We start from the raw sequence: 72,089 nt of genomic DNA, 5'->3' as shown, positions 1-72,089 counted from the left end.
TAACTGTTAAGCATTAACTAACCCTTAACTTAGTGACCCTTATCGTAAAGTGTTACTGATCCGTTAAGCAGCTTAGATTTACTTCCCTACACCCACATCACCTATATAAACAGTAAAGTATGGCAGTATCACAAACCTTTTTTGTCCACAGTCTCAGCAGCGGACTCTTTGGCCTTGGCAGAATGCATACAGGGACACGCTGAAATCACAAAGCATTACATGGAAGATGAAAAATATTGTGCTATAACAGCGTACAGCAAGCATTATCTGTTGGTTCTCCTCATTTCACTAACCTATGGGTTCAGTCTTGGGTGCTGCGTCCTCAGGTTCAGGCACAGGTTTGATTACATCTACCTTCGCCTTTTCCTCGTCGTCCTCTTCGTCGTCGTCCTCCTCCTTCACGTCTTCAGTTTCGTCTTTGGTTTTCTGGGATTCGGCCAATAGCTCCTCGTCTTTTTCCTCGTCATCCTCCACAGGAGCGACAGGCTGACTTGTAACTGATGGCGAAAGTGGTAATAGCATATATTTACATTAATTTATAGGGTGATTCATTTTCCTCACATGGCACACTACAATAGTTATGGACAAATGCATTGCCAACTACGTTTTTTTTTTTACTCAACTGGTGTCACTGGTGTAACGAAGCAATTGAGCATGTTAGATAATGAAGCGTGGTTTCACACATCCCATACATTATGGTGTATGACTTATGATATCATATACTGTTGTGTCTGTATGATTATGATTGTTTTCAGATTTTCTCTGGAAGGGCAAAAAATTTAATTTACACAAAAGAAAATCATACTGTTTATGTCATTGCCTACAAATGTTTTAGTAAAGGATTTAGAAGTTGTGCAAGCTAATTTGTATGTATGGCCAACTGTTAATAATGTGACTATGTATTCTGATTGGCCCATCTGCTCTATATACATGTTGAGCAAGGGTAGAATCTAGCAGCTAGAGTGGATGTGTGACATTCACCAAAGATCTCTGTTTCAGTCTCCTCAGTCTGGTCATCATCATCTGCCTCTCCGACATCCTCCTCTTCCTCTTCAGTGTCTGCCTCAGTCTTTATCGCCTCCTCGTGGACAGTTACTGCAGGTGCAGAGCTGGCTATAACTGTCAGCAGACATGGATTTAGACAGATTATTATCATTTATTATTATTATTATACAGGTAATAATATTATAATTACAATACATATACTAAACACACTATATATAAAATAAACTATATCATATCAACAGGTATAAATGTAAAATAATGCAATTTAATTAAAATAATTATATTATTAGTTATAGTTATTAATAACAATTAATAAAAAACTATTGATACTCATTATTAGTATTTTAATAATGTCAACATTCTAATTATTAAGTAAAATAATAAGAACTACAACATTTTAAGTGTAATGGCCTGTATGTTAAGGCAGCTCCTGGGCAAGACATTGGCCCGTTCATCAACCAAATACATAAAAAATATAATAGAAGTCAAATATTTTGTTTATCTCTTTTGCAAAATAACTTAATTATTTCACGGCTGCAACTCAACTTTACTTGCTCTGTTCAAATTGAAAATAAGCTTGTAACACTTTACAATAAGGGTCACAAAGTTAAGGGTTAGTTAATGCTTAATAAGGGTTAGTTAATGTTTCTTAAGCATTAACTAACCCTTAATTAACAGTTAACTAATGTGTAATTTACTAATGGTGTTCATGTTAACTAAGGTATTAATTTATACATTATTTAATCGTTTATAAAGATGACTATTAAATAATGTATAAATTAAAACCTTAGTTAACATGAACACCATTAGTAAATGATTACCAGACACATTAGTTAACTGTTAATTATTAGTTAGTTAATACTTAATAAGCATTAACTAACCCTTATCTTAGTGCCCCTTATTAAAGTAAAGTGTAAAGTGTTACCAATAAGCTCAAATTGAAAATAATAATATACCTGATAGCAAGAGGTCATCAACATCATCATCATGTTCACCATCATCATCCTTATCATCATCATCATCATCATCATCTTCATCATCATCATCATCCTCTGGTGTAGCGCTGGCTAAGGACTCTGATGTGATTTCATCTTTATATCCATCGTCATCTTCGTCAGCATCAACAAATGATTCTTTTACCTCCCTTTCATCATCTCGATCAAAGCTGAAGTCAAACGAGCTGGTATCAACATCTTCATCCTCATCATCATCTTCATCAGTTGATTCATAGGAGAAGTCCGAGCTGAACACCGTCTCTCCTATAGACTCTTCGTCTGTTTTGATAGCATCGTCCTCGTCGTCCTCGTCATCATCACCTAGGACTCCGCTGTCCTCACTGTCAAAGGGATGAAGTTCTTCCTCATCGTCATCGTCATCGTCATCATCTTCGTCAGCATGGATGTCCTCGACAGTGAAGTCATCAAGTTTGTCACGAGCAGCGTCTTCGTCTTTGTCGCTGTCAAATTCGGCGTGGTCATCGTCGTCGAGGCTCAGGTCGACATCGGTGGGTTTGTCAACATCGGTGGTTTCATCTTCCTCGTCATCTTCGTCATCTGCAAAGTGGTCAGAGGAGGCAATGGAGGCGTCCGTGTCTGATTCGTCCAGAAGATCATCATCGTCCTCATCCTCCTCGGTGTCTTCACCAACTTGGACGTCTTCATCGAGGTGTTTGTCGTCGTCGTCGTCGTCATCTTCGTCATCGACAACAGCAGCCGGCAGAGGAGGAAGATCGCTGATGAGGTCATCGCCATCTGACGTTTCGACGTCTTCGAGTTTGTCATCTTCCTCGTCTTCAACGTCGTCGTACTCATCGTCGCTGGTAGCAGAGAGAGGAGGAAGATCGAGGTCCAGGTCATCGTCAGTGTCTTCCGCAATGATGACATCACTATCGGACGTCGCAACGTCCTCAGCTAATCTGTCGTCTTCATCGTCGTCGTCACTGTCCTCCTCTTCCTCCTCACTGGAAAGCGGTGTAGACTCGCTGACATCTGAGGTGTCAGTGACTGCATCATCGCTAGAGGCATCATCTTCTTCATCTTCATCGTCTTTATCAGCAGTTTTAGGTATAGTTATGGCGTCATCTTCCTCATCGTCATCCTCCTCATAGTCCTTGGTGTCAACAGGTACATCGGACTCAGCATCAGATGAAACAGGGGAATCCTCTTCCTCATCCTTCTCGTCTTCCTCGGATGTGGAAACAGGTTCAGGAGAAACATCATCATCATCCTCAGCATCAGCGGCGGCAGGTTCCTCAGCAGACTCTTCTTCATCACCATCTTCATCATCAGCATCAGCTTCTTCCTCCATTCCTTCAGCCACCGCATCAGCAGCAGCTGCCTTCTCTTCTTCTTCTTCTTCATCATCATCATCATCGTCATCATCTTGGTCAGCCCCAGTATCTTCAGGGGTAGCATCTTCCTCTCCTCCTTCCTCTTCTTCTTTTGTTTCATCTTCATCACGGGCAGCTGCAGCAGATTCCTCTTCTGCATCTGCGTCGTCTTCATCCTCATCATCACCTGCCTCTGCCACCTCTTCCTCCTCTTCTCCCTCCTCTTCCTCTGCAGCTGCTGCCACTCCCTCCGCTTCCTCCTCTTCTTCAGCCTCTGTTTCTGCGGAATCTCCCGCTTCCTCCTCTGCTTCTTCTTCCTCCTCCTCTGCCTCCTCCTCAGCTTCTTCCTCCTCCTCTACCCCCTCCTCCTCTTCTTCGTCCTCCTCCTCCAGCGCCCCCTCCTCCTCTTTTTCCTCCTCCTCCTCCTCCTCCAAGCCCTCCTCCTCCTCTTCCTCCTCCAGTCCACCCTCCTCTTCTTCTTCCTCCTCCTCCTCCTCCTCCAGTCCCTCTTCCCCCTCCTCTTCTTCCTCCTCCTCCTCCTCCAAGCCCTCCTCCTCCTCTTCCTCCTCCAGTCCACCCTCCTCCTCTTCTTCTTCCTCCTCCTCCTCCTCCTCCAGTCCCTCTTCCCCCTCCTCTTCTTCCTCCTCCTCCTCCTCCTCCAAGCCCTCCTCCTCCTCCTCCAGTCCCTCCTCCTCCTCTTCTTCTTCCTCCTCCTCCTCCTCCAGTCCCTCTTCCCCCTCCTCTTCTTCCTCTTCCTCCTCCTCCAGTTCTTCATACTCTTCCTCATACTCCTCTTCCAGTTCCTCCTCCTCTTCCTCATACTCCTCTTCCTCCAGTTCTTCCTCCTCTTCCTCATACTCCTCATACTCCTCTTCCTCCTCCAGTTCTCCCTCCTCTTCCTCCAGTTCTTCCTCATACTCCTCTTCTTCCTCCACCTCTTCCCCCTCTTCTGCAAAAGCCTCCACTTCATCTCCCTCCACTTCCTCTTCTTCTGCTGCCTCCCCCTCTCCCTCCTCAACAAATTCAATCGCTGGTGGTTTCTTCTTGGTTTGCATCCCTACAACTGCAACATGAACCATGTTAATAATACTGTCGTTATCGCATTAAGAATGTATTATCATATGACGTAAACATTAAATCCACCACTGAATAGAGTCTGGCTCCATATGGAGGTCCATTGGAGAATTGGCCGTGTAAAAATAATGTCTAAATATAGACCACAACAACCAGGCTAGAGAAAGAGAGAGAAACACTGTTGTGGTGTGGGTGTCCATTCTGTAACATAAGTAAAAGTGAATATTCATATAAGGTAGATGTACATGTGTCCAAATACTGTGACACAGTAAACACAGTAATCTTTAGTCCTAGTCTCTACTCCAAAACACTGTAGCTTGAGAACAGTCAGCCCAGTTAAACAGTTGGTTTTAGGTTTTGTTAGCTAGCTAACTAGCCAGCAGGCTAATTCAGAAAAGCAACTGATGTTAATGTTCATAAGCAGCAACATTAGACACCACTAGATGTGTTAGCAAGTGTGCAAATGAGATGTGTTTATAAGACAGTGGCCCGGATCTACTGAAGGTTTGCGCCAGTGCAAATCGTATTGTGGACACTGAAACCTTGTTATCTGATCGGGAGCGTATCTATGTTCCCAGGGTCCTACGTTCCCCAGATTTATATGGCACATAATGGGAACATGACAAAGGGTCCTATGTTCCCAGGGTCCTATGTTTAACCCTAACCCTAAACCCTAAGCCTAACCCTAAACCCTAACCCTAATCATATTAAGCGAATACAGAGCTGGGGAACATATTTTTCAGGTTCCCATTATGTGCTATATAGAGCTGGAGAACATAGGACCCTGGTAACATAGGACCTTGGGAACATAGGACCCTGGGAACATAGGACCCTTTGTCATGTTCCCATTATGTGCCATATAAATCTGGGGAACATAGGATCCTGGGAACATAGGACCCTTTGTCATGTTCCCATTATGTGCCATATAAATCTGGGGAACATAGGACCCTGGGAACATAGGAATGATGCCATCTGATCTACTAAGCAGGCGCACAGGGTATTTGCTCCTGAAACCATGGGTTGATCTGTGTGTGCCATTTTTTGCGGTTTGGTCTAATTGCCTATGCATTTGTGGGTGTTCCAAGGCTGAGGCTCAAAATAAAGGGAGGGATTTGTGGAAATTGGCAGTGGACATGATTTATCAAGAGGCGGTGGCCGTTAACACCTGTCGATTGCGCACAGAATTTAAGACCTAGGAAAAGCATGTCTCATTTTGCGCATGGGATAGCTCTGCTGAAACTGTCTGTGGAACCGGCTCCAAGATCAAAGTGACACAGTCATCTACACAGCATAACACGCAGTCATTAGATCGCAGGGTTTAAACAAGTAGCCTATGCTGACTTAAAAATATACTATTTAAGCCTCAGAGTAGCAGAATGCGCACTCAACATGCAGACTATTAGCTAAATATACAAAAAGGAAAAGTTGCAGGCTCTTCTCTGGAGTTGCTGACACTTATTATGAGCCAATGTCTCCGCGATACTGCCTTGATGAAAACAATGCAGCTAAAACATGTGTGCGTAATAACCGTCATGGCAGTGGAGAGGTGTGCGCACAGCTTCTCCAGCTACTGTACCTTCACCATCCTTCCCACACTGGCATCTACATCTCAGTCAGGCGCTCCTTCAAGCGAGTTAAGGCTCCTCTTTGGCTTTATTTGTGGTCAGCATTTTGGTTCACCTCCTCATATCATACCTGCGCTTTTTACCTCCGCTAAATCGCAGTTGTGGGGCCCAACTGCATTCACTTTATTTGTTATGTCATTCCAGAGTGACTTTTACGCGTGGGTAAAACATCTCTTCTCTGCAGCTCTTTTGGGTTTTCCCTGCCACCAACACTTCCAGCTCCACTGGAGAAACATTTGGGCTTCTTTTGCCCACCATTATGTTGCCGCTATGGGCTATTGTGCGCATTGCTTGGCCCTTACATTAGCGCAGTCGCAATTCTAATTAATTATCTGTGCCTCCGCTCATTTGCGTGCCCTACTTTAGACCTTGTGCTGGTGGTACCAATTTTATCCTCAATTGCTTTTGCGCTGTGCCTGGGATTGCGATATGTTAGTAGATCCGGGCCAGTGTTGGTTAGCTGGCCAAATGCTGTTAGCTAGCTAATAAACTTATATTATCTAAACACAAAATGGAACAGATGTATCCTAATAGTTTAGAAACACAATCGTTCACAGCCACTGTGCCAAGAGACTCCAATATGGCCGCCAGAGGGTGTGTTACATCACCTGAAAGCCCTCTGTTGCATACACTGAAAAGAGTGGTCCAAAAGGGAATTAGATGTAGCAGGATGTTTCGGTAGACAGACAAGCAAGTCACAAATTTGACAAACTTGACATGGCCCAAGAATCATGCTTTCAAATGCATATGAAGAAAATGGGGAGTTTATTGTTCTAGTGTTTATATTTATAAATATAACTTGATATATCAATCTAGCATGCAGTACAACATGAACATTTTATATTACGATGCAGTTAGTATTTGCTCAAAGCTCACATCATTGAAAATAATTCACTAAGCTTCTAGCTGACATCAACTTCATAAAGGAAAATTCACCACATTTATAGAGACAGACTGATGTTCATCTGATGTGGATTAAATCAAACAACACTGCACACACTTTACTGCTTGGTTCTGGATATCATACTATTGTTGCCCAAGAACCAGAGCTATAACTCTATTCCAGCCAAGAATACAGACGCTTCTCTGTCCATGCAAATTATCAAACTGTAAATAGGACAATGCCAAAAAAGAAATACAAACCTTTACTTCGGGATGGTAGAAATTCTCCTAGAATATGGAAAGAGAATTGGAATTTAGCAGCAAAACAAAACAAGATTAAATTTGATCAAGCATGCAACAGTATGAATACTCATTCACATACATGCTACAGTAGCTTAACAGGTAAGTTTAATAGAAATTAAATAGTTTAGCAGAAAAAGTTTGTAAGAAACATTAGTGAGAAAGCTATATGTTAAAGCATTTTGCAGGTAAAGGCAAGCTCATTAGTGCTGCGGAATTCTGTGATAGTAAATGAGAACACTCACAAGTTACACCTTGTGCTAGTACTGTAAATTATCTTTGTTACCTCCATTAATCTGTAGTTACAGGGTCCAGGGACAAGACTGATCTGTAATTATCTATCTAATATTAATCTCTACTAAAATAAATAGTCATTATTAAAGTATTATTAAAGTACCTTTTGCTTTCTTAATCTTCACCACCACTTCCTCCTCCTCCTCCAACCATCCTGAATCTTTAAGATGGTTCATAGATCAGTGTCAGCTGGGGACTAGCCTCATAACATTCAAGCCAAGCCTTTATCCCCGTGATCACCTAGATCATGTATGTGTCTCTCTATAGCCCCTCATCCACATATACTGAACTATTTTTCTGTTTTCCTGTACGATATTTCTACCAAGCAGAACAAAGCAGTCAGCGAACTAGGGAGGCTACATAAAGATGGCAGCCTCCTGCAATGACATTATTATCCATCCCACACTGTAAAGAGTCCAAGCTACAGCACCAGAAAAGACACATGCAAGGGTAGAATTAACTTATTACTTTTGTACTTTAACATGTACTGTAGCCTTTATTAGGTTTTTTGTACACATGTACTTTTTGGCGTATTGTTTCAGCAACTTTGCTTTTACTAAAGTACATTTTGACTCAAGTATTAGTTTTCACAGACTGGCTTTTTTGGAGCTATTTTACATACACCATTTGGACTCATTGCTAGCAGCAAGAGGCCTCGCTGTTTATGGAAGCCCATTCCCGCCACTCAATTAAATAAAAAACAGTTTTTTCTCAGAATTCTGACTTTATTTCTCACAATTCTGACTTTATATCTCACAATTCTGACTTTATTTCTCGGAATTCTGACTTTATATCTCACAATTCTGACTTTTTCTTTGCGAGAAATTCCAAGATATAAACTCAGAATTGTGAAAAAAAAAAGTCAGAATTCTGAGATATAAGGTCAGAATTGTGAGAAAAAACACAATTTAGTCGTTTTTTATGTTATTGAGTGGCGGGAATGGGCTTCCATACTATACTCTGCAGGTTCAAATACTACAGGTATGTAAATTATATATAGGTCCAAAATCACAAACTTATCCTTGAAGTTAACTAACTGTAACAGTGAAAGCTCACATTTATTCAAGATGGTAGCTTAGTTAACATCCATCCAGCAACAGTTTTTGTCTGGTTGTTGGCTATAGTTTGCTAGCCTTGCAAGCTAGTTGGATGGCTAGTAGCAAAAGAAACATCAATATAGTAACATTGTTGAGTAATGGGGATGGACATTTTCAGATTTTCACAGATTGAATAATGACCTGAATTTCAGAAATAATTTTTACATTAACTTCAATAATAGTCTATAAAACATGTATGTATGTTACGAAAAAATACTATATATGTGTATATGTATATGTACTGTATATGTGTATGTCTCTTTTTTCAATGTATTTTTTGAAAACAATGAGAGGCTATGACTTTCAGAAGGTAAGGCAAACCTGCCATAGAACAGACAGTAGTAGCTTCTGACTGGCAAATACGTCGATGGGTTTAGACTTTTCATAGGTAATAATGGCGATAGGGAAACAGTACGATTACACCGCCGTTATCCTTCAAGTAATGCAAGTAGTAATTTTACCTCTACCTAAGTAAAATTTCAGTTAAGTAACAGTACTCGTCAAGTGGAATGAAAGACATCGCAGTAAGTTAAACTCAAAAGTTGTGTAGTACAAACCTTTTTTTCTCACTGCGTATAGGGTTCCTAGAGAACAGGGAGGTGGAGATGAGTTAGCAAGTGCACTGTATTATCATAACATCATCAGATATAATCAAGTAGTATTTCTTCAGTTTCTTCATCAACAAATCCAACATGCTCATCAAACAATTTTATCTTGGCATACTGAGTAGGATTTTGCTGGTTGTGGCTTGTAAACAACTTTCAAAGTTGATCCCTCCTCCCTGCGGTTGCCAGAATGGTATAAAACAGTAAAAAAATGTACAGCAAGGCCAAAACGGCAAGCAGACAAGGTGCATTCCAAAAACGAGAGTCTGAATCTGGAGTTGGCTTTCACCTGTTGGCGAATAATTAAAGAGAGGATGGGGATAAAGAGTGATGCGGAATTGGTCTGTTTTCTGTTGGACAGGTAGGTGCCGGTCAATCTCGGAACCCATCGTCTATCGGTCTGACGACGATTAGACTCTGGGGGCGACGGCCAATATTTCGGGATTTCCGGTGTAGCCAGCAGACATCCGGGCCAAGACTTCCTCTTCCGTGCGCCGGTCATTGTTTACAGTCCGATTAGCAACTTGAGACGCGAGAATGGAGTTGGAGTTGAGAGACGACGTCTACATCGATACTTTTTGTAGGTGTTTTAGGTCCAGACGACATTTCGGCAAATCTCTATAAACAGATATCTGCATATGAAACCTCGTCTCTCAACTCCAACTCCATTCTCGCAATTAGGTGCCAGTTAGCTGAGCAATCAGCTTTTAGGTAGCTAGCTGCCAGCTCACAATGCACACACTAGCTCTGAGCAGAACGCCAGTTACTCTATATTAGAGTTTGGGACTGCTGTAACCATTGTGGCTTTTAGATATAAAACATTTCAGCAGTGGTTTTGGTTGCAGGCAAACACACCCGCTGCCAAAAGGTTGAAGCCCGGAAATGTCCCAAACATTCAGAAATAAGAAAATCCAGGCAGAAGGCAGGGTCTCTGCAGATTGAGTAGGATCATTTTTGGATGAGTGTATGCTATTTCAAGGGGGAACATCCTGCTCAGTATGCCTTTAATTATATGGAGTGCATTGTGTGTATGTCTAGTGTGTGTATGTTTCTAGTTTTTGCATGTGTGTGTACCTTCGTCATCGTCAGGAGCAACCAGGTTGGCAGCAAAGTTTAATATTACGCTAAACAAGTTTGCCGATTCGTCCACTGCATCGTTCACCACCTTCATGGGGTCTGAGCTGATCTTGCTGAGGCCTCCTGGAGGAGAATCCACACACATGTGAAGACATATACTCTCATTCATAGCCTACATGCACAAAGACACACACATACATAAGCTCATTCATTTTCATTCATATATAGGTTTCCCTGAACACAGATCAAGCCAAATACCAATGAATCCAATTTCAGGAAGAGTTTCCAGTTTTACAGTCTTTAGTCTATAGTCTTATTTTTAAAGCCTTTCTTTGTTCATTGGCTTTGTCTGCTTCCAGGAAATGTCAAAAAAGCATTAACTAAATAGCAGGTGGTGAAATTGGGGTGGGGCAGCGTGGTAAGAGCAGGGCTCACCCACCTTCCAATTTGACCACTGCAAATGGCATTCTGCATATCATATTGCTGTGCATAAAGCATATTACAAACACTACTCATACGGTTCATTGGAACAGATTTGAATCCCAGAGACAGGTTCAGAGACTTGCATTGTGGAAACAAATGTGTAAGAGAGGAAGAAAACTGCATATTTGGATTTTTGGTCCAATACACATCGGTTGTCTTTATTTAATACATTGTTCAGACATGATTAGACCTTTTAAATTCATCTTTAATTGTTGGGTGGTTTATTTGATCTCGACAACTATTCTACCGCCAACTATGCTATCCATGCCAATTGGTTTTGCAGAACCTGAAAAATTGTCAGCCCTGAACGCTACCAGATTTGCAGAAAAATATAGCAGCTGAATGCATTTTAAAATGCTAAGGCATAAACTTGAGGAGAGCTTTATTTATCTTATTTTCTAGGGAGGACACCCATTTTTTAGGCCATTTAAGTGTATGGCAAAATAAATCAAGCTCACCTCAAGTAGTTCAGATATTCAACACCATTTTTTTCAGTTTGAAAGCAAAATGCGTTTTTGAAATGGTTTTCAAATATCTGAACATGTGTTTTGCTTGCATCTGGACTCAATATTTCCATTTTCTTTTCTGTTTCACAGAAATATGCAGGTAATGTAAGGAATGATAAGAGATAAACATGCCAAAGACATACACATTATAAATCTCTCCTCTACTCAGTAAACTATAGACTATTTACATTATGTTACTGCATATCTAAATACCTAGAATACTATCAATATCAAGCATAAAGGCAAGATCTACAAAAATAAAAAATATATATTCAACAACCTTCTACAGATATGGCTGTGCAGTAGTTTCTATCATTAATAGCTAATATTAGCAGTCCATGTTAGCTAATTAGTTGTTAATACAAGCAACCCTGGAAAGACCTCTCATCTGCTTTGCATTAGCAAGGAATTAGAAGCGGAGTAATGTGCCTTGCCTCTACGCCCTGTTTCCTTTAAAGCTTTCCTGACGGCAGGAGGTGGGGCACCTGGTAGGATGAGAGACAGTACAATAAGCACAGTGGCAAAGCAAAAAGAGGAGGAAGAGGAGGGAGTGAGGAATGACTGTTAGAATGAGAGACAGTAATGCTGTGTTCACATTGTGGACGCGTCCGTCTCCGTCAGATTTCCGTCACCGCAAATCAGAGGCATTTTTTTTAAAAATAGCGTTGACGTTCCAAAACAATTACGGACAGAAATCTATCCGTTAGTAATTCTATCCGTTTTCTGACGGATCAGTGTGGCCGCGGCTTTATGGTCGGAAATTTGGAGAATGTTTCTTCAACTCTTTACACACATTGCCAGCCTTTCTAAACTAACAAGCAATCGAGCTAGCGATAGGCTAGCTAGTAAGCAATCTTCGGCTAATTCAGGGAATTGTAAGTTGAAATTGAAAATGTAAATACCACAGGAAACTGAATGCCGTAGCACTATAGTTATCAAGGAATATCCAGGTATTTTACATTTGTACTTGTGGTTCATTTTTGGCTTTATTGTATGACATTTCTTACGTTCACGTACGACTGTGCTCTGTTCAGCCATGTTGAAACAAGCGATTATGTCACAACTCTGCCAAATTCGTGCTGCATCTACAATCCCGATTTCTCTGACTTGATCATTCGACATAATAAGGTGTGTCATATTTAATAATTTATGTAAAATATAACCTATTTTGAAATAAACTGAAATAATGAGAACGAACAGTCATACAATGCTAATTAAAGGGGTTTTAAAGAGTAACTAAACCCTACCCAAATCTGTGGTGAAGCCTGACACCTAATGGTGAAAAATGGGGTACTGAACTGGCCTTCTCCTATTGGCCAGGTGATGTCACCCTCTATAGAGTACAACAGGTGGTGACATCACCTGGCACAAAGACCAGCCAATAGGAGAAGGCCAGTTCAGTACCCTACTTTTCACCATTAGGTGTCAGGCTTCACCAAAGATTTGGGTTTGGGGTTTATCTATCTACCTCTACCAGCGACCAGTACAGTGGCATGTAATTGACTTAAATAATAGTCACATTTTTACAATAGTGACAAGTAAGCTAGCTAATTACAGCAGAGATCCAGCAGAAACATCTAGTGAAGAGCTAATATATCACCATGCTAAATACTGGACTAAGAATGTTGCTTTGGCATTTGCTTTTTTGGATTGAGAACGATGTGTTTGAACCTCTTATTTATCCAAATCATGTTTGTGAAGACAAGGCAGTTTACTGTTGTGGTTGGCTCTCCACAATGTGAACACAGCATAAGTGGCAGAAAGAACAAGTAGATAGGAAGTGAATGAATTATTGGAGAGTAGTGATGAAGGAAAGGGGAGAGGAGGATGGGCCTTCCTGTTAGGGTCAGAAACACTGTTAGAACAGAGTATCACCATGGTAAGAAAGACTGAAAAAAAAAACATACAACTGACAGAAATCTCTCAGATGAGTGAAAAGAATAATAAGGGGCATATGAGTACGGAAGAAGAGGAGGAGGAGGGAAGATGCAGGGTAAGTGAGCTGTACACTAGTCTATCAGTAAAGTCCATCTGATTTAAAGAAAAAATCCACCCAAAAAAAGTAACGTTATTAAAAACAGCTATTGGTGATATACCTTGCATTTCTGGGTCCACTTGTTGTGTTGTTTGTTGTTTTGTTGTATTTTTCTTATTCCTGCTGATAATTGGTCAAACACGGGCAATGTAACGTCACGTTGAGATATTTCCCGCAGTTACGATGGAGTTGGATAGCTTAAAATCTTTCATCTGTCTAAAACATCAGGTTTAGGTGCCAGTCCCTCAGAATCAAAGAACATGGGAGAAAATCCATCGTAGAAGAGGAAGAGAGACCAATTTCTCCACCGACAGTAGCCTCAATAGACCAGAATGCAATGCAACCACAAGACTCTCACTCGAGATCTCTTGCTCTTACTATGCTATCACTGTCACTATTGCTCTCTCCACTTACACATATAACCCACAGCTAAATGGGCACACTTTCAAGCTATTTCTATGGGGTCCCCCGCAAACTGATGAATTGTTAAACTTCAGCATTATTAAATTTACAAGAAGTTAACACAATTAGAGAATGTTGAAGAAGGACTGTTTTGTTCATAGTTTCTCTGTTATCTCTCTACTTACAATACAGATAGTCCTGGAATTCTGGACAAAATCACATCTGGCAATAAAAATATTTATATAAGATTTGGGTCTGAGAGACAAAATCTCATCAAATGGGGGTCTGTGGCTCTAATGTGGAATAAATTAGGGGTCCTGGATATGAAAAAGGTTGAGAATCACTGGTCAAAAGGCATTCTGGGAAACTTAGGAAAGTTTTAAAAGTTTAAAAAGACATGGTAGGTTTAGGGAAAGTGGGTACATCAAAAAAGTGAATCATGTAAATAAGTACAACATTTCATAAAATAAGTCTTGGAATGCATTGTACATGACAGATTGATGATATCTAACAGTATAAGAGTATCTGAAGGTGGATGTTTCCTTTAAATCTTTCTTGATAGTAATGAGGTAAAATCCTGTTAGCATGTTGAGACATGGGGAAAGAATATCTGCACACATGACTACTCGTGAAAAAAAAAAAAAAAAAAATGAAGTACTCCGTGCAGTTAATCTGTACATGTTCTGATAATGGTTTCATGACACAAAATTTAGCGATAAATGCGTGATGTATTACAGTGGACTTGTTCCATGAAGTTATTTTTTCACTAAAGACATGAGAAAGGATCTAGTGGAGGGTAAACCCACCGAAACTCAGTCTACCCACCCTGTTATTTACCACTACATCATTAGATATGAGCAATCAACATTAAAAGTTTCACATGTATCCTTTTAACATCATTGCAATATTAATTAGACATTAGCGTAATTACCATAAACAAAAGACACCATCACTGAGAAGGTTGGCAGCCTCTATTGCATTTGACATTGTGTGCCACCAAGTTGGATTTTGGAGGGAAATCTGCTGGGTTGCTTTACGGCACAAAACAGGAAGGGGGCGCTCCATCTTTCACGGTTTCTGGAAACGGCAGATGGTGGAAGGAGTGAAAGGCTGATGGAAAAATCACTTCCACCATGTTTAGCATCTTCAGAGCGGGGGAGGGGGGGACAGGAAGTAATGGAGTTTACGGGAAATGTGGTCTTAATTTTGAGAAAGAGTAGCACTAATACCATGCTGAGATAGCGGCTACCAATCGTCTCCACTATGGTCTCATTTGTTTGCAATTATTATACCAATTAATATTACAAGGATATACTGATGTTTAAAATACTATGCATAGCAATTTTAAACAAGAGGATACTGAAAGGTTAGCAGGAGATTAAGGAGGCAGAGGTTCATGAAGGGAAATCCACTCTTAGGAAAAGAGAGACATACACGGTCTTGTGGGGGAAAAAAAGAGTGAAATGAGAGGCAAGATGAGCTGGGAGGGTTGAAGATTGTAGTCACAGTAGTCTAACACTAGTGTACAGTTGACATTAGGTTTAAAACACAGCAGTGTGCCTTGCCTCTAGACCTCCCTGTCCCCTTGAAAGATTTCCTGACAGTGGTTGGAGAGGACAGTCCTGATGAGATGACAGACAAGGTACAATCAACAACAGCAGAGGGACAAACTAAGTACAGGGGCACAGCAGATATGTTTCTCCTACAGGGATGGACAATATAATGAAGACACCACATTGAAAAGGACTTTGAAAAAGTAATTTGTTCTCACGAGTTGTTTATCACCCCTTTTCTATCATTCTGACATGTTTACATTTGGAGAAAGCCAAAAGATACCTTCAACCCCGCAATATCTGTTTGAAAAAAGGAGTGCAACAGTTTATTTTCCTGTGTTTGTGGTACATGTGGAGTAGCCGTAAGAAAAGAAAAAAAAAAGCCTTTTTAAAAAGCTACAATATGCAACTTATGGCCTTGGGGTGGGAAGTGTATTGTTAGTCAGCCCTGCTTTCCCTCAGTTGGTCAAGTTCCCATGCCAACGCTTGTCACTCATCTTGATGAGCTGTCTACCTTGAAACAGTATCTAGCCTGAGGCTGAGGTAAGCGGCATCTGTAAAGCCTCCACAGGCGCAGACGGCAAACGCAGCCAATCTGTAATAAAAAAAAAAGCAACAATGATGGTCACCATGTTTTTGTTTTTGAGCTGGCCTTGTCTGCCGCAAGTTGCATATTTCAGCTTTAAAAGATAAGGCTGGTGTTTTTTAATGCATTTCTTACCATCAACAAATCCTATGAAAATAACAAAATCAAGTTTTTGTCCATGTAGCCGATAAAGTACCCAATAAAGCCAAGTCCCAGCAGCCATAGAACTCCACTGTATTAAAAAAACTATTAAAAACACATACATTTTTTAATAGCATATTTCATTATTGGGATGCACCGGGCCGGCCGACTTTTTCCTCAAACAACTTAATAAGCCGACCGTAAACACGTTTTCCATCTCAGGAAAGTAGTTCCGTAGCACTGAAAAGAGTCCCCGAATTTGTTCCCATTGTAATTTGATTTGGTAATAACTACAATAGCCTGATATTTCATGGTAACAGTTAGCAGTTTTTAAAATTGAAACTGACTGAAACTAATTGAGCTGTATTTAAAGGTTTTTAGCTTACAATTGGAGCCAATGACTTCCGGTTTGAAGACTAAAAAGGGAATGTGGGAAGTCGGAAAGAATGGGGGCAAACGCATTGTTGATTTTGTTATTTTCATAGGATTGAAGCTACAATCCATGATGGATGAAATTGCACCCCTATTGACATTTTATAGCCTCACATCTGTGCTTGTTTTGAATACACTGTGTTAGAGAGGGTGGTGGTGCGAAGTGCAACAGCAGCACCTCCAGGTGAGCATATAACTAAGGAGGGAAAAGGTTGGAGCTGCATTGGAGACGGATGAACTGAAGTTGGCAACTCACCAAATTGTGCCTGGGTAGACATAGAATAAACTCATAGAAAACAACACATAGAATAAACCAGTTTTCACTGTGATGGTCTCATTTTTCTACAGCCATTACACTTAGTAACTAACCCTTAATTAATGAACCCTTATCGTAAAGTGTTACCAAAACATGAAATGTGAATATGAAAGGACTGAAAGACTAAGAAAAAGCCCTGAAGATCATCTTATGTAAGTGTCCCTATATGCATTTACTGTACCTGCTCACATATAGTGTGAGGTAAATGAAGTCAGTCTATAGCCACCATCAGCGTTTAGGGCTTGTTTCAGTACAAGGCCAGTGTAGTGGATTGTGTGACACACAGTAGGTGCATGACAACGATGTAATACTTAGCTATATTACTGTGCAAAAGACACACAGACTTGATTATAAACACAACATGACCGACTCTTCAAGCTAGGACACGCACTCACCATAGTGAAGTGCTTTTTATAGAATGGAAATGAGATAAGCAGTGGGAGGAAGAGGTAATGTATTCGGTGATAAATGATGAGGTAAAATTGTCCGAAACATCTTCTAGAACCATTAATAACTTTAATGAAATGGAAATTGCCACATCCTTAGGGCTTGCAGCAAACCTAAGACAATAACTCATGATAATTCTATTAGCAACCAGTCAGGAAAACCAAACACTTGTTCAGTCTAACTGTATTAGGTTTGATTTTTTGTTGTATATCCATACGTTAAAGTAGGAATCAAGATCCATGTTTTTTTTTCTATTTTGTCTCCATCTCTGGTGCTGTGGTGTTTCTGCACTGCTCTTCCCAGAGATCACCTGTCAATCAAACAGCATGTGACGTCTTTTTCTTGGATTTCCTGTTGATGACGTTTGAATTTCTGTAGGTGGCGCTCTGCTAACTGCCCAGTTCTTCTTCTATTTATTCCAGACAAACCAGAAACATAAAACACATCAGTTCCTGTGCGGCAGAGGATTTTTCCCAGGAAAGAGCTACCAGACACCGGGTGTTTAGAACAGCAAATGTAAAAGCTTTCATAAATGGATCGATCTGTAAATATTTTCAGTGTGTTTTTTACTGAACAATCGTGTGAAAAACATTGGGATTTTATAGGTATAGAACTGCTGATTTGAGTGGTCATTCTGATCAAGACAATTGTGCCATATCAACTCACTTGGAATTAGTCTTGGCCGATACTGTGCAGCCAAAATATCGCGATATATGATATTATTGCAATTTTTTTTCCCCAGGTTTTTCCCAGGTTTTTTGGTAGGGGGTATTTTATTTTATTTCTTCCAAATTACATCAAATTTCTAGGCTATAACAGCCTAGAAATTTGATCTAACTATTCAAGCATTGCAGGAAACAATGGATATTCACAAAATGTCTCGATATTCAATAATATCGAGTATCGGCCCAAGCCTACTTGCAATGAGAGAAAACACGTGTAGGTCTGCCCACCAGCTCTCTTTCACCTACAGTAGATGAAACTTCAATGATTTCTTTGGAGAAATCTGGATGCTGCAGCAGTAAAATAGTAACAGCATTTAAACAGTAACAGGGGTATTTAAACATAATTAACTAAACATGACAATTTCAGCAGCAGAATGCGTTAAGTAGAAATAAAAAGGACATGAGAATATCAAGAAAACAACTATGGGACTTTACAGCATATATACATTATGTGAAAAATATGCATCATATTCACATTAGCAGGTCTACAGAAGGCCATACATATGTACAGAATGTGTCTAGGTGTGTAGATAAGTGTTTAAAAAAAAGAAAAACTATTAATTATAGCAATACATTTCACTTTGACAACAACAATAGGTAGAGAACATGTAGATTTGGATATGTGCATTACGTTCACCTTCCCAAAAACTCCTGATGGAGGAACCATATGTACAGGAAAAGTGACTTTGTGCAAGGGTGCATGTGCGTTGTTGTCTGTTCTCTGTATCAGAGAAAATCATTTTTTCTTTACTTTTCCTAGATGTCTTTGTTATTGTTGAGTTGTTGTCACTGTCTACTACCAAGAAATGTCACACTATATGTCCTCTATCATATTCATTCTACTAATTCAGAATTTAGGGTTCAAATGGACAGTCCAATTAGTGTTGTAGGACGTTTTAAAGTCCATTAATGTCCTATTGGATCCTTTTGGATTGTGTAAAAAGCCAGAAAATTTTGGTCATTTTTGACAAGGTTGTAACCAGTGAAGTAGTGGTAAGTAACAAGATGTCTCGACCAATGATTCTCAACCTTTTTCATATCAAGCACCCCTAATATAGCCCACATTAGAGCCACGGACCCCCATTTGACCCAAATATTTTTGTCCAGAATCCCATGACTATCTGGTAGGTAGAGAGATAACAGAGAAACTATGATCAAAACAGTCATTCTTCTACATTCTCTAATTTTGTTAACTTCTTGTAAATGAAATAATGGTGAAGTTTAAGAATTCATCAATTTGCTGGGGACCCCCTGGAACTCCCTCAAGGACCCCTGGTGGTCCCCTGACCCCACGTTGAGAACCACTGGTCTAGACTACAACCTGTGCTGAGTAATCATCCTAAGGTGAACCACCGATGTAAACAGAAATCAGTTCTATTTACAGAAAAAGCTTTCATGTTTTGAAAGACCCTATCTTCATATAACTTACACCTGTTTGATACTACTTTCTATGATGTAAATCAAAAGGTGGATAAACTGAGTTTAGGTGGGTTTACACTCCTCTGCAATCATAAACATAATGATAGAGTTATCATAATACACAGTCCTGCAAATACTAATGAAATGTGTTTCAGATCATAAAATGTGATCTGAAACAAATTTGGAAGTACTATTTGAGAATAGTTTTATCATACATCATATTACCAGTTCAATGTCATGAATATCAATTTGATTATTTAATGTGATTTTCCATGTTAGCAGATATTGTTATAAGTCAATATCAAAGTAATTTCTTATGATTACTGTGATATTTAATTGTGTCCATATCACCTAGACCAGTGGTTCCCAACCCAGTCCTCAAGGACCCCCTGTCCTGCAAGTTTTTATTCCATCTTTACTCTTGCACACCTGATCCCAATGGGGCCTACACACTTTCATGCTGCTCTGTTCAGGTAGATCTGTCTCTACCAATCAGCATTAAGACCTTAACTGGATCAGGTGCGCAAGAGTAGAGCTGGAACCAATACTTGCAGGAAAAGGGGTCCTTGTGGACTGGGTTGGGAAACACTGACCTAGACCTATCCCTGGTGTTAACCCTGCAATACTGCTACAATCATTACCTTTCACATTGTGAAAACCGAATGACATAACTCAAACAACAAAAAGCAAAAAAACTTCTTCCACTGCGGTTCTCATTCACTGGCCGATGCCGACGAAGAACCCCCGACCGTGTCCCTGAAAAAGCTGAGAAGTGAGAACGACCGACAGACGCCTCTCCTTACCTGAGATGGTCTTGTAGTCCATCAGATCGAACATGATGACGAAAACACAAGACCAGGTGACGACGAGGGCCACCACCAGGATCCAGGCCAGCGGGGAGCTGAAAGTGGAGTAGAGGTCATCGGTAATCGTTTTCTTGGATCCTCGCGCAGGCGGCGACCCGGCGCCTCCGCTCTTACCGTCGATGACCATGGTGGTGGTGGATGACCGCACTGAGGAGGCAGATACGACAGAATACGGTCACACACCTCCAATACGGTCTTGAACACAACAGATTTTATTTCACCTTTATTTATCCAGGGAAATTCAATTCACATTGGGAGCTGCCCAATATAACCTCCCTAGCTGACACGTGTGCACCCTTGCATGAGTTTATGTACGTGAAAACATGCACTTGTGTTTATGTATGTGTGTACTGCACACCTCTGTAATCCAACTTGCACTGTGAGTAGTAGGTGACTGCAAGAACATGCCGCATACTGTTTTTCTCAGTAATATATTGCTATGGAATTAGCAGTCAAGTCAGTCAGATGACACAATAACATATAATACTATAATAATAAACAGTAATAATAATTATAATTATAATGTAATAAATGTTAAACAACTTTGGATATGTATTATTATTGTTATCATTATTACTATTATTATTATACTCACTTTTGAAATCACAGTAGCAGTTTTGCTTTCATTTCATTCAGAATCCTACACCAGGTATCTCTAAATACTGATTTTACTGCAACAATTGTGGACTATTTCATGATATTTTTTATTATTATCATATTATTATCCTACATACTACATGACTCTCTTCAACCAAGACATAAGATTATGAAGTATTTCAGTAGCCTAACCTTAAACTCTGTTGCAGTGTAGTTGCTAATGTCACTGTGTGTGTTGAGAGGACTCAGCACACCTGTTGAGTCTCTTCAGCTCCCTGTTGGCAGCAAATAGGTTACTCTGTTACTGCTGACTCAGACAGCTTAGCAACACACACACACACACACACACACACACACACACACACACACACACACAAGCCAATGATCTGCTTCCTAAAACATACACATCTCATTCTGGTCTCTTGACTTTCATTCAACACAAGTCAGTTCAAAATATATGACTGACTCAATGTGAAAAGCATATCATTGCTGCCTTCCATTTTCATCCAACGGAAACCTTAACTGGTCCAGTAGAGCCTCCCAGTGGCCACCAGTAGAAGACTGGGATGGCACTGGACGTCTCCTATAGGTGTGAGTGAAAAAATATCAGGTGTGTCAATCCACCCAGGGCAAATAAAGATTAGGAAAAATAAGGCATGTCAAAAAATAATTTCTTGGACCAAAATATCCTACTCTAGTAGAAGCACTGTTACTCTGCTGAAATGTCACTGCAGCAGAAGTAAAATTACTGCTGAAAAAATCAAAAGGACAATTCTGGTTATGGTGAATGTTAAGCCTGTTTTCCAGAGAGCCCTCTCTCCCAATTGATTTGTGCATCTACATGTGTGGAATGTCAAAGTTGCTTACTTTACAGCTGAAAGGCTTGATGTAACTACAGAGGACGTTAGTGTGAGATGTGCTGTCTTAAGGCGAGACTTCCGAGAAATGGTAGGTATACTTGTGCGTAGGGATGCTTATCTCTCGATACAATTCGATACACAATATGGGTTTACAATTCAATACAACCACAATACGATGGAATAAATAAAAGTTCAATGACAACAAAGTATGACTGCAGAATTCTGTTTCTTTCTGAGCCACAAATCTTTCTAATCTTACTAATTTCAAAATGTTTATCTTTATGTTAATCTTTAAGTGCAAATTTGAATTGAGAGCTTGTGAAATAGTGATGGGCAAGCCGTCTCATTTGTGATTACTACAGCAGAATAAAATGGAGCTACTATCGCGATGAATTTTTCTGCCCCACGATACGTATTGTCTCATTTTTGTACTGTGATATATATTGAATTTCCATATATCGTTTATAGTTAGTTTATATCTGCGCACATTTAGTATACTTGAACTTGACTCTCACAAATACTAAAAGTGTATTAAAATATACTTCTGGAATTGCAAGTACTATCCCAGCATGCTACACAGAAAGGGCCAGGGCTCTAACCCAGGACATTCTGGCTATGAGACAACTCTGCTAAACACTGAGCCACCATGCGACCCATTACTTTATACTGTCAGGGTACTATAGTCCCAACAAGTTACTGCACTTTACGTATACTTAAGCTATATTTAAGTATACTATAAGCTATAACTATATAACTATATGTATACTATTCTAAGTACCTTTTTGCAAAAGTATGAAGTATTCATCAAGTCTAAAAGTACAAGTTTAAGTATACTATTCTTCTAATTTTTTTAGTTTAAAATATGTATACTAAAAGTGCACTACAGTAAACTTTTTTTTTCTGAGGCCGAGCAAAAATTTTGCAGGTGCACACATCTCCATGGATTACATTACTACACTTAGATTGTCATCTCATGGGGCCCACTGCTGACTGAGTGGGCTAAGATGGACCTTTCCTGTCTTTCCTGTCTATGCCTACTTTGATTCTGTCCAATAAAGGTGAAAATGGCAAAAAAAAAAAAAAATACATAAAAATAAATACATTACCATCTCTGAAATTTGGTTTTGATATGATTTGGAGTTGAATGAAAGTAAATGGTGTTTAGAGGTCGGTAAAAATCCACAGGTTTTTTTAGAAAGGAGAGAAGGGAAAATAGGCTCAACATTCAGTGTGGCCAGAATTATCCTCCAAGTAAAAGTAAAAAAAAAAAATATCTCATTTAAAATGTACTGAGAGTAAAAGTTACTAAGTCACTTTATTATAGATTGTCACATATGATCTTTTCCATGCAATTTAAAAAGGGAACGAGGACAGAAAGAAAAAATTAAGATTTTGAAATTCATGTTATCATTCAATCTGTTATTAAAAACAAAACTGAAACATCACTATATTAATATTTCTTTTGGTGTTGCACAAGCAAGGCTAGTGAATAGGCTAACACAAACCAATAATACTGTAAATACTGTAATAATACCAATAATGGATGGACATTAATTAAGCGAATATCTTGGATAAATTTGAACATTTAATGTCACAGTTAAACATAATGATTTCTCCACATGCTTGGATGCAGATGCTTATGCAATGCTTATGGAGAGACTTCAAAATGTCTACTGTGTAATGGATTCAATTTAAAATATCAAAACGAAAAAGTACAAATTCACAAAAACAGTACTCAATTACAGTAACATTAACTCATTACAGTACATTAGAGACTACATTAGTCTCCCAGTTGGGAAACTTTTCAGAAGATTCAGAAGATTCCTGACTAATGGCCAATGACTAACCCAAACCCTAACCCTGCCAAGTACAACCACAGCCTTCTACTGTCATCCATTAGGCAGATTCCCTGGAATAAACGGTGGTTAATTAGTTTAAGGGCATCTCAGTTTTTGTTGTTGAGGAAGGACAGAGTGTTATTCTTTTGCTTCCCCTGTCCCCTGCTTCTCTTGATAGAACCAAGTCAGAAAGTTCTGAATTCAAATCTGTAATGAGAGAAAATCAGCATCTACCAGTAAACCAAAGCAGAATTTTTAGATAAAGATCAAGAAGTCATATATTTAACTATTGAACACTAAAGCATTCATAGTCTGTTAATCTTTACATTGTCTGCACTTTGATACCTCTGTCTGTCCGCCTCTTTTAAACCAAAATTCATCTTTATTTCTAAATAGTTTGACCATCCATCCATGCACCATTCCTTCTTTTTGGACGACCTGTCTCCAGACAGTGGGTGACATTTCTGTTGTTACTCTCACTAGGTATCCATGACAGCTAATGGCTAGGTATCCATAACAGTTCATGGCTAGTTATTCACAACACAGGGGATTTTAGCCATTACATTTCCTTAATGATTCAACATAGCTGAACTAAGCACCAGAGACCTTTACAATCCAGTTGGTTGAGCATGGTTGTGCTGATAATCCAGTTAGGGGTTTGAGTCCAGCAGAGACTAGAAACCAGAAACTAGTAAGATTGCCCTGTATTTGCTGTAATGTTACTGTTGAAACTGCAGAATGGCCATTTAGAGGGCTTGGAATACAGTAAAGTGTATGAGTAAGTGGATCACCAATCTTGGAACTCATCGTGTATCGGTCTGACGACGATTAGACTCTGGGGGTGACGGCCAATATTTGGGGGTTTCCGGTGTAGCCAGCGGACATCCGGGCCAAGACTTCCTCTTCCGTGCGCCGGTCATTGTTTACAGTCCAATTAGCAACTTGAGACGTGAGAATGGAGTTGGAGTTAAGAGACGACGTCTCATATGCAGATATCTGTTTATAGAGATTAGCCGAAATGTCGTCTGGACCTAAAACACCTAAAAAAAGTATCGATGTTTGTGTATTGTGTGGAGAAATGTTCGACTCTCGTGTCTCAAGTTACTAATCGGACTGTAAACAATGACCACCGCATGGAAGAGAAAGTCTTGGCCTGGATGTCCGCTGGCTACACCGGAAACCCCCAAATATTGGCAGTCGCCCCCAGAGTCTAATCGTCGTCAGACCGATAGACGATGGGTTCAGAGACTGGTGGATCACAGGTCCTCATCTGAAATAGCGAGTGCAGACATCACATCCTCTCCACTCCACTCCATAGATAATTACATCTCTATCTTAGTACATCACTATTGTTTGTCACACATATTTGGAGACAATTTGAATTTTACATTTCATCTGTTCTCTGCCTCAGAAACATCAATAATTTTATAACTCCCCTGATTGTTTGAAACACATTTGCTGACAAGTAACCATAAGCATAAATGCTCTCTTTGAAGGGAAACACAAGAAGCATTTTTCTGTGGCTTATATCAATATCAATGCATCTAAAAGCTCCACATCGTTTCTGAGCAAAGCCAAGGCAAAAGCCATAGCAAGTCTTTCCAAAAGATATTACAGCTCAGCTCATTCTCGGCTACACCTGACCCTATGAACAGAAACATTTGTCATTGATTCAACATAACATCAATCAATCAATCGATAAGGTTGTATACAGCAGGCAGCACAGTGTTGATGTGGACTGAGCATACAGCACGGTGACATCACAGGGGCCTCGAAGCTGCATAGCAATAGCCGATACATGATAGCGCCCCATATTTTTAGATACTTCCAATCATGAAATTCCTCTGCACACCAGACAGCACTACCCAACATCACAAGGCCTCTGTGTCACACCATGTGCATTTTTTGATTAGCAAAACATAACATTAAAGAGGCCTAGAATAGCATCAGACATCAGTACATATTCATTTAACATATTTTAGAAAGGGGTAAAGGGAGTATAAATGAATAGATACTGTACCTTCAACTGTCTCAGTCATGGCTTCAAAATAACAACAGGTAATCCTTTATGCAGATGACGCCGCCATGAAAAGACATATATACAGTAGATCCTCAACTCCCCTGTGCACTTTAATTCCAATGTTCAATCCCGGTTGAGTAACATCAAGTGGATGGTAGATGCTGAAGATCTGGAGAGTCCTAACCCTTTAGCCACCAATAATCTTACACCTCTCTTTCCATTCTCAAGAGGTGAATCTTCATTTTCCTTTTTTCAGTTTCTCCTGTCAAAAGTGAAAAAGTATTGATGGATAAGGGGGTCCCAATTAATCGTGGGGTGGTCCAGAGAGCTGACTTCAGTCCCAGTGGGTGGGGGTGGGTAGACAGGCAGACCAAGTTGAGGTGGCGAGACTCAGTCAGTCTTTGCCCTTTTGCCTGGCTGGGGTTGAGGTGGTGGAGAGAGCAGCCTAAAAGTTTCCCCCCGGCCCTGATAGAATTAGATCAGCCGCAGGGAGTGCGAGAGGAACGAGGATAAGTGGGAGAGAGAGAGAGAGAGAGAGGAGGGAGGGTGGGAGGGAGAGCTTCAAGGTAACCTGATCCCACCAACCACTCTGAAGCTGCTGGATTCACATGATTACATTGTGGACAGTGGTTCCAAACCGCTGAAGTCTTTTTTTTTTTGTAAATATGTTTTATGTAATTGCATTGAATTTACCCAATAGAAATGTCTGGATGAAATTAGGCACAGTCACATTCACACCATGTTTCTGAGCCACAGGCCCCTGGGTTATTCTTAGACCTGCTAGCTACCACCAGCATTCTGCTTCGCCTTTTTAGGCCCGGGGCGTGACCTTAACCCCCCCCCCCGACACACACACACACACACACCCTTCTCCACCACCCAACCCCCCACCCACCCCCGGCAGACCTCCACTGCTCAGTACAGAGCTATCATCAAGTGGCGAGAGTGAGAGCGACAGTCAGAATGGCTGAAGCGCACTTCTCTTCTGAATAAATTATTAACCCACCATACACATACATACACACACATACACACACATACACACACTTTCATGTATACACGCATATATAACACACATATATACAGAGTGTGGACAAAATACAATAAAACTCTAGAATAATATATGAAAATTCAGTAGTACATTAAATAGGACAGAAGTGCTGATTCAATTCTGTGGTCATTTTTTGAGTCTGTAGTTTTGTGGTTGAGGCGTCTGGCTGTTCCTGTCAGTGAGCTTCCACTTGTCATCACTGCCTCTTTGCCGATGCAGTTTGTGTTTGGCATATATTGTCATGACTTTCCAGCAGTGGTGGAAAGTAACTAAGTACATTGACTCAAGTACTGTACTTAAGTACAATTTTGAGGTACTTGTACTTTACTTGAATATTTCCATTTGATGCTACTTTATACTTCCACTCCACTACATTTCAGAGGGAAATATTGTACTTTCTACTCCACTACATTTATTTGACAGCTTTAGTTACTTTTCAGATGGAGATTTGACACAATGGATAATATAACAAGCTTTTAAAATACAACACATTGTTAAAGATGAAACCAGTGGTTTCCAACCTTTTTGGCTTTTGACGTCTTACAAAAAGCAGTGTGTAGTCGGGGTCACATTTCAGATGTCTATGAGTTGTTAACAGCTCCACCAAATAGTGATTTTTCCCTCTAATCCTCACATGGTTTAATTTCAATAAATGTTAAAATGATCCAATGTTACAGCAAAAATCAAAGATTAGAGAAAAAGTCCAAAAACTGAAAAAAATTGTGATTTGTGTAGCTTTTGTGTATGTTTTTTCTTCTTTAATCTCCCATTAATCATCTCACGACCCCTCAGATTTATCTGGTGACCCTTTGGAGGGGCCCAACCCCTAGGTTGGGAACCACTGGACTAAACTAGCTAAGTGTATATAAAGTAGTTCAAACTAGCTCCACCTCCAGCAGCTACAACAGTAACATGCTGCTTACACACTGATGCTTCAGTATAAAAAATCTAATGATGTCATATATAATAAAATATCAGTCAGAGAGACCAAACCACTACTTTTACTTTAATACTTTAACTACATTTTGCTGCTAATACTTATGTACTTTTACTTAAGTAGGATTTTTCATGCAGGACTTTTACTTGTAATGGAGTATTTTTACATTGCTGTATTGGTACTTTTACTTAAGTAAAGGATCAGAGTACTTCTTCCACCACTGCTTTCCAGACTGCTCTCCTGACACATTCAATAATTTTACAGTTATTGAGAGAAACATTCAGAAGAGGAAGATAGATTCACAGACTGAAGGAACACGTCACACTCACTTTATCGTCACATAAATTAAAAGGCAGGTCCTTTTTTGCTTAGATTTGAACAAAAATGAATGATTGTTCAGTATATTGTTCAATATATTAAAACTCTTCCTCAATGGCTTCCTGTGACAGTATTCTACAGTGTTAAGGTACCAGCAACGGCAAAAAGGAAAATGGAGAATTAAAAAGAAAAGAGATATTGATACTGACCTGTCATGATGTGTGACCAGCGTTTTAAATCTTAGTCCTCCTCCTCCTTGAGAAAAAATTAGATGAAGGAAACGGGAGGAAGAAAGAAAGAATGAATGAAATGAAAGAAAGAAATGATGTAGGGGGATACAGATGCAGGGAAAGGGTCTAAACTCTTCAATCCGTCTCCCTATTGGTTGGCCTATTGGTTTTTCAGTGTTGTGGACGAAGCACTATGCATCTGATGGACATCAGCATCCGTCTGCAATTCTCCTGCTGATGTAGACTTTAAAGGGGCATTTCACTTATTTGTTCATCAGAACTCATGTCGTCCGCTACCTTGAGTGAAACGAATCCCCTCAAATTGATTTAGACCAGTGGTTCTCAACGTGGGGTCCGGGGAACACCAGGGGTCCTTGAGGGCATCCCAGGGGGTCCCCAGCAAATTGATGAATCGTGAAACTTCATTATTTAATTTACAAGAACAATTATAGAATGTAGGAGACAGACTATTTTGATCATAGTTTCACTGTTATCTCTCTCCCTACAATACAGATAGTCATGGAGTTCTGGACAAAATCATATCTAACAATAAACATATTCTCAGATTTGGGTCAGAGGGACAAAATCTCATCAAATGGGGGTCTGTGGCCCTAATGTGGACTAAATTAGGGGTCCTTGATATGAAAAAGGTTGAGAACCACTGATTTAGACAATGGTATCGAGTTTGTTGTAATGGAGGAGGAAACCACCTCAACTCAGTTTGCCCACTGCTCCACCTTTTTAGACTGACATAAATCTTTAAGATATAAATTGATAGTATATATCATAATCAAACTGATGTAAGCTGTACGAGGATGGTGCCTTTTAATAGTCATCTTTATAAACTATTAAATAATGTATAAATTAATACCTTAGTTAACATGAACACCATTAGTAAATTGCACATTAGTTAACTGTTAATTAAGGATTATTTAATGCTTATTATGCATTAACTAACCCTTATTAAGCATTAACTAACCCTTAATTTAGTGTACCCTTATTGTAAAGTGTTACCAATGCTGGTAATGTTTGCGTATGTGATAGCATGTATTTATTATTGTGGCTATTTGATGTTGTGCAATATATGTCTGGTGTTTATTGTATGCTTATGTTGGTCTTATGTTGTTGTTTAAAGCTCCCATATCGTATAAAATGGGAGTATCAAAACGCACGGTCACCAACTAAATCTCAAAGGTTCGCTCATTATCATTTTTGTAAGAAATAATACACTAACAAAGTGTTTTTTTTCAAAGCGGTTGAGCGGTTGTCATTGTTTATTACCGGAGAGTTTTCCCTACCTGTAGCTGCTAGGCTGTATTTCACTATTGAAATGGTTAGCCAATCAGAACAGATCCATAGGGTCATTAATATTAATGAGCCTTAAAGGCACAGCGACAGAAACAGCCTGTTCTTGGTAAGGCTCGGAGAGATGCTGGAAAATGAACGTGTAAAAATGGATTGAGAGTGTTTTTGGTACATGACACCACACAAATGGTTTTTACTAGACCTCAAGCCATAAAATAAAACACTGGAAAGTGTAGAATGTGGGACCTTTAATCACAAATGACCGTTAAGGGAAAACAGAGCTCTCTTTCATTTTTACAACAATGCAAAAAACTCAGGGCAAATTTTAATATGGTTTTGAGGCCAATGGATTGCGTTTTTTCTGTTTTTTTATGTCACGCCAGGGCTTTCCCTATCAGAAGAAGCTTCAATTTGCATTATAGTCAGGGTCATACTCATCTCTCAGATCTCTATTCAATATTCAGTGTGTGTGTGTGTGAGAGAAAGAGATAGAGAGAGAAACCCTGCAAGCCTATTCTGCTCTCCCTCAAATTCACTAAAGTTCACTAATATTCTAGTCAGATTTAACCCACAGTCCCTACTGTTGTCACAATACATGACAGAAATCAATATAGTGATAATAGTTTGCTTGTAAACCCTATGCCTATGCTATCATGAAGCCTTAAGCCCTATATAAGAAATAATTGTGCATTTATTCCATTTGCATTCATGCATTTATTACATAATAACCACGAAAATGGATCAGTTTTGACATATCATAGGAAGGATAAACCATGTAAGTGCCAGTCCTTTCAGAATATTCATTTACAATAAATAACCTGCAGGCTATATCTCAGCTTCATTACACATATTGTTTAGAATGCTTAGTGATCATATGACATGTTGTCGTTACAGATTGCAGCCATGGTGGATTCAATGGTCCTCTACAAGCAGATTGGCAGCAAGGCATGATGTGTCCTGTTTGTCATGGGTCAAGATCACAACATAGTAACTGGTGGGTAAAAATGTTTGGAGCCTGCTCTCTATGCATAACGGTTAGGGGTCAATTCACTTTTTGGTGATTCAAAATGTACTGAAACCTTTGTGTTGTTGGTGTGGTGAGCGTTAAAAATCAAAGGAGGTGAGGGTTAGGGTTCAAGTCCAAGTTCTTTCTTGTCAAATGTGCAGAAACTGTACAATGAAATGCATAGGGCAAGGCTCAGGTCAAACAAAGTAAACAACCAAAACTACAGTACTAGAATAAAAGGAATAAAAAGAGAAATACAAAATAGGAAATGAAAATATATAAACATCGAACAAAAAGTTCGGAAATTTGTGTTTGGTAGATTATTTCTCTGTTGTAACAATGCTTCTTGGCAATACATTTTATACCGTTGGAAAGCCTGTTTATTTCCCTTTTAAATGGTGCCCCATTTGTAAGGAACATGCATTTGTGGGATGAGCAGCACAGCTGAGTATGTGGGTTGCGCTCATGTAAAATTTGCCAAATCTTCTCTGCCAATGCCAAACAGCTTATTCTGCTGTTGCTATTGACTCTTGTTTTGAGCTTCCGGTCCCCCCAGGTGCTGACAATCAGGTGCCAATCAGGTACCTGATTGTCAGCACCTGGGGGTACCGGACCGAAATTTTTCATGAGCGCAACCCACATACTCAGCTGTGCTGCTCATCCCACAAATGCATGTTCCTTACAAATGAGGCACCATTTAAAAGGGAAATAAACAGGCTTTCCAACGGTATAAAATGTATTGCCAAGAAGCATTGTTACAACAGAGAAATAATCTACCAAACACAAATTTCCGAACTTTTTGTTCAATGTTTATGTAAAGACTATGTACAGGGCAGGTCGAACACAGTGTGAAATGTGTAAAAGTAGCAGCGAATGTATCGAAACTCGACTATTGCAGAAAGTAAAACAGTAACATTACAAAGATAGTAGCATATAGGCCTATGACAATTACAAATATACAAATAATATATATATATATATTTATATATATAATATCATAATATCACATCTATCATAAATAATAGTAATTAATATGAATAATAATAATAATGATAATACTAATAATACGAATAACAATAATAATGAACAACATAATAATAGACTCAGCGCTATCTGTACACATTTATTCTGTGATTTATTTATTATGTTTTATGAATGTGATGTTTTATGTGTGTGGAGCCCTGGCTAAAATTCATTTAGACATCAAGATGTAAATAGTTAAAAAAAAAGAAAAAAAAAGAAAAAAAACAGTTCAAAATGTATAAATATGGTTAAAAATATATATGGATGGATAAAATGTATAAAAATATAAGAGTCATAACAGTTTAAAAGCATGTGTAGTCAGCCTAACAGCCTAATTTGGTTTGCAGCATAATATGTCAATCTTTGTTTTTCTTTACTTTAATTGGAACGTCCTAAAACTAACAGCCAACCCAAGTCCATTCTTAGGTAGAGGGGCGGGGCTTAGTCGTAAACCGCTAAATCCCGGGCTTTGGAGAAATGCAGAAGCAATTTTCACCGTCGAGTGAACATTGGATATTGTAGGAGAGCAATAACGTTCATAACTTAGGGGTTGACGACCAGTTATCCTATGGTTTGGACTTTTGTGATCTACAAGAGGTAAATACGAGTTTGTGTATTGTTTTCTAAATGTTATAGTGTAAAAACGAGTTGTGTTGCTAATCGCGAGTAGCCGTTAGCATTAGCATTATAGCCGTTAGCTTTGCTTTCATACTGTTAGCTTTGCATTTGAAGCAATTGGTTAAAACAAGCTATTGCTAGAACGCCATTAAATAGTGTATGGACTTGTTGCTTAGCTGATTTATCTGATTCAGGAGACGGACATTTGTGACTGTAAGAGAGAGGATCGGGAAAGCTCCTTTGGACCACTATGGAGAACTGTTTCCCTCCTGCTGGTGTGCTACTGTAGCTCTGCCGGCCGTCCCTCACCCAGCTTCCCCTCATCTACCCCTCTGAATATTCCCTGGATTCGTGAGTACTGACAAACCTGCACGTGCCTTTTCTTTTGATTGCTTGTGTGAACAAGTGAAGCGGCCATTAACAGTCTTTAGGCCGCCACGCTCCCAAGCCACGACTCAGGCCTGCAACAGGGGTTTTGGTTTACATTTTGGTTTATGTTGCAGAGTGAGAGTGTGTGTGAGAGTGTGGGCCCACAGTATATTGTTGATGTTCACATGTTAAAGATGCTATGCATATTAGAGCCTAATTAGAGGTAACAGATGAAGATTTAAAGCTAGGGTAGGCAACTTTATTTTACTGTTATTTGGCCAAAATGTCATATTATGTCATATACCTCCCTCTACCTATAATTAAAGCACTCTGAGAGAAAATCAGGCCTCTGTGTCTGTCCCCGGCTCTGTTTTCCGAATCGCCAAAAGCAGAGCCATTGGCCAAAATCTCACAGCTCACGGTAAGCCTCAGCCAATCAGGAGAGCTCTTCCGGGTGGGTGTCATTACTGCCCCTCATGCGCGTTCCCAGCCGTTGCTTAAAAGCCCACGTGCTAAGCTACAAGTTCAATGATAGCAGAGAAAGTTTTGAAGACGGACACCCAGCTTGCTGAATTTCTTCTGGACAGGTAACTAGTTATGTTATTTTGCTATATTATCTAGCTATTTTATCATGTGGTGTGACTTATATACTTTGGTAGTAATAAGTGGAAACTGCATAAACGGGCGCAAGTGTATGGAACGGCTTTGTGTTAGCAAGTAGCCTGGTAGCACGTTTGTACATCAGCACAGTAAATAGCATTGGTTTGCGCTTTATGAGTGACCGTGCTCCATTTTTAATAATGTAAACAGTACGTTGTAATAGGTAAGCAGCTGTGCTAACATGTAACAGCTAGTCGATGTAGTAGCCTGCTGGTAGAGACAAAGCTAGCACCATAGAAGCAAAAGCAAAGACAAAGCGATCTGTACCGGTTGGAAGCGGGTTTGAGTAGCTATGTTGTGAGTGTAAAGCAGGGGGTTCCAGGATGTTAGGATACACATTTGAGCCTTCTTCAGCTGCCGTGGGTCTAAACGATATCGGTGAGGGAAACTGCTGAGATTCCAATAACTTTCCGAGCTACTTTCACTCAGCCTAAAGCTAGAGGAGGTAACGTTAGCTGGTGAATGTTGCTGTCTGTAGGTTCCTGCCGTTACACTTATAACAGTACAGCCTGATGTTTTATACTATTTTGTATGGTAGTAGTTACTGGAAACTCCAAATTTGGCCTCTACATGAATAATGCCTTCGATATGGCGATCATTCATATAGAGGTGATTATTAGCCGGGATGCTAACGCCATCCTGTGTCTAGGTAGAGATATAGATCTAGCTCACTAGCACAGTTGTAATTTCAAGGAAACCAATTTAGGTAACAGTAAAGCAACTGCCATTACGATGCTTTAGAGTTGTTTTTTTAACAAGCTACGTGTTTTCTGCAGTTATGAGAAAGATCGCCTAATAACATCCACTCCCCGGAAACCTGGACTGCGGACCATGGCTGCGCCTCCTGCTTCCCTTCCCTTCCCTTCCCTTCAGAGACTCTCTGACAGGTGAGCATAACTTGCTGGTAGGCTAAGCTTTGCTAGCCCTACCACTGCATTGCATAGCTTCTTACATAGCTTTGGAAACGATGCTTACATGCGTTAGTGCCCGTGTTTGTACTGATATGTACTTTTTCTGTAATTTGATGTCATACCATTTTTTTTTTTTAACACAGTAACAATTTTAGTCATGCTTTTGATTGTTATGGGGTTTCCATGAATACTGTAAGTTCACATTTCAGAGATCAAAACCCTCTCTGTGAAATGCTGCAGATATGTAATTGTGATATTCTTTCAAAAGGGCAAGTTCCACCACCATACACATTGTTCCTGCACAAGATGGAGGCCGTCTGCACAACCAGTCCTACCTGACCCTACTGAACACTAACCCAGCTTTGGAGGCCACACCTTGTGTCTATCTTTGCACACTCAAATTCATGCAAAATTCATTATTCATTCTTACCTGGCACTGTAAATATTACTGTTTGAGAATTTCATTTTTTTTTTGTATAACAAATTCATTGTTTTTTCTTTAAGAAAATCTCCCCAATGTTATTTTGGAATTGAAAATAAGATCCTATACCACATGACTGTGGTTTATGCTGTGATTGTAAATGAAAGGTAGATATAAATGTCCTCATTTATTACAAGTAAAACCAAACATGAAACGAATACAAAAAAAAAGTACATAATATGTGCAAATGCAGTAAGAAAGCAATCCTAATTGCAGTGAAATTATATTGTATATACCAAATTGCAGTACAGGAATCTTGCATAGTATTATTGCAGAACAGCAATTATTGTAATTACACCCAACTGTAAAGAAAACCTACATATTGTCCATGTGGATCAGGATACTTATCACGGATTCTCCAGGCGCAGCAACTGGGAATCACAACCCTGTGTCTATGTCCAAGTGTTCCATACTGCCACACAACAAATTGTCTATAGGCTGCATATCGAAATTATTGTCTTCCCCTGGGTTAGGAAGGTCAACAACGGCCCGGATGGCATCCCATATCAGTGTTTCCCACAGGATTTTGTGAGACTGTGGTGGGTGGGCCGTGGACCCTGTAGGGGGGTCCGGGGGCATGCTCCCCCGGAAGAAAATTTTTTACATTTTAAAGTTAAATGCATCAATCTGGTGCACTTTGAGAGCAAAATTAAGAGGCTAGATCTATGAAGAACTTTGTGCTCGTGTAAACAATTTTGTGCTCTAGTAAACAATTTAATCATAAACACATTGTATAGATATGAATGGTGATGACACAGCAAAAAAGAAATTAAGCAAAAGTGGTTACCTGTGTTGAACTGGTTTATTTTTTAGAAAACATTTTTTTGTTCAACATGTAGTACAAAAACTTAAGCTTTTTGCCAAAAATAGACATATTTCGACCTAAAACATTTTTTGGGGCCAAACCAAACTGAATTGAAAAGTCCATATTTCAGGCGTGGGGGCCTTTAATACAGATTTACAGATCAACTCTCCCTACATCCCTATTGGCAAACTTTGCACCGTGAATGGGCTTTGAGAAAAACAGTTCTAATGCCCTTTTGTAGTTGAATTCCTCTGTGCTTGGCCCATTGATGGAGACCCTCAGGCAGGCAGCCAGGTGCTCTCCTTGCAGCCGGTTGCGAAGGTCTGATTTGACCTGAAAATGAAGGTAACTACAATTAGCCAAATGAATGAAAATAAAAGGAGCACACTGTTTGTACTCTTCTTTTAGTTAAGAAGATTATGCAGTTTATCATATAAGTGCAATGGGTTAAATATTTGGCACACATCTCGGCAACTTCAGTCATACTGCCATGCCCTCTGTCCTTACCCTGTTCATTGTGGAGAAGTCTCTCTCACAGTTGATGCTTGACACCGGAATGACAAGTGCAATTGCTGCCAAACAGCTGAGTAATGGGTAGATCTGTCCCCATTCGTCGCACTCACTGGCTAGCAGGGTCATTATTTCGGCTTGGTTCTTGTCCTAGGGAAATCATTTTAAGGAGATGTTAATTTACATTATTTAAATTAAACAAGGTGTGTCTGCAGGTTAAATTGAATCATTTTTAAGACTTTTTTAAAGACCAAATATGAAGAAATTTGAGACCGAGTACTAGGATTTGCTTGGATTTCTCTTTACAGGTAAGTATGACAGGTAAGTGCAAAGTGAGTTGTGTTTATTTACAATAGGACATTTCCCAACAGGTAAGTATAAAGGTAAGTGTATTAGGTTCAGCGTAGTGATAAGCATTAGGTAGATTTGGGGATTTGTAGGTTATAAAAACTTTGAATCCTGCTGTAGAAGAATGACTAATTCTGACAAAAAGATAAATGAATACATAAAATGAGATAATATTTATGTTGAGGATCACGGTGCAATATCAGTATCATTCATCCACCTTGAATGCCCCTCCTCCACGCATGTGCTCCTTGAAGGACTGCCACTCCTGGAGTATCAAGGTCTCCTTCCCAGGGAGAAACCTTCTTGCCAGGGTCTGAAGGTGGGAGTTGTTCTGATCATCATCACCTAGCTGCCTGTGGTCCCAAAACGCTGAAGGCCCCAATGATATTCAGATTCTGGAACCTGCTTTCTAGGTGGTGTATCAGGCCACTGATGTAAGGACTGGCAACCTACAATTAGCAGAAAAAAAATAAAACCCCCAAACTCTTCAAACAGCAAACTGCCTTCATTGAAAATGGCATGTTCAAACGAACAAGTTTAAAACCAGACTCTGAAACACTAGAGTTTGGAATTGTATTCACTACTCCCTTACGAAGGCATGCTGGCCGAAGTCTGGTTTTAACATGCCATTTCAATGAAGGCATTTTAATTCATTGGAAGAGTGCCTTGGATTCTCCTTTGCTGTTTGAAACTATGGAACCCCAAGAGCACCTTCAATCTAATACTCTACACACTTCCATATTCTAATCTGGGGGAAAAAAAACAAAAACATTTACCTGTCTCACGAATCTTGTCCACTTCTCCTCCTGTGGTAGGTCCTCACCCTGTCCTCTCCTGTTCCTCTCCTCCTCATGATGGATGGTGAAGGCTCCAAGTCCAAGGGGGTCATCAAGGTCTTGGTGGAGACGGGACAGGAAGGACCCAGGGAGTGGAGTCTCACCTGCATCCTTGATGCGTCTGAGGGTCTCAATCATGATGGGAACCTAAAGTTAAAGAGATGTTAGTGTTGGCATCAGATTGCTGTCTTATAGTATAATGTCTCCAATGGTAACAACACTGTCTCCAATGGTAACCAACAGTATCATAGAAAGATATAACATAAACAGAAACTCTAAAATATTATAAACTAATCATAACACACCTGCTCCTTGATGTGAAGGAAGTTGACATTTGCCCGTTGGAAGACTTTTGACAGCCGTGCAAGATGTGGCAATATGTCAGCCTGGAGGTACACCGATGCCACAAACCTGTATGTCGCACAAAAGGTGTACAGGCCCTTGGCAACTGGGCATCGTTTAAGCTCTGCCTCCTCTGCCAATGTGGCAAGCACAGCTTTGAGATTTCTTTGGAGTATCTCAATGGCCAGGTGCTGAGATAGCCACCTTGTGTCTTTTACCTCCTGGAAATAATAAACCAGTGTTATGTTAGTATAGACTTACAGTACTGGTTAGTACTGAGTAGATGGGGAAATACCAACTGTGAATGATAGTGTATGTAATAAATAATATACCTTCATCTTAAAGTCAGACAGTCCCAGGGTGGTAGCTGCTGCCTTCAGTGCTGCAGTCCGGTTTGCACTGTGATGGAAGTACAAGTGTAGTTCCTGGAGGTGGTCCCGGAAGGTCGCCATGTATTTCACATCATTTGATGCGTCCTTACAGGCCAGGGCAAGGCGGTGGGCGGCACAAGCCACGGCAACGATCATGGGGAAGCTGTCAGTCAGCTGCTTAGCAACCCCATTTACATGTCAATTGCCAACAAGGCAATTGCATATACATTTCTTTCTTAAAAACACACTAACATGGCATAGTAAAATGATCATACCCGTCATAACCGCTGCCCCATCAGTGCCAAGCCCACAGAGTTTCTCTGTTGGCACCTGCTTGTTCTGCAGGACAGCTTTCACAGCAGTGACAATGGTGTCAGCCTTGCCATCACTGACTGGCACGATGTCGAGGAACTGGTTAAAAACCAGTTCCTCTTTATCCAGGTATCTGAATGAAACAAAAACAGCATTAAGTATAGCATGAGAAGGGGTTTGATAAAGATAACTCAAAAAAGAAGGCGCTAAAGGGGGAAAGCAGGAATCTCGATTAAAAATGTATTCCTGATAAAGCAGGAAAAATCACATCCCTGATAATGTTATTCATGCCTTTACTAGCTTCTATTACCCCAACTACAGTAGAACCTCAGAGATCACTGCGAGCGGGGTCCGCCAAATATATGGTCATACCTGATGTGCAGATCAAGCTGACAAAGCAGGGAAACATCTGTGCTTTCATCAAGCTCCAGGCTGATGGCTTGGGATGCTCTCATCTGCTCTATGAGAGGCTCCTCGATGACCTTGGAAACGATTTCTAGCATCTCATCAATTATGCGATGAGAGCGGTAGTTGTTCCTGCGATCAACCTTGAAATCAGACAATGAAAAAATGCTATATTTTTTTTCACTGGGAAAGAATTACGAGTTTTACATCAATGTAAAAGGGCTGAACGAAGTTGAGTTTGTAATATTTGCACAAGTATTTACTTTAAGCTTGAGGAAATAGTCACAGCCCAGCAGCAGGTCCAAGCTTAGCAGCTTGCCGTAGTTGGTGTGGTGGGCTATCTCATTTTTGACCAACCAATACAGGCACTTGAACCCCCCAACTACAGCTTCATGCTCCATAATGATGACTGGCTCGAAGGCATTCGTGACAGAGTATCCTGCATAAAAAAAATAAAAGATTAAGTGACAACTAATTCTAGCCACCCATTCAACCGCATCTGTATCAGTAGAAACTCCATTCAAATGTCATAATGCTCAGTATGGCATACTGATAAACTGTTGAGAAGATCATAATGATGACATGTATAGTTTATGAGTTATAAAATACATGAGTGTCTATGGCCTTCCATCCTCTACCATGACATTTATAACTCAGCCACTGTATACAGTAGAAACTTAATTTAAATTTCAAAATGGTCGCCACGTCAGCTTACAGCAATCACACGCATTTTCTTCAGGAAATGCTTTTCTAGTAATTATTTTGTTTTCGTTAATATTGGGTATTATTTCTATTTGCATTTATATTATAAGTGACCTAAAGTAATTTTGTTTTGTGTACCTGGACTAATAAATACCTAAATTTGTTTTTATTGCATTTAAAGTATACTTCTTGTGTCATAGTTCATCATAGGTAATTCATGTTTTGGGTAATAGCTGTTTAAAAGGGTAGCTAAAATTAAGACACAAGATAAAAAACCTAATAGGAGGCATATATACCTTTATTATACTTCCTCAATCTTATTGGAGGCACCACCAGTTATTTTTAGTTTCCGAATAAGGGAACAAAGGTCGTAAGCAGGGTAGGAATTTCACTGCAGCCACGACGGCCATGGCCGCCGTTGCCCCTCGCTCTGGCTGTGATGCCCGTACGCCCCTACGACCACCATGGCATTTGTGCCCTGCTACTGTCAAGATCTCGAGGTTGCTTTAAAAGCATCAGTGGTCTCTTAGAACTGCAGCAGACCTTGTAGCTTGGATTGGTTGCACGTGCATTGCATCAAAGCCACTAGCAGGCTACATTAATTTCATTTCGGTATATCAAGAAAATGGGAGTGCAACTGAGAAGGACCTCCAGGTAAGCAAGCTAGCTAGTTATCGATTGATAGATAGCTGACTTATTTAGTGCTTAACTAAATCAAACCTCTCTGTTTTTAATACCACTTAATACTTAATACGTTAGTAACTTACTTCGATACAGCCACCAGATGGCGACGAAGAGCTAGAGCTCCAGTCTGTCTGGACTGAAATGGCTGGTGAAAATCAGTCTCAAACTTACGGTAGAAACGTGAGTAACTAAAATCTGCTGTTTTTGGCGAAAATAACATAAGCCTTGGTGAAATATTTTGGCAAGAACATAGATTTTTGTCAGTGTGACTGTAAAATGTGATGTTTGACTGCTACGTTTCCCCGGAAATGGCGGTGTGGTGTGTTTACGGTCATTGGAAAGCTTGGAATTTCTAGTTTCCAGCGATACCAAGCAAGCATGTTATTGTAGACTGACGAGAAAATTATCCCGGATCTTTTGATCACAACTTGCTTTTATATTTATGAAGTTTATATTTGTACGACTTTATTGTTAAAATACTTTGTAATAAGACATAGTTTGGACAACATACAATTGGTTTACGGATTCTGAAAGCTGAAGACCCCATGTTTTCAAAACAGTATAACATTCATATCTTCTATTAATATTTGTAGGCTCCAAATCCTCTTATTTAACTCAATGGCCTTTGTGCCCTGGCATGTGGCCTTTGTGCCCTAAAAAATTTTGTGACACCAAAGGCCAAATGGCCATGCCCCTAAAATGATTAAATTCCAAGCCTGGTCGTAAGAGTCGTAATAACTTAGAAGTACAGGTAATAGCGTCATTCAATTCGAAACCGTACCGCAGGCCCCGCCCATAGTGCTATTCCACATAGCAGATTCACATAATATTATATAGCTACATGGGACAGGTGTTTGTTTACATGTGTTTGTTTCTATGTTGAAATAATAAATATCACATGGCTTGACTTTTTCTTTTATTTCCAAGTTGACTATGATCGTCTCTTCTCTTCTCACCAGAGTGCTGTATGTGGCCCATTCCATGGAAATGCTTTGTAAATGCAGGCACACAGGGAAATGCAGGGTGTTTTCCACCATGTTAACAATTTAAGCCCCTTTCCACAGTTTGCCATTAGGCTTACATTACATGTCAACAATGTGAGGTGTCCCCCTCCCACACACACACAGACATGCAACACACACAAAATATAATTAAATTAAGGTTATGTGTTGTATTTTGTAATTAAATGCCTTTTTTCTTTATTTTATTTCATTGTACTTTATTGATTGCTGGATTGATCGAAGTTTATGAGCATTCAACTTTGTGGCATCACAAAAGACAACACAAGACAACACTAAGACATTTTAAGAGAAATATATTAGCTTTGGTGATTAAGATTCAGTCCAAACTTTTAACATGCCTCCGTCACATCGTGGCTGCAAGTCTGTGCCGAAGTCGAAGTCTCTATGCTCTCTCACATCCAGGAGAGATCTAGGTGAGTGTGAAATCCTATCATATGTTAATCCATACAATCTATCAGGTAGGATGGGCACTAACCTAGGTGAGAATTCCAGGTTAGTCCCTCAAGTTATAGCTCTGATTCCTATTGTTTCACTGTTTTCCTCGTCCTGATAAAGTGGTTGTGATCTGGGCCTGCGTTCTCACCAGACAGAAAGGCCATATCATACAATATTACAGCTATTCATCACATGCAGCAAACAAGCTAATGGTACCATGCTTGGCCTTTTCCCGTTCGTAGGCCTAGCGGTAAGCAACAGGTGGAGGATGCTGGAGCAGAGAGGAGGAAGAGGAGGGATAAGAGGAAGGCCAGCCATAAGTGCAGCCAAGAAGAAGAAGCCAAGTAGAAGAAAAGTGGGGAAGCCCAGGACCACAACCAGCGCTTCACTGGCAAATTGGCCAGCTATTTGGAAACCCTCCTCCAGACCAAGAAAAATAGCAAAACTTGCAGCAAAGGTCAGCTGAGATAGACAGATAGATAGACATGAAAGAGAATGATAGGAAGATTAGCCATCAACCTTTATCCAACATATCCGAGAGTGGAGTGGACGTTGGATTTGACGGTCTTGGAGTTGTAATGTTAGGTGATGAGGATGCAGAGGGACCCTCGAAAGCAACGGACGCTGGCAAGTTAGCTTAACGTGCTGGTAGTGTTTGTTTTTTGCAAGTTATTAGCTTGCTAGCAGTATCTAGCAAACATTCTGGACATCGCAAATTATGTGTGTTTATGTCATCTAGGACATGGATGACGGTGAAGAGGCTGCATCATCAGCAGAGACCACTACTACCACTACGAGTCAAGAAGATAGCCCTCAGCCATGGCACCAGAAAATGTCGACCCAGCCAGTACAGCAGGTGACTCATTTTATGATGCAAATACTATCTCAATGGAATGTTATAATCTGCAAAAAAAAAAGAAACCGTTAGAAAGAGGAGAGGGATGGTTCAGGAGAATTTAGAGTTGGCATGAAAGATATCTGGCCGACAAGCAGTACAAAGGAGGCCTGTAGTAAAAGCTGTATCCACCTGAGTCAATTGGCATATAGCCATAAAAATAATGTCTTGAAGCACAGTGTTTTGCAAAATTAGCAAGAAAATACTCGTAAGTGTATACCACGGAAGCAACGTGACAGGAAGGGTTTCAGGTTAAATTCCGGAGGGAAACTCGGACGTAGGGACGTAATGTGGGCGTGCGTCTTCAGTTATTAATCGGACTATGCTCTGTTGCATGTGAACAGGAATATGAATGGAATATTCTATAAGTAACTCATGTAAACACCTTAATCAAATATATTGTCTTATTTAGAATAAGGTCAATAGTCAGATTATTGCCCATTGTTCTGACGGCCCATTATTCCGAAACCCCAATAGTCCGAAAAATGTCCCATATTGGACTGAAAGACCATTTGTCCGACATCCGGGAGGTGGTTGGGTTGAGGCATGGGGTCACTGAGGTTAGGGTTAGAGCAAGCTTACGGTCAAGGCTGTCAGAAGCCACGGTTGTGGATGGAGCCAGGCATGCAGTTTTCGGACTATTGGGGTTTCCGAATAATGGGCCGTCGGAACAATGGCATGGCACCGGTTTCGGTCCTTCGGATGAACCATGCACTGTCTGATCATGTTGCCAGGTTTGAAAGAGACCGCGATATTGGGTTTGGTAAAATCCTCCAGAACTTCTCAGAGACTCCGGCTACATACAGGATGACAATATGGCCCTGTCTCGTGTTGTGATCCATTTTCCTTGTTGATTGTTAAATGGTGTATAGAGGTACAATCCTGAGTTTTCACACTTTCAACTGATGTATTGTATGTGTAGCGCTTTCCTCACCCTTTAATCTATAGGGCAGTGCCCTGGGTTCTTTAACTAAATCTGAACAAAGTGATACAATACCTCCAAGTTTAAAGACTTCAGTGAGTTAAAGGACCAATATGTAATATATTTACTGTACTAAATCATAAAATGACCATGATATGTCATCAGATATTAAGGAAACATGCAAAGTTGAATACTGGCTTCCCCGACAACAATGCTACAGCCAGTATGTTCTCCTTTGAAATTTCCGTTCCGGAGCGGAACATCTGTTTTTGTTTTGGTCTGTGTGACTCCCCCTACTGCCCATTTCGACACCCCGGGTTGCCAGATATGAAACAAATTGGCACGCAAACACAGCGTACTGCAGCCATGGAAGCAAGCAAACAAACTGGATCAAGTGAGATGGATTCTACCCGACCGAAAAAAAGCTTGGTCCTCTTTCGAAAAAGCTCCATGACCAGAGCTGTGGTAAAATACGGGTAAATATTGGAGATGCATTTGAAAGATGGAAACTGTGAAAATATCTTATCCAACATTTACTATTCTAATGCTACGAGCTGCAGCTAATGGAAAATGCTACCGCTAACAAACTTGACTAAACACAAATCAAGTAATATAATCGGAGTATGGAGTTGTATTAAACGTGGCGATTACAGCCGATCAAGCTGGCAGAAGGCAGGACGCATGAACCGGACACAGGATGTCGGAACCAGACACCAAATGCGGACTAAACAACGCGATTACAACCTGCACACACACTGGATATAAGGAACACCATGGTCTGCTGACAAATGTAAGTCACTATACCGTAGTTTCATTCCCTTCTGTACCCCACTCTCTGTCGGCGGCTGGCTATGTACCGACAAAGTGAAGCTAATTTGCTAGGCTAGGTTACATACCGTAGCTTTGTAGCTGTACCGGAGCCTGACCGGAGTCTCCGGTCTGCCGTGTTGCAGGGGGCCAGGGAACGGGAACTTCAAGCCAAACGATCTGCGGGGCTCCCGGGAGCTCCGGGTGTCGCGCTCCCCTCCCTCTCTCACTATCTACCATACTGATTAGCTTCACGCTCTTCAATCTATGAAAATGGAAACTGCGTCTGTTTTCTTTCTGTTTTCACCTGGCAACCCGCGTGAGCTTCAAGTCTGGGGAGGAGAGGGTGGGGGGAGACAACTCTCTCCAATGTTTTGATTTTGGACTGCAGTACCCATTTTAAACACTGGGTGTCACTGTTACATATAGGTCCTTCAACTTACCCTAACCTTCTATTCTACCTTTAATTCACACAAAAACAAGTTGTTGATGACCAGGAACACAACACAGGTAAGTACAGTATATTTCTTAAGAATAAATCTCTGATTTATTAAAGTAAAGATCAGTGTAAATAAAATGTTAGAAAATGAAATAATATCTCAAGGTACAATAAACAAGCTTTACCCAAGTGTAGATGTAGCATAGGCTATGTACCAGCTTATTTTGGTTCACAAGTAAACATTAATCCTTCAAGCTAAGTTTGATAATAAATAGACAGACAGACAGACAGACAGACAGACAGATAGATAGATAGATAGATAGTAACTTGTCCACTTTTGTGGAAATTTGCCTTTGGCTTCCTCATGGTTGTAGTAAAAAATACATAAAATACACATGAACCACAAAAGCACAATACAGACAATACAGCATCAAACAGCACAGTCTCTAAACAGACCAACACCTAGACAACACAAACAGATACAGAGCTAAGTAACCAGTAGGCCTACATGAAGATTACATGTAAGTACTCATATTTGAAGCCAACTCAAAATAGCCTCATTCAGTGAGTGGGGCTTATTTTACTCCATTGTAAATGATATAGTTTTATTGTAACAATATTCCAGGTCTATGAAAAAATCAGAGAGAGAATCATCTAATTAGAGAAATTTGAGAGTTCGATCTTTAGGAGAGAGTGGTGCATGTTCTCAAATATTGACTGAACTGCCCTGTGTCACAAGGATGACTTACTATATGAATTCTTCAAATGGGCTGCATTCCCTTCAAGAGCTTTGACTATTGTATCTGATGAGGAAATTATCCAAATGATTAACAGAAATTACCTACAAAAATTGTACTTATACTATACTTATACTGTACTTACTTTATAATTTGGATTCCATTTTAAATGTGTATGGAGATAAGGTTTGACCCCTATTTATATCATTATATCATCATATATATTATATCATTCTGAAGTGTTGATGATATGAGGCTTAGTTCAAATCAGCTCATTTAGGATGCCTTTTTGAGAGTGTGTGCTTGTGTGTGTGTGTGTGTGTGTGTGTGTGTGTGTGAGAGAGAGAGAGAGAGAGAGAGAGAGAGAGAGAGAGAGAGAGAGAGAATTAAAGTCCAAAGATCAAAGATTGCCTGGCCAGTCTGGCAGCTAAATTGAACAACAGGATATTGGCAAATTATCTATAGGGATAAGGATGTTTTATTGTCATTCCAGAACATGTTGTACATGAAAGGGAATTAAATGAGGTACTCGGGTCCCAGTTCAGGCAATAGCAATAATAAAATCAAGAGGAAAGCACAAATATAAGTAAATAAAAATAAGTAAATATATAAATATAAATATAAAGTGAGCAAAGTGTGAAGATAGGAAAAAGACTGTAAAAATCAGAAAAATAAACAAGGTGCCAAGTGGGCCCAAATTGCAACATGCCCTGATATGAAACAATAGTAATAATAGCAGCAAATTGTTCAGTGAGAAGCAGCAATAGTTCAGTGTGATTTGCAGGATTTTCAGTCTTAAAGTGCAGAATTTCTCAGTCTCAAATTGCAGCAATGCCCTGATATGGAGTAAATAGAAATAGTAATAATAGCAGCAATTATTCAGTGTGATGCAGCAGTTATTCAGTGTGATGCAGAATTTATCAATCTCACAGCAGTCATTGCCTTTGGAAATTAATGGAGACTTCATGAGAAAAGGCAAGGAATCTGCACTCTATATAAAATAAAAAAGGCAGACAGATTCCTTTCCTTTTCTCATGAAGTCTCTACTAATTGGAACCTACTTTCCTGCTGCCAGTTACACTGAAGGCCTGACCAAAGCGCAACTCATAAACTGTACTAATAACCCAGAGGTATAATAAAGTCCCCTTTTTTATGGCATGTCAGCTGTGTTGTTTTCTTCCTTTATGAGTGTGTGTACACACGTTTTGACTGAACTGTCTATGGATATGCTATGAATATAAATGCTATGAATGTCCTTTGAATGTGTTCTTATATGAATGCAACACTGAGTAACCACAATGTTTCAAAGTGATTAAAATGCACAGTCTACATTTGCGGAATATACCTTTGATTACCTTTACAAATAACACCGACTTCAATGTTCTTCGGCAGCAGTGCCACATTTCATTTGAACTCTGAACCACTGTATGTATTTGAGCTCGCTTTGTTTAACATAAAACAGTCATAAATAAGGACATGACCAATGAGAGTTCTACAGTCACATGGTCACATATTGCATGAAGCAAACAATTCACATGCAAATTCTATATGCATCTGATGTTACACATGTTGCATTTGGACCACAAGCTGGAATCCGGGACTTTTTCCAGTAATACATTTTATCCATCTGGACCATGGAATCATGTTACACAATAGCAATTGTCAGTATTACTATGGTTGGAGATGCTCTCCATAGGCCACTATTTAAATTTTTGAACAGGTAGAACAAAAGTCTTCTAACTATTCAGCTGATGTTAGCCAACACAGGTTACCTGCGCTGGGTAGCTGAGTGCCGCTAGCTAATTAGCATACTAGCATACCCAAAGAGCTTACATTGAAAATTATTTTTGGCCAACCTGACTGATATGCTAGCGCACACATTATAGGCTGCTGTTACTGTCAAGTCGCAATATTTACATTATCATAAGTGATGTTATTGCCTAATTTTATTACAAAAGTTCGGATATGATAATAATAATAATAATAATAACAATAATAATAAACTTTATTTGTATAGCACCTTTCATACAAGAAATGCAGCTCAAAGCGCTTTACAACAAAGAAATTACATGCACCAAGTGCTTCACATAAAACTTGATATAATAGTGAAAATAAGATAAAGATGAGAATAGAATGCATCTTCACATGAAAATAGACATAGAATGAGCATAAAAACAGGGATAGAATGCCATAATTAATGTAAAATAAGATGGAGAATAAAACCCACTTGATAATAATAGTAAAAATAAAGTACATAGAATGCATAAAATCAAGTAAAATACAACATTTTAAAAGAAGTGCGAAGCAAAGTGTAAAAAAAGAGTTTCAGGCCTGTATCAGGAAAGTCAGAGCTAGTTAAAGGCTAAAGTAAAGAGATAGGTTTTTAGCTTTCTATTAAAAATATTTAGCGAGCTGGCATCCCTGATATCTATAGGTATTGTGTTCCAGAGCTTTGGGGCATAATTGACAAAGGCTGCATCCCCGATTTTCTTTCGGCTGTTGCTGGGAACCTCCAATAAACCAGCAGCTGATGATCGCAATGTTCTCGAAGGCAAGTAGTGAACAAGGGAGTTAGAAATGTAGCTTGGTCCTAGCCCATTAAGGGCTTTGTATATAAGGATGAGGACCTTAAAATCAATTCTAAATGTTACAGGAAGCCAGTGTACAGCAGCTAAAACTGGACTAATGTGCTCTCTCCTCTTGGTTCTGGTTAATAGCCGAGCTGCAGAGTTTTGAATGAGCTGAAGACTCTCAGTGTTTTTTTTCGGGAGACCAGTAAAAAGTGCGTTACAGTAATTGAGTCGGCTTGAAACAAAGGCATGAATCAGTTTTTCAGCATCTTTTTGATTTATAAATGGTCGTTCTTTAGCTATGTTTCTAAGGTGGAAAAATTATGTTTTCGTCACCTTGTTAATGTGGGACTCTGAATCTAGGATAACACCAAGATTTGTAACCTCAGATTTAATCCAGGGAGTCAATTTTCCCAGATTATTAAACAGCATTTCTCTTTTTGTTTTAGGGCCGACTAGTAGGATTTCAGTTTTGTCCTCGTTTAACTTTAAAAAATTATTGCTCATCCATTTATTTATTGCCAAAAGACAGGTAGTAATGGAGTTTATAGCTGCAGCATCATTTGGTTCAGCAGAGATGTACAGTTGCGGGTCATCCGCATAACTATGGAAACATACATTGTGCTCTCTAATGATGTCAACAAGTGGCAGCATGTATAGGATATGCCATTTTTACTAAGGTGGGAACTGTTTATTGGTGAGTTGACGGCACACAAGTGACACATTGATAATATAATACTTCCATGGCTGTTTAGTTTTAGTCTGAACATCATTTGAAATTTTTACCACCAGACAAAGCGGGACCAACAGGGATTTCAGCTTTAAGGTCTTCCCACAGACAACTAGTGTAGTGTTTATCAATTCTACAATAAATATGTAATCAATCAAACAGCATCATAGCCATCACATCAAATACACATACACATATATCAGTCAGACAACAGCAACAAGAAAAGCAAGAAGTTGCATCTGAGGCCTGTGAAAAAAGTGACATGCTGTGAGTTTTTGCAACGTGACATCTGAACTAATGAATTGAAACCAATGTATACAATCACCAATAATGTCCAACTCACGTGTTCGTTCTGTGTAGTTGTAACGGAGCTGTACCTAGGCTGACTCTGAGACGAGAACACGATTTAGAAGGAGGCTATTCATACAATATCTCTAACCATGTGTTAGTCACTTTGAGCAACATGATCATCAAGTCACCAGACGTCCATTCAAGTCCTGTAGAGCTGAGCGGGAAACAAGGCCGATGTGGGGATGGGGAGAAAAGTTGGCCATGGCTGAACTTTTTGCAGTCATCAGGCATTAACATCCAATGAGATTTCTGCACTTCCTTGTTCCCCTACCAACATGATTTTATTTCAAGAACAGGTCTGCCTGAGTGCAAAATGAACGAGAAGTTGATTACAGCCATACAAATCCAGTTCTCTACAACTTTGCTTTGAGTACGGTTGCATCCATCATTGGGTTTGATGGTAAGCTCAAAAGTAATTTAATTTCTGTTTATTTTTGATTACTGAAACTAAATTAGCATTTGCCAGCTAGCTATGTTAACCCATCAAAACAGTGTAGTAACATTACTGAAGGCAAAACCAAAGCACCAAAAAATTATGATTTACCTGTTTTTACAGTCATTGACTATGAAATCGGAGCCAGCAGTTACCACAACACATATGCATAAGAAATCACAGACAACTTCTCTTTAAATGTATAACAGTGTTTATTTACTTAAGTAATATCAATTAATAATCAATAGCACTTTAGTTAATCAATCACTATTACACAACTATTACTATGGATCTAAACTAGCAAGCATAAAAGACATAAACAGCATATGGCATATATGGATGTGTGTGTGTGTGTGTGTGTGTGTGTGTGTGTGTGTGTGTGTGTGTGTGTGTGTGTGTGTGTGTGGAAGAGAGAGAGGAGAGAGAGAGCAAGATGGCGGACGTGACCACGTGGGTGGGACGTCTCGCGAGAGTTCAAGATGGTGGCCGTGACCGCACAGTTTGAACAAAGAGGAGTTTTGGAATCAAGATGGGGTTGGAATTAGGCAGCTAAACCAACACCACCTACTCCTCAGGTAGCGGTGGATGTGCAATGAGATGTGGGTGTGTGTATGTGTGTGGGTTAGTAAGAGAGAGAGAGAATAGAGGGGAGCACTCGCCGTCTAAAGCACCAATAATAGCCTTTTACCACACAGAAACTCGGGGTACAACTGGGAAGTAGTACACCGGGTTACTGGTCTTTGAGCTAGTAAAATACAGTATATTGGCTCTCTACGTGGCGATAAACACAATTGCAAGTCCGGCGACATGCAATGGCACACATTCAGCTTCAAAACATTACAATCAAATCAAGCAGCAAGCTTAATGATAGGTTTCACAGCAAAGCTTAAATAACACACCTATACTAGTCTCTGCCCAGAACCAAAGCCTCTTACTTGGGAAAAATCACTCTCGAGTGATTCGGTGTGTGTTTTTCGTCGGGTCGAGCCGGTGGGGTTCTCCAGGCGGGTCGGCGCGGCGAGACCGTTATTTCTCCTCACACGGAGCAACGGTCAGCTGGCTTTCCTCGTAGGCAGCGAAGGATTTCAGCCAGGAGTCGACTTGATGGAAGAAACGTATCCTTACGTTGTCTTCTTGGAGGGAAGGAGTGTCCTCAGCTGTAGTCTCTTCCAGTCCACTTCTGCAGGTCGGCTGCACACACTGGTTACTCATACAGATGCGCGCAAGGAGTTAGATTGCCGGATACACAAACAGCTAATCTAATCCTTCGGGATCCAAATAGTGTTATGGCGAACTCGTCCAGCGAGTTGAAGACTGCGCCTCGGCTTAAACGAAAAGAACAGTTTGATCCATTTTAAAGATTTTTATTTTTGGCATTTTATGCTTTATTTGAGAGATGTAGTGAGAGAGAGACAGGAAGGTACGGGAGAGAGAGTGAGGGGAGGACATGCAGCAAAGGACCACGGGTCGGATTCCAACCCGGGTCGCTGCGGGAAGGCCTGAGCCAAATGGTACGCGCCCTACTCGGTGAGCCACCAGGGCGCCCCAGTTCGATCCATTTTAAATACCACCTTGTTCAGCAACGGGGTCGCAAGGAAGGGGCGGTGCGGAAAGGTAGCTCCTGGAATTTATATCCTCCGTGACGTCATGGGGGATCCCGGGGCTCGCGGGAGTCTCGTCCAATGAGAGAACGGAGTTTGAATTCCACCTAGGTGTGAACTTCAGGGCCAGTTGGAACTTTTGGCGCTGCTTTTCCTTTGTCTGAGATCCAGCCCAGTGGGTGGGCTAGAGTTAAGGCTTTTGGTTTTCTTGTTAGGCCACAGATGCTGGCCCTATTGTTTTAATTAGTTTTCTTTTGTTTCACCTTATGGCGTGGCCCAACAACAGTACAGTACAGTTTTATCACACATTGCTTTACATGGCTACAAACAGCATAAATGCAAAGGGGGGTTCTGATAAGAACAAACTACTAAATATTACTTTGCTGTTTTGAAAATACATATTTCCTTCATTCTAATGATTGACAGACCAGCAAAGAGGGCATTGCTTCATCTGGTGTGTTTGTGTGTGTGTGTGTGTGTGTGTGTGTGGGGGGGGGTGTGTGTGTGTGTGTGTGTGTGTGTGTGTGTGTGTGTGTACAATCATAAATGACAAACTGCCAGGAAGACAACAAATCTAAAGGAAGGGCTGGTATGGTGGGATGAGAGATGAGATAGATTGTAAGCTGTACTAAATAAATGGGTCTTTAGTCAAACTCAACTTTTTGACTGAAGATGGTAAATCTGAAAACTGTGACCAAAATAGTAATAGTGTTACTCTGAAATCACTCTGCAAGCAACTTGATCTGTCAGCAACTACAAATTTGCGAACAGGCAAAACCACCATGAAATCTGCAACAGTAACACTTGGACATGGCATTTTCTGCTAAAGGTTGGCTAACAGTTAAGTTTAGGCAACTAAAACAACTTGGTTAAGGTTAGGGAAAGGCTTTGGTCATTAAATAGGAATTCCACAAACCCTTACTTTCCTACTGTAGTGTGACACTACTTACTGTTTATATTCGTGCCTATTTCATGTAACCATTTTGTGCGGGGAACACGTAATTGTAACACTAAATGCGACACCAACACGTAATTTGGTGTTAAGAAGTCGTGCTCATTTCACGTATTTGTGTGAAATCATGTTTTTGCTGGTTTGGTATTGCTTTCCATAATGTTATTGTCATTTGATGAGTAAACATTAGGTAGCACTGATGGAAAATAAACATTAAAAACTCAGTAAGATGACTTCAGAGCCCAACAATGGATGCAACCATTCTTCAATTTTCCCCCCCTTTCTATTCCTGTTGTCTTTCAAATAAAAGTTGTTGAGAACTTTGAATAGGTACAGTCAACTTTTCGTCAATTTTGCACTTGTAAGGTGTAAATATTCATGTTCATGAAACAAAATCACATTGGTGGGGAAACAAGGAAGCAGAGATATCTGACTGTTTGATGGCTGATGACAGCATAAAGTTCAGCTGTGGCCAACTTTTCTCAGCCAAAGCCGCACATCGGCTCAACTCTATAATAAATAAATGGACTTCCGGTGACTTGTTGATCGTGTTGCTCACTGTGTGAACACACAGTTAAGAGCACACCTATGGTCAAAAATGTGTCTTAAGAGTAAAATGAAGGTTTGAGATAAGTATTCATACTGTTATGACCTACCTTTGGCTGCTCAGTAACTTTTTGTCTGCCTCCAGTGTTCTCCTGAGAATTGAGCAGTTGTGGTCACATTAGCAAGTGAATATTAATTAGGCCACAATATACAATATATCACAGTTGACTGAAAGGATGTTTGTTTGTGTATTACCACACCTTCCTCTGGATCTTATCTTCCTTCCTTCCATCACTACGAAGACCCATAACTTCTGTGATTGCTGCATCATTGCGTGGACAGTCTAACAGTCCTTCGGTTTCATAGAACAGACAGTCCACTGTCAGGATGACATCGTGTCTGGTCACTAGTCCACTGCTGTTAGGTACACTGATGTCTTTGTTGAAGGTATGATGCAGCACCACCAGAATCACCGGTTTACCAACTTAAAAAGATAATAAAAATAGAAGGGAAAATGAATATCCTCTATCTGTATTTTATTTTTGTCATATAAATTCTAGGTATTTTTTTTTCTTCAGTGTTGAAGAAAACTTTTGCAGCCGCATTAGTAGATTAAAAGTTACATTTAGATTTCATAGAATGTCAGTTCTTTTACCAATAGCTCAGTCAATCAATTTGAAAGTGAAACAAAGTGTTCAATCAAGTAAACTTAAACATAAATAAAGCCAGCAGTAAGAATATATTTGTTAAATAATGGCCTAGTGTTGTAGTCGAGACCACCTAAACCGAGACCGAGTCAAGACCAAGACTTTGAGGGGGCGAGACCGAGTCAAGACCAAGACCGAAGGGGGGCGAGACCGAGTCGAGACCAAGACCAGACCAATGCGAGTCCATTTTCAAGACCATGTAATCAGAGTGATGGCTCAACATTTACACAATTTCTCTGCTAAAATTCAAAAAGAAAGAAAGCATCATTTAGGAATTTAAGTAAAATACAAATGGATGTACAGTATGTACTCGGTGACAGAAGGCAATCCTTTGAAACATTGCAATTCGATTTCACTGACCTTTGGAAAGGCTCAAGACAGTGGGCAGAATGAAACAGAAGTGTTAAAACACCCTGAGCACAGAGCTTCACTAAAACATTCAAAATTATTATCAGGTTATAGCTATCCCTTGCTTTTATGTCACAATGTATAATTATTTTGATTCCTGAAATGAGAAGAAACATAAACTTACTGTCATGTATAGGCTACAAATTGTTTTTATGTTTTAGTGTTTTGACTTTGACCAATGTGACAACTTGCCCCGCTCTCCCCTACTCAATCTGCCAGAGCCCCGCTGTGCAGACGAAAGTGAAACTTAAAATTCCACAATTTACTCGCCTGTGTCAGTAACGGTATAAACAGTAACCTGATAACACGTCTTCTGCTGCACTACAGACTTTAACGGTAACGTTATTACCTTGTGGAATTTAAGCCTAACATTAGTGAAATTATAATTTAACCGATAACTGTGTCGGAATGCTTTAATGCACCGCATTGAATTGAACGCGCCGTGTGCCTGTATGGAATCGGTGTTTGTTCTTAGAACTGTTTTGCAAAACTCTCTGTGATTTCTGTAGGCAAATTGTATTATTCTCATTCTCTCCTCTTCAGCCACACATGGTGCTCTCTCCTCCTGTATCCTGCGTTCTCTTTCTTGGCGCGGCTCAGAGGGGGGTGAGTGAGGGTGGCAGCGTTTAATGGTTAATAAACTTTCAAACTTAAAATAAGCCAAGTTATCGGTTGCAATTTGAAGGGGAAAGTTTTATATCCAATCACAGTAAAAAATAAATCAGAGTCAGACAATGCACCGGCAGGTAATGATGTTACTGCACTTGTGGTCTCGACTGGTCTTGAAATAAAATTCCGAGTCCTCTTTGTCCGAGACCGAGTCAAGACCGAGTAAAAATGCAGTCGAGTCCGAGACGAGACCGAGACCAGCAAAATGTGGTCTTAAGACTGGTCTCGAGACCAAGACCGATCTCGAGTACTACAACACTATAATGGCCATAAACAATTCTAAAGATAATAACTGAATAAGTGAATTAACAAAATTTATCAGGTTTATTAATAGAGCAAATTAGGGAAAACTCCACTGATATTGATGCAAACATTATATTCAAATAAAAAAATGTACAATACCCGGAATCGCATCCATTGCTGAGTCAATGTCAGTCTTAACTCGAGAGACGATTGGACAGAAAGCCAGGATGAAATCACACTTGTCCAGTGTCACCTTCTTGAAGCCTCCATTAGTGAGGCACTCTTCAAACTTCTTGTCAGCCTTCAAAGTCTCGCCAGCCAGGAAGCTGAAAAACGTTTTCATCTTCTTCCCTGCAATGATACAAGAAAGAGTACAACAATTCCTCATTTTTGTATCTTTGTTTCTTATCTGAAAGCAAGGTATAGCTGAGCTTTAAAGGATAACACTGGTGTTTTTAATGCATTTCTTACAACAAATCCTATGAAAAATTACAGAAATCAGCAATGAATTTGCTTTGTTAACAAGTCTCGTCCATGTAGCCGATGCCCAATAAAGCCATGTCTCAGTAGCTGTAGAACTTTTAGCTTACAATTGGAGCTAATGACTTCCGGGTTGAAGGCTAAAAAGGGAACGTGGGAAGTCGGAAAGTAATGGGAGTAGAGCAAACGCATCGATGATTTTGTTATTTTCATAGGATTTGTTGACGGTAAGAAATGCATTAAAAACACCAGCCTTATCCTTTAAAGCTCAGCTATGTAATGGTAATAGGTATTAATGGTGCCTGATATCAATATTTAGAGTTAGTTTCAATGAGAATTAAGAACGGGGCACCAGATAACAGACAGCATCAACAGGTCTCATCTGAAGGAGTGAACCCTCAGCATGTTTGAATTTAAACCCACACAATGAGCACGTGAGGTGACTTTATGCAAAATAATATATTTATTACTAAACTAAAGCACACTCAATAATCAGGTAAATACAAGTGAATAAAGTACAGTCTATACAAGAGGTATACCGTAGGAAATGCATTAAAAAAACACCAGCCTTATCCCTTAAAGCTCAGCTATACCTTGCTTTCAGATACGAAACAAAGTTACAAAAATGAGGAATTATTGTACTCTTGTGCAGTGTGCCTGTGTGCTTCACTCGCTCTGTCTGCGACCACACGTTGCTGTTTTTCACTTTCATCATTAAGGTGCTTCTTGGCAGAAATAGGCTACATTTTAGTAACTGAGCCCCAAACACAAATGTCATTGAAGCTGTAGCATGCTTATATTGAGTGAAATATTCAAACCCAGAGCACCATTTTTATGACTGCACCATTACATCAAATGGAACAAAATCTAGATGTTAGTGCACCATTTTATACACTTGTCCCTGTAATTCAGCATGATATAGTTGGTATCTTTACAAACCTTGGGATCTTCACTAGAATTAAGAATTTAGTTCTGTGGGTTTGAACAAAGCTTGGCTGCGGAACATGTTTGTAATGGCAGGGTAGAAGTGGTTTCTTACCTTCAGATAAAAGAGCAATAACAGCATGCCCTCCTGTCCATTCTGCTTCAGAGGGCAATCTACCAGCATCAGCATTAGAAGTATCTGAGCGATTCAGTTTACTTTGCTTAGGGGTCACTTGATTTGAGCAGCTTGCCTAAAACAAAGGGCATCTGTCAGATAGGCTTTGCAATGAGTACATTTGTTAGCAATAATGTTGGTACCATGTCTACACTGATTTACCCTTCATGTAGCATCTCATAATAATCATTGTAGCTATCACAACAGGTGGAATGCTAACAATATTAGCTGCCAACATTGTCTCTCTAAATCAAGATCAGATGAATCCAGGAAGATTTTCGTTAAAAACAGAATGTTTGTTGCCAGTGTCAGCTCCACTCAAGTAAAATTTATTTATATTACCCTTACAGCAGTAAAGTACAGCTTTATCACACAATACTTTACAGGGCTAAAAACAGAATGAATGTAAAGAGGGGTTCTGATGAGAAGAAACTGCTAAATATTACATTGCTGTTTTGAAAATACATATTTTCCTTCATTCTGACGATTGACAGATCAGCAAAGAGGGTATTGCTTCATCTGAGGTGTTTGTGTGTGTGTGTGTGTGTGTGTGTGTACAATCATAAATGACAAACTGCCAGAAAGACAACAAATCTAAAGGAAGGGCTGGTATGGTGGGAGATGAGATAGATTGTAAGCTGTACTAAATATGTACTAAATGTGTCTTGAGTCAAACTCAACTTTTTGACTGAAGATGGTAAATTGGTCTGTTATTTTTCAGGTCTTTAGGGTTCATTAGTTGTGGTCTGAAAACTGTGACCAAAAAAATGTGTATATAGTGTGTAATAGGGGTTGCATAAATTACTCGACGCATCAACATTACCACCACCAAGTCCACCCTGCCAGACAGCCCCCCCTCTTTCTGTAAAATGGTTTAGTCCTGTCCTGCTCGAACTTGCTGGCGTGTAGCACGCATAGTGTTTGGAGGTGAGATCACGGTGCAGTGGTGCTAAAACACACACACAACGACACGCGCCCCCCACCCCCATAAGAGGAGACAATAGGAGCCTGACAGGTGTGCTGGCCATAGAGAAGGACATCCCCATTGATACCACAGACGTCATTGACATTTACAAGCAAATGGCCAACAGGAGGGTGCTGCTGTGAAGAACGAAGCCAGGAGGATTTTTTGTATTATTTATTTTGTACTTTCCTACTCATTTTGAGTGGTTTCAGATCTATTTTTTATTTATTATTTGTATTTATTATAATTTTATTATTATTATATTATTATAATTATTAGCTGTTTAATTTAAATGGCAAACTGAAGAGTAAGCGGATTGGCAAACATTTTTCATTTTATTTAATCTAAATTCAGTTTTGGTGCACTGGGGGGCTGCCCTTTGTGTTTTTTACAGTTGAGCACCTGCCCTCCTAAAAGTCTGTGCACGGCCCTGACTGTAAGTGGTAATGTAATGAGCTGGTTGTCTGCCAGCACAGAGATCTTGTCAAAACAAGTTGCTCATTTTTATGTGTGTATGTGATGACGTCATCAACGACTAGTCAGTTCGACTAAACCATTGATAGAAACGTTGCCATAAAAAAATTGGTAGATTGGTTACCAGTTTTGATTCAGGAATTAACACTTTCAAAATGTCGTCAACTGCTGCAGTGTTCCAATCACAATTAAATGGTCTTATGGTCTCATGGAACAGGTAGTCCACTGTCAGCACAACATCTTCTCTGGATACATGTCTGCTGCTTTCAGCTAAAACAATGTCTTGATGGAAAGTGTGATGCATCACCACCAGGATCACTGGTTTGCCATCTGTCAAGACAGTGAGAGAAAAATACGTGTAAAGTCACATTGATCTCAGTTATGATATGCTGTGTCTGAAGGGTGTTTGCATAATGGAAGTACAGTAAAATCCTGGGTATGGTGTTACTGTTGGAGTAAAAGGATAAATTGAAAAATAATTAAAATACCTGGGATGGCTCCCATTGCAGCCTCAACATCAGTCCCAACTCTGGAGACAATGGGACAGTAAGCCAGGATGACATCACATTCTTTTGGTGACATCACTTCCTGTAGGCCTTGGCTGGTGAGAGCCTGATTGACCTCCTCATGAGACCCAAGGGTGTTTCCAGTTGTAAAAGTATAGAATTTCTCCACTCCTGACTCTGGGAGAACACTGGTAGCTGAGAGGTGAAAGTAAGAGAGGACTGTTGGTAATGTTAAGAAAGAGGCCTTCAATGTCAAACAGTCGAAATGGTCCCTTAGTCCTTCAGAAACCTTCAAAACCAGTTTATTTCCTCTGACACATGATGACAATCACTGACAACCTACCTCTCAAAGCCCCATTTGGTTTTTGACTATATCAATTTTGTCTAGACAGATTCTTGAATGATGGGACTTCTCATGGAAAAGTAAACAAAACAGCCACAGTGTCAAACTACAGTTAAAATTCATTCATGTTTAGCCACACATACTATTATGCTATGTTATTAAAAAGTCAGAAAGAAATATACAAGAAATCTCTTCAGTGCAATGTAATAAACACAAACAACGCCACTAGAGACTTGAAAGTGGTCCAACAGAGAGCAATAAATCTTTAAGATGCAATAGCCTTGGCGATTACCTTTTGGAGATTGATCCTGTCCATCCTGCCACAGAAAAAAAAAGAAAATTGTGTCATAAACTATAGACATATGTTTGTAAAATCAGTTATTGTATCTCCAAATGTCACTGTATAGTCTTTGTCTAAATCCTGAATGAGCGCAGAGCAGTTTTCCTACAGTACCTGTTTACACTTCTTTCTTAATGGAGCTTGAGTTTCCTCTTTTGGGTTTTCTGCAGTGTTTTGACTACTGCTATCATCTCTGTTGGCGTTGCAATGACTTTGGTGAATACCTTTTGAAGATTGATCCTGCAACAGAAAAAATATTGTATTCAAGTATTCTCTCTTCAAATCTCATTGTATAGTCCTTAGTTGAAAAATTATTTTATTTAAGTATTGTATCTTCAAATATGATTGTATAGTCCTTAGCTAAGTACATTAGTGCAGAGCAGTATTCCTACATGATTAAGATTCTTTGTTGATGGTTGAGGTTCTTCTGACATTTCTGCAGCAGTTTCAGAACTGCTATGTTCTTGTGTTGCTAATAGCTCCTGGAAAAACAAAATGAGAGACAGGATGTGTTGTGACTTTTCAGACCCCCTGGCAACTTTATTTCTCAAAGGTGACTAGCAACACATCTAGCTACTTTTTTCTGCCTGCCTACTGAATAGATTGTATGGAAACTGGAGGTTGTCCCATTTTTGTTTTTTTGCAGGCAAATTAGTCTGCAACTAGGCACGAAATGCACTTCCTCGGGAAGGCACTATATAATCTTCTACCCAAAAAAAAATACATTTGACAAGGTGCGTTAGAATGCATGTACCTTTGTATCAATTGTTTTCCTAATTTAAGTGCAATAAATAAAAAAGTGATTTTGCTGCCTTTTGCTTTTTGCATTTAAGTTGACACCACAGAAAAGGAAAGAGCGATGTGCATTTTTCCTTTTGAAAAATGAGTAAAACGACCAAACTCTCCTGATCGATTTTCTTTGTGATTTCTGGAGCATTGCTTGAAAAGGAGTTCTAGTATTACCTATACCAATTCAAACCCTAACCCTAACATTTAAAGCAAGACAATGGTCGCCCCTCCACTCCCACATCTACTCTACTTGTCTTTAAGTTGAGTCCAATAGCAGAAGGTCTTTCTTGGCTCTGTGAGAGGGTGTCAGGACAGGCAACTACAATATAGTTAGTTGCTACTGAAGATTTTCAGTATTTTTCTCTTCTTTGAGGGATAATGCATTGCCTGAAAATGGAAGGTTTTGATATATACATACTGTATATAATATATATTTTCTATATATATTCTGAATGTATACATTACATATGTTCTGAATGTATAACTGAATATATTTGCGTAGCCTGTATATTCAGATAGTGACTGCAGGTAGTGACTGCATATTTAGGTTACCTGTTGTTCTACCATTGATACTTCATTGTTCATCATACCACATCAATAAAAACTGATCTTTCCTTTAAAGAAATATAGCATTCAATGTACAGTGGAAGTTTTCATTCCTTTACTGAAGTGTAGCATGCCTGACTGAGGATTTCTTACCATTTGAAGCCAAATGAACAGTAGTTCTCTTCTGCTGGCTCTCTCTCCCTGTCCTTTTAGTACAATATGAGGCTCTGAATGTGTGGCAGTCAGTGTAATACACGCTTCAACACACTTTCACTTTCTGTTTTGCAGTCAGACCATTTCTTGGAAATCATCTGTTTTCTGAAAAGCTGAAGAGTGAAAGATCTGACAATCTAAAGCTACTCGCTAATTGCTTTATCCAAAAAAATCACTAACTTTAGTGAAAAACTAGAAAACCATTTCCTAGTCTTGTTTATCTTTATTTGTATAGCCCTTTATCCTTTCCTGAAGAAAGTGTGTGTGATTGCTGTAACCTGACAAGTTGTTTGATTTTGTATAAATATTTTACAGTGGTTGACATTGTACACATTTTAAAAGTGGAATAAGGTATATAAGCTTATGCACAGATCATCGTGTCATAATGAGCATTTTGAACATTAAATGGAGTTCCTACAGTATACAATGGCTGAGTTATAAATACCATAGTTGTGAATGAAGCTGCTGCTTAAACATTATGAATTTGAAGCTACTTGGCCACCCTGCCAGACAAAGCAAGTTGAAAGTTGAATGGAGTTTCTACTGTATGCAGTGGCATAGTTGGTAGTGACTGACTGATTGATTGATTGATTGATTGATTGATTACATTTTATTCAACATTTGTGTTTAAAAGCAGAATGTAAAACACAGAATGGTGTAATGGAGTAAAAAGCATTAGTGATTAGTTTATCATAGCCATAACTAAAAGGCATTTTCTATTAAACCTGCAATAAGCAATTTCAGACCCTATAACCAATCCTGAAACTAACAGGTGCTATATGGAAATTTCCTTGAGACATAATGATATAAACCAATATCCAAACACGCAGGCCAGCTGTGTTGCTGTTTTCTCCTCTTTTCTAAAGCTTGTTGTCAAAACCCAGACCGACTCGAAGCTCCTCACGGCCTGACACTTCTCTGTAGGTACGTTTAGCTTAGCTGTTAGCCTTTATGCACGGTCCTTTGCTAGGTTGTTAACTGTTAAGAGTAGAGAGGAGGACTTTTAGGAACTTAGGAGTTTGTTAAGGAGAGAAGAAAATGGCTGAAAGACGCATTAATGCTATTATTATTATGAAAGTTATCACAATGTTAATGTTTAGCAACAGGCAAACAGTGCAGCAGTGATTTAGGTCTATGCAACCACATAGTAGAATAATCACAGCCTCATATTGTGACGCAACCTATTTAATTTCCACTGGCCGTGCGCACCGTGCACCAACAAAACAGCAGCTATGGATACAGTGAGTTTTCTCTGTATTGTCTGGTCACTGATGGGACACACGTCCGCATCATCGGCAATATACTCTTGTTCAAAAATCCTATTCATATAGGCTTGCCACTATAGTCTATAAATTATACTAATACTACTAAGTCTTGAGCCATTTTCACCAAATCTTAGCATCAAATTAGTAAAGTATAATAACATTACTGCATCCACCCAAATAAAGGCATAATGCGTCAACCTGTAAGATCCGTACAAGTATTAAAAAGTACCGTTCGTGGTTTTCAAAGATTTTGTCTATTTTTTTTTATTTTTGATAGTATAAGCAAACCACACGTTAATATTGAGTAATTTGTGTCTTGTGTGATTCTTTGTGTGCATTCTGGACGACAAAAAGAGGCGTGTTGATTTTTCTTGATCAACCAATGACAGCGTCCAAAAGAGAGCATCATACCTAGCAACGGAGTCAACCACACCTCCTCACTAAGATAAAAGTTCTTGTCCATTCCTCGCTCAGAGTCGCTCTGAGAACTTTCCTAAATCACTCCTAAGCTAGGACTCCTTGCTAAGGAATTCTAGGCTAAGATAAGACTCTGAGAGGATTCTCAGAATGTTTGTGGATATGGCCCCCTGTTCCCCACTGACTTCAGTTGTTTTGGAGAAGGCTGCTATGGAGTTGTACTGGCAACCTCCTTGTGTGTTATATGGACAAACTTCACCTGTGTTTCAACTGGCATGAGGGTGACTAGATAATGACAGAATTTTCATTTTTGGGTGAACTATTCCTTTAACAGTTCCTTGGCTCTTTCCCCTCCTGTTTTAGGCATGCCGTAGCAAATCCTCTCCTCAAAAAACAAATATGGACCCCCTTGAACCACAATAACCTCTTTGAGGAATTTCAGTCTGGTTTTAGTGCCCGTCACAGCACAGAGTGCCCTTGTCAAGGTCACAAATGATCCAGCTGACGCTGGAGAAAGTTCAATATTAGTACTTGATCTCAGTGCCGCCTTTGACACAGTCCACCACTCTCTCCCTTCTAAACCACCTTGAATTATGGGTTGGCATCAATGACAATGCCCTAAACTGGTTCTGCTCTTACCCTACCAATAGAACCTTCTCTGTCACTTTTCTTCCAACTTCTTTCACATGGTGTCCCCTCAAGGGTCGGTTTAGGTCCCTTACTGTTCTCCATTTATATGCTACCAGTTCGTCACATTACTCGAAAGCACAATATGTTCATTGTTTTGTGAATGACACCCAGCTATATCTAGGTCTAAAACCCCACGATTCTGACAGTTTAACTTGTCTCCAGGCTTGCGTTACTGATATAAATTGCTGGATGTCTCAGCAATTTCTTCAGCTGAACAAAACAGAGATTGTTCTATTTGGCCCATCAAACTCCATAACTCACATCCAGAGTAAACTCGGCAGTTTAGCAGCCCAGTGTTAAGCCCGTTTAAAAAAATCTAGGTTTTTTGTTTGATTCTAACCTTTTTGATACTCAAGTAGAGTGTTGTTCAGTCCTGCTTCTTCCAAGTGAAGAATATCTCCAAAATAAGATAATTCCCGCTGCTGACCTTGAGAAGGTTATCCATTTAATCTCAGCTGGATTAATGTAACTCTCTGTATACTTGCCTCAGCCAGCACTCTCTCTCTTGTCTACAGCTGGCACAGCTGCCAGGCTCTTAACAAATACCAGAAAATGTGCCCACATTACCCCTATCTTAGCCTTTCTTCATTGGTTGCCTGTTAAGTATCGAATCGATTTTAAGATCGTACTATTAACTTCTAAAGCGCCATGTGGTTTAGCCCCTAGCTATATTATAGATTTCTTAACCCTGTATGAGCCAGAGCGCAGTCTGAGGTCTTCAGGCAGGGCCTTCCTGACTGTTCCAAGGTCCAGGCTAATGACTTTGCTGTAAGAGCCCCTGAGCTCTGGAAGTCCTGCCAGAGGAACTCAGACTTCCAAACTCAGTAGCATCTTTTAAATTGCTTCTCAAAACCCACTTGTTTAAGAAGGCCTTCTTATAGTCTCTTCTGCTTTTATGTCACCATTTTGTTCTCCTGTTTTTAAGTCTGTTTAAGATCATTGCTTACTCTTTTTTTGTTTTGTTGTTGTTTTTATACTGTTTCCCCTTGTTTTTTATGCTGTTCCTGCCCCTTTGTTGTTCCATCTCATTGTTGTTATTCTACTTTTTCTCTTTTAGTAGTTATTAATGTCTTTGGACTTTCTTATATTTTGACTGTAAAGCACTTTGTAACTGTGTTTCGAAAAGTGCTATATAAATAAAGCTTATTATTATTATTATTTGTTATTATGCTTGTGCTTTGCGATGTTTTTCTCTTGGTAGGCCTCCATAGTGCAGTGGCTTTGCTCTGTGTTATTACCTCCGCCAATGGAGTTGGATGGGGGTTATATTTCCGCCCTATTCTGTCTGTCTGTTAGCAGGATAACTCCAAAAGTTACTAACAGATTTGCATTTGATACAGTTTTTACACCGATTGGCCAAAGGGGGGCGTGGCTTCTCATAAAAAGGCTTGTAATTTCTGAATGGATTCACGCAACACCATGAAACTTTGTGGAAATGTTGGTCATGGGACAAAGAATTACTGATTATCTTTTTGCACTGATTGACCAAAGGGGGTCGTGGCACTGGGTGTGGCTTCTCACAAAAAGGCACGGAACTTCTGAATAGATTCAGGCAACACCATGAAACTTTTTGGAAATGTTGGTCATGGGGCAAAGAATTACTGATTAACCTTTCGCACCGATTGGCCAAAGGGGGGCATGGCAGTGGGTGTGTGGTTTCTCATAAAAATGCATGCAACTTCTGAATGGATTCACATAACACCATCAAACTTTGTGGCCTATCAGCAGGCAGACAGAAGAGGCAAACCCTCCATTACAATTAAACAACATGGGGGCATTGTAGAGCTCATTTACGATTTAGACATAACCGCCCTGCCAATTTTGCTTCAAAGTGGCTAGAATTTGAACAGGCATATCTCATGTCCAGTTTCAAGTCCAGTCATGAAAATGTGTGCATCTCCTGATGTAAAACAAGTTGGTAATGTGTCATGGAAGAAATAATTTTTTGGTGGAAATCCAACATGTGGAACAGCCATGTATTGACAATTGCATAGTGTTGGCGGAGGTATGCACTCTGAGTGCCATCTAGTCTACAAGTGTATTGTGGTTTCTGTCACCCTCTAGTGGTCACAAAACGTGGCTTATTGCATCTTTATGTAGTGTGCAGATTCCTTTCCTTTTCTCATGAAGTCTCTACTAATTACGAATAATAATAATAATAATAACGAACCTACTTTCCTGCTGCCAGTTACACTGAAGGCCTGACCAAAGTGCAACTCATAAACTGTACTAATAACCCAGAGGTATAATAAAGTCCCCTTTTTTATGGCATGTCAGCTGTGTTGTTTTCTTCCTTTATGAGTGCGTGTACACAAGTTTTGACTGAACTGTCTATGGATATGCTATGAATATAAATGCTATGAATGTCCTTTGAATGTGTTCTTATATGAATGCAACACTGAGTAACCACAATGTTTCAAAGTGATTAAAATGCACAGTCTACATTTGCGGAATATACCTTTGATTACCTTTACAAATAACACCGACTTCAATGTTCTTTGGCAGCAGTGCCACATTTCATTTGAAGTCTGAACCACTGTATGTATTTGAGCTCGCTTTGTTAACATAACATAAAACAGTCTTAAATAAGGACATGGCCAATGAGAGTTCTCCAGTCACATGGTCACATATTGCATGAAGCAAACAATTCACCAGTAGTAGACCTGCAATGACATGCAAAAACACTAGAATCACTGTGAAGAATGTGACAATACTCTTGGACATCAGTACTGTACACCAGGAGGATGAAAGTAATAGCTGCATCCTGCAAAGGTAGCAACTAGTTTGTGCTGTGAAACAAACTATACACTTAATATAGCATTCTATACTGTAAGTGAAAGAACAGCAGTTAGGAACTGAGTGGGGTCTCAATTCAATTTTATTCAGTAGCATACATGGTAAATACACGGTAATGTACATTGTAAATCTAGTGCATTTAGTTGGTTAAAAAATCTGCTGAAAGATATGGAAACGAAAACAAAACAATCATCTTCAACTCCTCTAATCTGTGTGAAAATAATTCAGTGAGGCCCTCACATGTCAAACCAGGGAATGAGAATGTACATCAATGCCTGTTTAGATCAGGGGTACGGTGGCCTTTTTAGGACATCCTCACGCCTTTGTCATTCGTAGATGTACTTTGTCAGATTTAGCTGGACTTGGGTCAGGCTTAGCTGGCTTTTGACAGACTTAGATGGAGTTGTATCAGGTGTAGCTCTACTTTGTCAAACGTAGATGGCACTCATCAATTAGTTGACGGGTATTTTTGAATTCCACTGCAGAGCCAGTGTGTGAGCCATTTTTATTAAACAATTTCACCTGTTTCCAATGATGATTAATGGCCTGGGACACAATGTAACTATCTACCCTAAATGCTGTTTAACAGGCTTTTCCATCATGACAAGAATAAAACTTGGGGAAACACTAAGGGGGGAAAGGAAGGGAATAACTAAGGGGCTAATTAATAAAATTTACCAGCAGGTTTAGTGTGATGTTAGGAGCAGATACCGTCACGGTAGGGTGTTTTCTCATTCATAAACGTGAAATACCAGGTCATTATTAGTGTTAACGTTTTCCCTGTACTCACACTCCCTTTGTTCACTTGCATATTATGGAATCAATTCATAAAAGCACACTGCAGTGCAAAAAATACTACCTGCTGTAGGAAGATGGCATATTGTAGAAATGAATGCTAACTAATGAAAATAAATTTAAACAATTAAAAAATCAGGCATCACAGGACAGCAAAACTCTCCACTGAAACCAGGGATGATAATAATAATAACCGTCACCATCATTGAAAAAATAACATTATTAATAATAATAATGATAATAATAATAAAAAATGATATATGCATCTGATCCACATGTTGCATTTGGACCACAAGCTGGAATCCGGGACTTTTTCCAGTAATATACATTTTATCCATCTGGACCATGGAATCATGTTACACAATAGCAATTGTCAGCATTACTATGGTTGGAGACGCTCTCCATAGGCCGCTATTTAAATTTTTGAACAGGTATAACAAAAGTCTGCTAACTATCAAGCTAACATTAGCCAACACAGGTTACCTGCACTGGGTAGCTGAGTGCTGCTAGCTAGTTAGCATACTAGCATACCCAAAGACCATACATTGAAAATTATTTTTGGCCAACCTGACTGATATGCTAGCGCACACACTATAGACTGCTGTTTCTGTCAAGTTGCAATTTTTATTGATGTTATTGCCTAATTTTATTACAAAAGTTACACTAATTGAAAGTCAAATTACCTGGTTCGGATATGCCATTTTTGCTAAGGTGGGAACTGTTTATTGGTGAGTTTATTGGTGGCATGACGGCACACGAGTGACACATTGATAATATAATACTTCCATGGCTGTTTAGTTGTAGTCTGAACGTCATTTGAAATTTTTACCGCCAGACAAAGCGGGACCAACGGGGAAATCCCGGACTTCAGCTTTAAGGTCTTCCCATAGACGACTAGTGTAGTGTTCATCAATTCTACAATAAATATGTAATCAATCAGGCTGCATCATATCCATCACATCAAACATCGGGCACATATATCAGTCTAACATGGACAACAGCGACAACAGAAAAGAGAACAGAGAAAAGTGGGAAAATCAGGAAAAGCAAGTACAGCATGCATCTGAGGCCTGTGAAAAAAGTGACATGCTGTGAGTTTTTGCAACGTGACATCTGAACTAATGAATTGAAACCAATGTATACAATCACCAATAATGTCCAACTCACGTGTTCGTTCTGTGTAGTTGTAATGGAGTTCCAAGGCTGACTCTGAGAAGAGAACACAATTTAGAAGGAGGCTATTCATACAATATCTCAAACCATGTGTTAGTCACTTTGAGCAACATGATCATCAAGTCACCAGACGTCCATTCAAGTCCTGTAGAGCTGAGCGGGAAACAAGGCTGATGTAGGGATGGGGAGAAAAGTTGGCCATGGCTGAACTTTTTGCAGTCATCAGTCATCAATATCCAGTCAGATTTCTGCACTTCCTTGTTCCCCTACCAACATGGTTTTATTTCATGAACAGGTCTGCCTGAGTGCAAAATGAACGAGAAGTTGATTACAGCCATACAAATCTTCCCAGTTGTCTACAACTTTGCTTTGAGTACTGTTGCATCCATCATTGGGGTTGATGGTAAGCTTGAAAGTAATTTAATTTCTGTTTATTTTTGATTACCGTAACTAAATTAGCATTTGCCAGCTAGCTATGTTAACCCTTCAAAACAAAGTAACATTACTAAAGGCAAAACCAAAGCAACAAAAAATTATGATTTACCTGTTTTTACAGTCATCGACTATGAAATTGAAGCCTCTCGCACCGCCCACAATTTGTCTATAGATCGACCTGCCAACTGAGTGTGAACACACAGAAAGACTGTCTGCTGTTGAAATAATAGCGTTACTGTGAAATCACTCTGCAAGCAACTTCACCCGTCAGCAACTACAAATTTGCGAACAGGCAAAACCACCATGAAATCCGCATCAGTAACACTTGGACATGGCATTTTCAGCTAAAGGTTGGCTAACAGTTACGTTTAGGCAACTAAAACAACTTGGTTAAGGTTAGGGAAAGGCTTTGGTCATTAAATAGGAATTCCACAAACCCTTACTTTCCTACTGTAGTGTGACACTACTTACTGTTTATATTCGTGCCTATTTCATGTAACCATTTTGTACGGGGAACACGTAATTGTAACACTTTATGCGCCACCAACACGTAATTTGGTGTTAAGAAGTCGTGCTCATTTCACGCATTTGTGTGAAATCATGTTGAGCAAAACATGTTTTTTGCTGGTTTGGTATTGCTTTCCATAATGTTATTATTTAATGAGTAAACATTAGGTAGCACTGATGGAAAATAAACTCAGTAAGATGACTTCAGAGCCCAACAATGGATGCAACCATTCTTCAATTTTTTCCCCCTTTTTATCCCTGTTGTCTTTCAAATAAAAGTTGGTGAGAACTTTGAATAGGTACAATCAACTTTTTGTCCATTTTGCACTTGTAAGGTGTCTGCCTCCAGTGTTCTCCTGAGAATTGAGCAGTATTATAGGCCACAATATACAATATATCACAATTGACTGAAATGATGTTTATTTGTATACTACCACACCTTTCTCCGGGTCTTATCTTCCTTCCTTCCTTTACTGCAAACACTCCTCATAACTTCTGTGATTGCTGCATCATTGCGTGGACAGTCTAACAGTCCTTCGGTTTCATAGAACAGACAGTCCACTGTCAGGATGGCGTCGTGTCTGGTCACTAGTCCACTGCTGTTAGGTACACTGAAGTCTTTGTTGAAGGTATGATGCAGAACCACCAGAATCACCGGTTTACCAACTTAAAAAGATAATAAAAATAGAAGGGAAAATGAATATCCTCTATCTGTAATTTATTTTTCTAGGTATTTTTTTTTACTTTTTTTATAAATATTTTTACAAATGCAATGAAAACTTTTGCAGCCGCATTAGCAGATTAAAAGTTACATTTAGATTTCATAGAATGTCAGTTATTTTACCAATAGCTCAGTCAATCAATTTGAAAGTGAAATAATGTCTTCAATCAAGTAAACCTAAACATAAACAAAGCCAGCAGTAGGAATATAGTTGTTAAATAATGGCCACAAACAATTCTAAAGAATAATAACTGAATAAGTGAATTAATTAAAATTAACAAAATTTATCAGGTTTATTAATAGAGCAAATTAGTGAAAACTCCACTGATATTGACGTAAACATTATACTCAAATCAAAAATGTACAATACCCGGAATCGCATCCATTGCTGAGTCAATGTCAGTCTTAACTCGAAAGACGATTGGACAGAAAGCCAGGATGAAATCACACTTGTCCAATGTCACCTTCTTGAAGCCTCTTTTAGTGAGGCACTCTTCAAACTTCTTGTCAGCCTTCAAAGTATTGCCAGCCAGGAAGCTGAAAAACGTTTTCATCTTCTTCCCTGTAATGATACAAAAAAGAGGAAACCTTGGGATCTTCGCTAGAATTAAAAATGTAGTTCTGTGGGTTTGAACAAAGCTTGGCTGCGAAACATGTTTGTAATGGCAGGGTAGAAGTGGTTTCTTACCTTCAGGTGAAACAGCAACAGCAGCGTGCCCTCCTGTCCGTTCTGCTTTAGAGGGCATTCTACCAGCATCAGCATTAGATGTATCTGAGGGATTCAGTTTACTTTTCTTAGGGATCACTACATTTGAGCAGCTTGCCTAAAATAAAGGGCATCTGTCAGATAATGCAATAATGTTGGTACCATTTCTACTATGGGTGCAACGGATCACAAAACTCACGGTTCGTATCGTATCACGGTTTTGAGTCACGGATCGGATCATTTTTCGGATCAGCAAAAAAAAAAAAAAAGGGTTTGGGTTAAATGCACTTTAAAAGTAGGTAGGTAGCAGCACAAAGCAACAAGCACTTTAAAACGAATGTAGCACTTAAGGACTTTATTATATTATGTATGTTTGAATGTATAAATGTGATAACTGTTTTTGCTGTTCTTATTTTATATATTTTATTTACCTATGTATGTGTTTTTAGTATTGACGTATTGAAGACACAGTGTAGTACTGAAGTACTGAATTGAATTAATTTAAAAATTGGCTCTGATGCAGCCGCCTCTCTGTCTGTAGTCTCCACTCTGTAGTCTCGCTCAATGTCCCGCCCACAGCACTATCTGATTGGTTACACGTCACAAGTAATAGCCTATCAACACTGAAGGCTCTGCCACAGACAGGCAGAGAGACAGGAGCTTCTCTGAGCGGAGCTGTGTTGGAAGGGAAGGCAACTTGCTGCCCAAGTTGAAATAAACATCACAATCTTGCGATCTATTTCAATGATGACAAGCACGTCCAGTTTCCCAGTTCCTCCACTGAAAATGCCCGAAGTCAAGTCACAGCCTACCGGATTTCACTCAACGGAGGAGAAAGCAACGGCTCGTCCTTTTTTTTTTCTTCCCTTACACAGTCATTGCGCTTCAGAGTAAAACACAGCAGCATCTGTCTGTCTGTATCTTTTCACTGCAACTCTGCATCGAGACTTAGGGAATTATTACTTTAAAAAGTAACAGCGGCAGTAAAACTGTATTTCACACTATGATGGTTAAACTTTGCAATTAATCCGCGGTTCATATGCGTTCCGAACCGTGGGGGCGGATCCGTACGGATCACGGATCAACTACGGTCCGTTACACCACTAATTTCTACACTGAATTCCCCTTCATGTAGCATCTCATAATAATCATTGCAGCTATCACAACAGATGGAGTGCTAACAATATTAGCTGCCAATATTGTCTCTCTAAATCAAGATCAGATGAATCCGGGAAGATTTTCGGTAAAAAGAGAATGTTTGTTGCCAATGTCAGTTCCACTCAAGTCAAATTTATTTATATTACCCTTACAGCAGTACAGTACAGTTTTATCACACAATATAGTTTTCAGTATTTTTCTCTTCTTTGAGGGATAATGCATTGCCTGAAAATGGAAGGTTTTGATATATACATACTGTATATAATATATATTTTCTCTATATATTCTGAATGTATACATTACATATGTTCTGAATGTATAACTGAATATATTTGCGTAGCCTGTATATTCAGATAGTGACTGCATATTTAGGTTACCTGTTGTTCTACCATTGATACTTCATTGTTCATCATACCACATCAATAAAAACTGATCTTTCCTTTAAAGAAATATAGCATTCAATGTACAGTGGAAGTTTTCATTCCTTTACTGAAGTGTAGCGTGCCTCACTGAGGATTTCTTACCTTTTGAAGCCAAATGAACAGTAGTTCTCTTCTGCTGGCTCTCTCTCTCTTCCCTGTCCTTTTAGTACAATATGAGGCTCTGAATGTGAATACAGAAACATGAAACCTTGCTCAGCCCTCTAGTGGCAGTCAGTGTAATACACGCTTCAACACACTTTCACTTTCTGTTTTGCAGTCAGACCATTTCTTGGAAATCATCTGTTTTGTGAAAAGCTGAAGAGTGAAAGATCTGACAATCTAAAGCTACTCGCTAATTGCTTTATCCAAAAAAATCACTAACTTCAGTGGAAAACTAGAAAAGCATTTCCTAGTCTTGTTTATCTTTAGTTGTATAGCCCTTTATCCTTTCCTGAAGAAAGTGTTTGTGATTGCTGTAACCTGACAAGTTGTTTGATTTTGTATAAATATTTTACAGTGGTTGACATTGTACGCATTTTAAAAGTGGAATAAGGTATATAAGCTTATGCACAGATCATCGTGTCATAATGAGCATTTTGAACATTAAATGGAGTTCCTACAGTATACAATGGCTGAGTTATAAATACCATAGTTGTGAACGAAGCTGCTGCTTAACTGTTATGATCATTGATTGATTAAATTTTATTCAACATTTGTGTTTAAAAGCAGAATGTAAAACACAGAATGGTGTAATGGAGTAAAAAGCATTAGTGATTAGTTTATCATAGCCATGACTAAAAGGTATTTTCTATTAAACCTGCAATAAGCGATTTCAGACCCTATAACCAATCCTGAAACTAACAGGTGCTATATGGAACTTTCCTTGAGACATAATGATATAAACCAATATCCAAACACGCAGACCAGCTGTGTTGCTGTTTTCTCCTCTTTTCTAAAGCTTGTTGTCAAAACCCAGACCGACTCGAAGCTCCTCCCGACCTGACACTTCTCTGTAGGTACGTTTAGCTTAGCTGTTAGCCTTTAT

At 39.6% G+C, this 72,089-nt stretch overlaps 1 protein-coding gene across 1 annotated transcript; it reads right to left on the bottom strand.

Moving 5' to 3' along the window:
• Positions 1 to 47,156: 47,156 nt before the first annotated feature.
• On the bottom strand, positions 47,157 to 71,196 carry LOC139652325 (uncharacterized). Its single transcript, XM_071529357.1, has 12 exons — positions 71,147 to 71,196; positions 58,804 to 58,893; positions 58,526 to 58,651; positions 58,364 to 58,388; positions 57,711 to 57,923; positions 57,347 to 57,552; positions 55,725 to 55,860; positions 54,365 to 54,556; positions 52,439 to 52,662; positions 52,289 to 52,330; positions 48,639 to 48,683; positions 47,157 to 48,541 (listed from the first exon to the last, which is right to left on the bottom strand). Exons 2-12 carry the CDS (start codon positions 58,843 to 58,845, stop codon positions 48,446 to 48,448), a joined length of 1,347 nt encoding a protein of 448 aa, XP_071385458.1. The 5' UTR covers positions 58,846 to 58,893; positions 71,147 to 71,196; the 3' UTR covers positions 47,157 to 48,445.
• Positions 71,197 to 72,089: the final 893 nt, after the last annotated feature.

Source organism: Centroberyx affinis, unplaced genomic scaffold (genome assembly GCF_046629955.1).
Source record: "Centroberyx affinis isolate AG114_WGS23_722 - 3 ecotype Tasmania unplaced genomic scaffold, CSIRO-AGI_Caff_v1 ptg001780l_1, whole genome shotgun sequence".
Classification (NCBI taxonomy): Eukaryota; Metazoa; Chordata; class Actinopteri; order Beryciformes; family Berycidae; genus Centroberyx; species Centroberyx affinis.
Note: the sequence above shows the minus strand (reverse complement) of the source record. Positions and strands in the feature narration are given on the sequence as shown.

Excerpts from the sequence above, each read along its gene's own strand:
- LOC139652325 (XM_071529357.1), bottom strand. The coding sequence starts at position 58,845 with ATGTCAGAAGAACCTCAACCATCAACAAAGAATCTTAATCAT. Across the intron at positions 57,553-57,710 it reads TGCAATGGGAGCCATCCCAG|ATGGCAAACCAGTGATCCTG; the intron begins GTATTTTAATTA and ends CTGTCTTGACAG. Across the intron at positions 52,663-54,364 it reads AGCAATGGATGCGATTCCGG|TTGGTAAACCGGTGATTCTG; the intron begins GTATTGTACATT and ends TATCTTTTTAAG.